Here is a 72,089-nt window from a genome sequence, read left to right as displayed (position 1 = left end):
CTCACCTCATCTGCAGACAGTGAGAGCAGCTGGTCAGCTGCGGAGGGTGCAGCTCTGTTGACTGGGTCTGTGTTGCTGACTTCAAACCGAGAATGAAGGTGTTGAACTCATTAGGCAGGGAGGCATCATGGGCAGACTTGTGGTATAGACTCTGTGTTGCTGAAAGTTTTACTCTTTCTGGTGAAAGATGATTTGCCTAAATGCATGCTTTATTAATAAAATATGGTTTTTAAAATAGTGTGTATAGTTAAAACTGTATAATTGGTAATTAGTAATCTAGTAATTAGTGATTACTAGATTTGTATATTTGCAATAACATAAATTGTAAAGTTAAAGTTTGTTAATTAAGCTGTATTTTATTTATTGAGAACCTTGGAATTCAGATGCATCACAATGTGCATAAATCATGTTTTATCGCTATAGTGATCTAGGAGTATTAAGCATCAAGCATGGACTTTGAGTTCTGTACACACTGGGACCTTTAAATCAAATTATGAATAAGTTAGTTAAATTAAATAAAATCGGGTAAGGGGACATGATTTGAAAAAGTTACCCATTGAAGTGCATGAGAAAGGTGTTGATTGAAATGAAAGGACTGTCACTTTTAATTTTTTCTTCTCATCTATATATTTCATTGTCTTCAGTACCCATGGTGTCTTGGGATTTAAGCAGATTCTTTTTCCTTTAATTGTAGTGAATCTAAAAGAACAGAAGACAAAAATCTTTACTGCCCTTTTGATCTGTCAGTTTAAAATTTGTACAATTTTAAATATAATAGTACATAAAAACCTTTGTGTTACATAATGTTAGAAATACATTTACAAGTGTTTTTACACTTCTTTTTTACAAAAGTAAAAGTGTTTTTACAAGTCTTACAAACTTATAAATCAAAATTATAAATCATACTGCTACAATCTCATACTGTAACTAGTGTATATGAGCATTTATACTTACAGTACATCATAGATTCAATGAAGCATACATCATTTATTTTCTGTACTGTATATTATAACTTACAATTCTATGCCACGAAAGGATATAATTAGACACCTTTAGGCAACAGACTGTTGTAGGTTTATGTGCTGAAAAAGAAATTGAAGAAACTGTTGGACTGGAATATGGAGACACTGCACAATTTCATGTAAGAATTCCATTCAGCTTGAAGGCAAGTGATTTGAGTGTCTGGATAACTAAAATAACAAATGTACAATATCCATAGGGATTACTCTATAAATGATAAAAAATCGCATATAAACACAAATGCCGTGGAATAAGGCATATTCAAAAGACTCATTACCGATTAAAGAGTTTGATTTGGGCTTTTCATCTATTGATGGATTGTATGTGACTGCAATTGATGTATTCTTCCCATCTAAATATTTCATTGCCATCTTCACCCATGGTTTGCTGGGATCTGAGCACACTCTGGCTCCTTTAGGTGTGGTGAATCTAAAAGAAGGTAAGCCATAATTTTTTATTGCTGTCTTTCAGTGTCTCAAAGTTGGAATTTGTAAAATGGAAATACACAAGAACATAAAAATATTGGTGTGTTACATGATGTAAAAAAAATACAATTATAAACTTTTGAGAAACTTATGAACTCATAAAAATCATGTTGGTACACTTTTACAAGTATATGGCGCAATTATACATACAGCACAGCTTCAAGCGTGCATACACCACTCTTGTTCTGTATATAATAACCTGCAATTGTATCGCACTGAAGGACAGTATCAGATATACTCAGGCAACAGGCTGCAGGAGGTTCATTTGCTAGAAAAGACTTTAAACTGTTGGACAGGAATGTGGAGATACTGTATAACTTTCATTTAAGTATTTTATTCAGCAAGAAGGCAAGTGATGCAAGTCCCCAAGAAGCTCACAGATGTACAATAAACAAATTAGTTTATATATATACAAATAAAAATGATATACAATAAAATGGGTAAAGTATATTCAAATGAATTGAAAAGATGTTACCCGTAAAAGTGTATGAGATGGGTATGGGAGTTTCCTCTGTTCATAGAGATAAAGTGACCATTGCTGCTGAATTATTCTTCTCATCTAATTATTTAATGGCCAAAAATAACATTATTATTATATTATCTCATGATCACAAATACAAATTGCGTGAGTGTAAAGGACAAATAACACTTTTGACTTTGCTGTGCCAATATACCTGGGGAAGACAGGTACTGTATATTGAAATTAAATGTTCCTCATTTAGATATGTACTGTATGTATTAGTTTAAAAACAGGATTTTGCTTTTCACAGTAAATCTATGTAAGCCTACTGTACATATTTGCAGTAGATTCACTTTTCAGAGAAGCTTTTTGAAGTATCAATTAGAGCACGAGGTCCGTTCTCAGTCTTAATTTTCATTTATGCTGTCTTGTTCCTGTTTCACCATGAAAAAATTGAATTCTTGAATGAAGTTACTGTGCTTCAGTGCTGAGTCTTTTCTCTCCTAGACTAAAGAAATTCTGATCTTTTTGTTTTTCAGGATAAAATATTCCTTTAAGCCAACTAATATACCTGGCCACTTTTATCAAAAATAATTAATCAACATGCATATCAGAGGCTGTAGAACAGTTAATAAATTGATTCCAAATTGTGTTGTTCTACATAGTAATTGGGAATTCCAAAAATACACCAATCCTAGATCTCAGTCTAGGTAGTTCTCAGTCTTTGTAAGAAATTCCATTAAGGTTTTTTCACAAAATGCTATTTAATTTTCATCTAAATATAACAACGGCAGGTAAGAAGCTACAAGTTGTCTTGCCATTGTTAACAAAAACGCAAATTTGCATGTAGCTATCATGTACTTTTTTAAGTCTTCATAACTAAGGATATGAAAGAAGTTACATGACAGCTGTTGCACAGTTTTTCTGCCCATTTCTGTCTGCCCTGCTCTTTCAGCGGGTCAGAGCCAAATAACCAAATCTTGCCAGAAGAAAAAGCACCACAGGTTTCAAAGAAAAAGCTTACAATAAAATGTGGGAAACATCATGTGAAAGCCCTCCTTCCACAACGAACAACACATTTTCACAACTTTCACATGAACAATATGTGAATGTCAACCTTCTATATTGCAGTTAAAAGAGTATTTATGTTACAAGTGTGGAGATATGGAAAGAGTTCTAGCAATGCCAAACAGTATACTAGTGTATAAAGATTACACATGTTTATTTTTACCAATACTTAAATTCAGCTGGCTCTGATATTATTGTTACTACTCAATTACTGAATCCTGCAGAGAATGTTCTGGATTTCCAGCAGTAATGACTCACATGAAGCCACCTGAAAGCCAAGCAGTTGAAAATTCCCTAACATGCACTTTACTTCTCAGCTGCCCGTACTACAGCGGACATTGTCCAATATGTTTAAAACCCTAGAATCATCATTACACTGTATTTCTTCCTGATCATTATTTTTCATATGTATATACTGTATGTTTTTATATGTATTGTTATATTAATTTGTAGTACAAATCAAACCATACAATATAAGCAAAGCTGTATAAAGACTTACCCTTTTCAGCAATGTTGGATATGAGTATTGTGCCAAGAGTAATGCTTAAAAAATGACATTATTTGAATTATTTGAATTAACTTTTAAGAGGTTCAACACAGTTAGATATTTCTTGCCAGGAGAGATCAGCACCTCTTCTGAGCCCCACATCATGTCACAACACTTAAGAAACAAAGGTGTGTCTGTGGGGGGCGCTGGAGTTGGCCGAGATCCTCTCTGACACAGGATTTCTGGATTTGATCTGGTGTCTATGTATGTCATCTAGTGTTTAATCAGTCACCAAACAAGTACTGTCACATCATTTCCAATTCTGTTTTTCTCACCAGGCTGAGACAAACCGAGGTGACTATCAGTAAATGATATCCCTTTGTAGGTAGAGACACAGGGAACAGTAAAGAAAACAAGGAGAGGGTAACAGAAGAGGTCTTCTGCATACAACATGTGGAAAATGTCAGTTAATGGACGAGATTATTATGAAAAGGGCTGGAGGACAGTGTGCGAACGTGGCCAGGGCCTGTTTGCACCTATCACAGGAAGGATGAGGGCCAGCGCAAATTAGGGGGAGTTGAAATTCAGCCAAGTAAATGCAATGGACAGTTTTAAATAGTAAAAACCCATGTCTAGAACAAACACAGGAATGGACAAAGTCAAGGAATCACAGCCCTAGTGAGGACACTGCTGCTGTTCCCTCTTAGCATGGTGCTTTATACCCCCACTGCACACCTGGCTGAATACATGGGCACCTACTGTAAATGTGTACAGTGTGTGTGAAAAAACAGATAATTGCAGCCTCTCATAAGTCAGTTTGCATGAAAGCATTAGCAAAGTAAATTAATAATAAACCATAATAAACTTCAGTGTACGCTATGGAGAACATGTTTCAGTGAACAACAGCAGTGGACACTGAACAGTTTCACGAGTATGTGAGCAATGCCCTTCTGTGTGAGCAAACATTCATGGACATACTGTAAATAATGTTCTGATGCTGCACCCTCTGGTATCCTTTGTCCTTTTTTATGGGAATGTTTCTAAAGTACCATGTCTATCAAATTACATTGCACCATTCACTTGTGTTTGCTTTTCGGTCTTTTTTATTTGATTTCCAAAGACATGTAATAGTTTGGCACAGTGGCACAATGGTTAGCATTGCTGCCTTGCAGCACTGAGGTACCCTGGGTTCAAATCTAGACCTGGAGTGCTATCTGTGTGGAGTTTGTATATTCTCCCTCTGTTTGCAAGGTTTTCTTCTGGCTGCTCCAGTTTCCTTCCACAGTCCAAAAACATGCTGGCAGGTTAACTGGATTCTGAGAATATTGGTTCTAGGTGTGAAGGTGTGCATGTCTGTGTATCTGCCCTGTGATGGACTGGTGTCCTGTCCAGGGTGTATCCTGCCTTGCTCTCGTTCCTTGCTGGGATAGGCTCTGGAACACCCTTTGTCCCTGAATTGGATGAAATGGTTAGAAAATGCATGGGTGGATGAAATTTAATCTAACAGATATGTAGCAGTGGTCGTAAGCGTAGCAGTATGAATACTTGGGATAGTGTCACCATTTTCCAGCTTTTTCAATATCATTCTGATTTTCAGGTTTATGACCAGAAGAGTTATTCTTTATCTGTATTACTCAACATATACTATAACACTCTCAATGGCCTCTAGAGGCAAAATTGTTGATCATCAAGTGCTTGTTTAAAAACGAGAGGGGGATCTGAGAGAAGCGAATGTTTCCTAACTTCCCACCTTTGCGTGCATTTTACTACCTTTACTCCTACTAAATATGCCTCTACGAGCATGCTAAATGTGGATGCCTGCTCGACAGGCTTTAGTTCTTGCAATGTGGGGGACTTGTGCTTGGCTGCTAAATTTAGATAAAGCATTACTGTCTGAGAAGTATAGGAAGGAAAAGTGCTTTAAACCATGACCTAGAAAAATAAAGCTAAACCCTTTAGCTTGCAGTATGTCACTAGTGTGTGTGTGTTATTGTAGAATAGGCTAAAAGAACATTATTCACATTTCTGTTTACAGACTGCAAATAGACTTTGAAGAAACATGTCATCAGAAATATATTATAGATCTATATTTTTCTATTTTTGATAAACAGCGTGATAACATCTGCCTTGAGCTATGCTGTCAGAAAGCAGGAAGTGTACTGAAAGGCACAGGATGTTGCAGAGTGACCACAAGCTGCGCAAAAGGTATCCAGAAAGCAGATTCTACGAACACCCCATAGCAACACTGTTACTAAAAACATAGAGCAGGTTTTCATGTGGATGATTATTTTTGGATCCTGTTGTTGATATGCTTCCATTTAAATAGAAATTCTCACAGAAAGAGTAATAAAAACGATGCATAGACATACAAAATACAATTTACAATTTATTTTTACTGAATATCGACAGAATGAAAGAAAAACAGAACAGAGAAAAACAAAAGCTGAGCAGAGAGATGAATTAAAAAGCAAACTACCCAATCCAAAGGATGATGACAATATGCAACATCCAGAAATGCATTGTAAAGCTAATAGCCTTTGCAGAGTTTTATAAGATTATCCTCATTTTGCCTGATAAAGACATCAATCAATAAATCAATTGAATCATTTAAAATGATTGTGGTATTCAGCTGCCTTGGTTGAAAAAATGAACACAGTGAGATATTCGACATGATGAGTACCTGCATTATTCTTTATTAGTAATAGTGGCTGCTGAGAGGAAAAGGAGTGCCCCAGATCAAGAAGAGGAAGGTTCAGATGCTCACACATTGAAGTGCCTGTGTTACACATCTCACAGGAATGGTTTCATCATGGGGGAGGTGTTAAGCTGTTGCCTTTAAATTACTCACTTCATACAGCAGCTGGGAAGAAGGCCCACTCGTGACACTTTCCTACATTGTCTTCTTTTTATATTCTTTTCTGTGGCAATTTCTCTCACTCCGCTTATGGTGTTAATAAACGCTTTGTTTCTTTGTGAGTGTGCTATATTTTTATAGTAAAATACAAGAAAAAAATCGTTTCTTTACCCATCTCCATCCCCAACCCCCCTCAGAGGTACTATAATTATAATTACGGTCTCCAAAAATATGGTCAAACAAGTAGAGTGGAACCCCCATGGCACAAGGCTTTGACTGAGCTTGCAGCAGAACTCCAAACCTTCATTGCCACCCAGGCTCCTAGCAGTCAAAATCTCCACACAGATTATATTCAAACAGGCCAGGATCCAGTGATACCAGGAGAGGGATTGCAGTGGCTTTCAGCACAGTCAGCACTCTGGTACACATTTATATCTCTTGGCTGAGAAACTGTGCTTTTTAACTTGCACCTTCCCTTCTCCACCCCCATCTTCATCCTTGGAGATCGCTCGTCATGATCATGAAGTGAGGAGGGTCCTCTTACTCTTGTCCTCACTGGCAGGGAGGCTGCTCCCTGAACTCGGTGAGCTCATGTACACTCAATCTCCTATTGAGATTCCCAACAAACTGACCCCTTCATTAAATAACCTCATCCAGGATTTGGGGACACTGTAGCCCAGCAAAATTTGCAAAGAAACAAAAATAACTTTTTATATTTGGTTAAAAAAAAGTGAGAATTCTAAAAATAACAAAGCATAAGGGGAGAAAATGCATAAACAATCATGATAGTACCAGAATGTTTAAATTAAGTGACTGAATTTTGTAAAAAGTATGTGCCTTTATTAAGGAATTTGCAGGTTCGCAGCTATTGAAACTGATCTGAAAGCTTATTTAAGAAAAAAAGTAAACTGATTTGAGAAAAACATTATGTATGCAGAATGTGACTCACAACTCTGGACCAACAGTACAAATCCAGCAGGCCACTGAACTCACTGAAGGGGTTCAGTGAAGACGATGGCTTGCTGACAGCAGTAGCCAGCCAATGAGCCAGCCAATTCAGCCCTCTGTTGATGTTCCTTATCTGATTTCCAGTATGAAAATCCCCATTACCTGTAAAGCGCTTTGAGTGGAGTGTCCAGAAAAGTGCTATATAAGTGTAAGCAATTATTAATTATTATTAGTAAAAGAAGAGGCAAGGCTGATGGCAAAGTCTTTGCAAGAAGACTCTCAAACAGCAAAAAGTCTTTTGCTTTTTCTTTATCAATGTGAGACAAGTCAGGGTAAGAGCCGAGGATCCCAAATTATTGTTAAAATTAGAACAAGATATCAGTCAAAACCAACCTAAAAAGAATACTACTGTCACGATTATAGTCCCCCCTCCTTAAGGGTGCTCCAGCCCTTTCACTAAGACTTTATTCTCTGCACCTGTTCCCTATTCCCAGCCCACCTTAAAAGCCAGGCGCTGACGCTCATCCGGGCTCTGCATCTGATTTCCATATCGTGCGAGTCCGGGACCTGGAAGCGCCTGGTCCCGTTAAGGTTTTAACCTCTGTTCCCGTTCCCCGTTCCCCGTCCGCCGGTTCCGACCCGGCCTTCGTGGTTTTTAATTCCTTCCTCTGATGGATCTCCTGGTTTTGGACTTACCTTCATGTTTTGGATACTCTATGGATTACTCTTTGGGATTGTTCGCCTCGGCCACGCCACGCCTCCCCCGTGCACCAGCGCACCTTGGACACGCCCCCTTGTCTTCAGCCCCGTTTTCCTGCATGACTTTTCCCTAGTGTTTCCCCCACTCCGTCGGACTGTGTCGTCCGCATAGGGTCCGGAAAGAACTGTTCGTTACAACTACGAGTGCAATCTCCTATGTTTACCTCCAATCACAACTGTTATTCATAAAATCCAAACTTATTCATGTGATTTCTGTCAAGCACATTGGGTAATACATAGTTTTAGCTGAGTTCTGCTTCCAGTGTCATATCCACTATTGGCTCAAAGCTATATTCCCGACTAGTTAAAACAATTAAAAAACATCCATGGAACAAAATACAATAATATTTCAATTCAAGATACAGTATGTAATTAATTACATGCAGAAACGTTCTTTTAATTATGCTGATACTATACTATGTTTAAAAAGGAAAGCTTCCTTTCATTATCCATTAAAATAGTAAAAAAGGTATCAAACCACCACTGAAAACCATCCAAGTCCTGTCTTCCTGATGTCCTTTATTCGTATTTTATTTTCCACAATGGACACTCCTACAAATGTTCTCTTCTTTTGTCTGCTATTGGAATTCCTGACGCAATGGTATACTGTATAAATAATTGCTGCTTGGGGCAGGGCAGGTGTTTTTTTACTCACTAAATTCTTAATTGTGACATGGAGTAATTACTGCTTGTGAAGTGTTTGAGGAGAGGGTCTGCAGTGGAAATCATTTTTGCACCCCGCCTTGGAAACAGGTAACTGTGCTGGCCAAAGGTTTCTTGTATTATAGTGCAAGGAGGTGAGATGGAAACGACGGTCAGAATAAAACAGTGTTAAAACGGAAGTGAAGTGTTTAAAGAACAGGGTGTTCAGTAAAACCTGATCTACTGCATATGGGGGTGGTCTTACCACACAGACCGAAAAAAGATTCTGTTTAGAAGAACATATGGTCACAGAAATTCTAGAGGACTTTCGCCAAGCATTATTTTCAATAACAAACCCCCCCATACTTTTTAAAATAATTTCCCTAGTAAATTCCCTGTGTTGACAAACAGAGTTTTATTCTATACGATTTGTAGTGACAAAATCATTTAGTGGAAAAGTTATTTTTTTCATGCAATACAAAAGCATGCACAGCCTGTAGTTAAACCATAAGCAAAAAAAACTTTTTACATTAACTCACTATGGCAAGGGGTCACCAAAATTCAAAACACTAAACTTGAAAGAGTGATTAAACATACAGATAAAAAGGAATCACTTTGAATCCAATTTTCAAAAAAATCTGACCTACTTCTTATATGCTTACACACGTTTTCACAACATGAATGAAGACAATGAAGGCCTTTCTGCCTTGTGTTGTGATGTCAACAATTGTCCACCAGATGGAACTGTATGGCCAAAAAAGATCATTTACATGTTTTGCAGGCATTCACAATTATTGTATTTTCTGAAGATTTAAAACCCTGAGTTCACATCCTTTATACTGTATCTTACTCTCTAAAGCCCTGTACATATGTATAATTTTAACATGGCAGAACCAGAGAAATAACAGAGAAGTATGATGTTGAAAATGTTGAGGATTCACAGCAAAACAGAATTATAAACGCATAGTACAAATATGGCACAAATAATAAAACTCTCCTATTAAGTTTCAGACGTTCACAAAGAAAATGACTTTCTGCCACAATCAAGGGTGTACCTGTGGCAGTCAGAAATGCCTGGACTTCCAAGATATGTCATTGCAAGATCCAAGTTGTCTAAGAGATTGTACCAGTTTGTTCTTGCAAGCTGTACCAGAGGCTGTTATTTAGAATGTTGGATTACATCTCAAAAACAGAGATAGAATCAATTCTGTAAGTAATCTAAATATATTTTAAAACATCTGTAAGAAGTCATATTGTAAGTGCACTTTCTTTGTACTTAATTAGGTAGAATGCTTTTCTGTAGGTTTAATGTAAAATACCTTCTGGTTGTGGATGTAAATGTTAAAGAGGCAACATCACCATGTGCTACAGTACTTCAGGGTGATACTGTATTTATTGTAAAATCATTGCAAAAAGAAATCTAAACAAAAGAACATGGAAATAACACACATCTATATGATACAGTACATGCAGTATTATATACAGAATACAGACATGTAGACAGAACAGATCTGTACATTAATGTTGTCTTTTGACCAGAAACCTTAGCTGTAAACCAACAATATTAATCATACCCATAAAGTTTAATGGCGGGGAGACAAGGAAACTTGGTACCTTAGGACAGTCATTGAAATAGGACGATGACTCAAAAGGCAAAAGCATCTTTCCATTACAGTATGTTAACGTCAGTTTCATCATATTAAGAAAATTTGCTGCATAATACAGTGATTTTTAGAACAGTCGTTTTATGTTGACATCCTCTGTAAGACCCAGTTCTCTAAATGACATTGCTCTTTCCTAATCAAGAAATACAATGTCATCAGTAAAATGAATTCAAGTAAAGTAATGTAACGTATTAAAAATATTAGGTAATTATATCTTAATGCTTCTGCTGTCAGGTCTGCTTTTGAATAGTAGGTTTCATGTCTTTAACCCAGAAGTAAATTCTAATTTACCGTATATACATTATACTGTATTTTGGTTACAAGTGACAATTACAGTCACCTTATCTTCTTTAGTTCAGCAGTTTTACTCCAGAATTTAACAAAATTTAGGATTAACAACCTGATTTGGCTTAACTTTAATCATTTTAAAAGACTGCAAAGTTGTACAGTAAGTACATCTTACACATCTGTAAGATCATAATTAGAAAATCTCATTTCTTTCCTGCATCTTTCTTTAGATCTTAGAGATAAGAACCTAGTGGATTAGGACTTTACAAAGGCTCTCGAATGAGCTGGGAATCTTAAAATAAAAGTACTAAAAGCAGTCATGCCAATCGGAAAACCCCTAGGTCGAAGACTGCTGGCAGAACACCAACTGATTGCACAACAGTCACATTTTCACTGTCACTAACCTCCTGACCATGGAGTTACAGATGCTCTTGAAATAGATTCTGTGATGACTGCTGGCATAACTGCTAACTCCTCGTCCTATGGACAGGAAGTTAGACCTCAGCCAAGCGGGCTTAGCCACATTTTCACTAAACATCCCATACTTCTTTAAGTACAACTTAATTCATGGATGTCATTATTCTTCGTGAATACATTTTAAAACAACCAGGCACTGAAGTATTGAATTATACGGTACGTCAATGATTCAACTCAGTCCATGTCACCCGATCATAATGTTCATTTAAACTCAGGCTAGTGCTCTTATTCTTCACCAATCACCAGATTTTCTCAAAACACCGATTAACGTCCCATTACTTATATCTCAGCTGGTCCTGTTTGGCCAGGGACACCTGTCTATAATCAGCACTTACCTCGCTGACACAGCAAGAGCTTTTTTGCCTCTTTCCCGTATATCACATATTCTGAGACCACCTCTCTCAGTTATGCAAATTTTATTTCACAAATCTTCACATGCATCATAAACGAAATATTTTAACAATTTATAAAATCAAAGCATTTTAAAACTCTAAAATCAGTTGACCAATTAAAACCTCAAAAAAGAGCATCCACCTTGCTAAGGCAAACATCACAAGAATTATTGGCAACAGGTGCCTCACTTGCATCCCCTGAGACTGTCAGTCTCTGCTGTTGGTAAGGCCCAGGGTAGTGTCATCTAGATTTTGCATGCCTGTGGCACTGTTCTTATAAGCCTCTTAATTATCCCAGAGAAGTGGTTAATTCCATGGAAAGCCTATCCTGACAACTCCTTTCCCTCACATGGAATTTTATTCTTTCTGAATGCTAATTACTCAATCAGAACAGATTTGCTTCATTCCACAGGTGATGTCCACATTATAGAAATGGGTGATTCTCTCACAAAGCCATGTCTTACTACAGTACCTTGCAGACTTAGTAATTAGTTCCTGTGTTACTCAAAATAATAATGAAAGAAAACGGAATGGTTGCATTCTGAAAGTCTAGTGACACTCATGGAAAGTCATTTACCATTTTATTGAATGGTTGCATACATTTTATATTGGAGATATGTTATAAAAATCATATTTTTATTATAACAAAATAAAATAACCATGATATACCACATATTGCCACATTCTGCTCTACCAAAAAACGAAATATTTAACCCAACCTAAAATTCTGGTAGTTACTCACTACGTGGTCATCTGCTTTCAGGGGCTTTCCTTCTTTGGTTCCAAGGACAGTACTTAAGTCATACAATAAGTCACTGCACTCGATTACTCATAATAATTTGCAGTTTATTATTAGTGTTCCTTTTTCATTACCTTCTTTCCATTCATGATCCCCTTGAAGAAAAACAGGTGGACAGAGATAGAACAATCACCTACGTAAAATCTAAGCTACTAAAAAATAGGTTTCCATACTTAAATGTTTACGTACTCTGTGTACCAAATTCTATCTACAGCATGTAGCATCAAGGCATACATAAATAAGGTTTTCTGTATATATTCATTGAATTAAGCAGAGGTTAATTCCACATTGAAAAGTAAAACAAAAGTATAAAACAACATTTTGCTGTTCTATGCTCTATGGCCATTAATTTTAGGACATTGGATCATTTGGAGATCTAAACAAGCTTCCTGAGGAATAAAGACACACAAGAATAAAACAGCACATTTGAGGATGTTTACGGTGAGTTTAGGTGTAATGAGATTTGACTTAGCCCGGGTGAGGGACAGCTCCCTGCCCATAGGGCAAGGAGGCTGGGACCCCCATGCAGTGTGAGGAGTGAACCATGAGGGAGTTGCAAAGATGGAGATCGAGTGGAGAAGACATGCATGAGACAAATGAGAAAATACATCTGCTTATGGCACAGACAGCTTTCGATGCGTATGATTCAGAACACCTGTGGTGAAAGTTTCTTCTTTATTCATAATTGTTCTGTCTTAAAATGTACTCAAGCAGCTCTAAAAAATCAACATTGAGGTTTAAAGAAATAAACATTACGACACGGCACAGTGCCAAAATTGTCTGACCTCACTCTCCGCCTAATTTGAAATAAAATGCTTTTTTTATATGTATTGTACCTATGTGCTTTCATGTGTTCATTATACTGTAAGTCACCCTAGATATAAGGATCTGTGAAGAACAGTGGACTAGGGGTTTCAGGGGTCCCCCATACCTTTCCAAGAGTCTGGGAGCCTGTTGTGAAGGAGAGTCACATCACTCTTCCTATCAACTTTATTTTTCACAGAAGACCCCAGTGTATGATGCAGGAAAGAAGATTAATTCTATAATTCTCTGATGTTTTCAATAAATCTACAGGTAGTTCTTTCCAGGAATGAGGAATAAATGTTGCTTCTCGAAGAGTGATAACGTAGAACTAATCCGAAAACACATCACATTGTTACAGCTCAGCAAATTTTTAAACATTGCACAACTTAAAATATCCACTGAGAGCTGTTTCATAAAGGATTGAAAATTAACTTTAGCCTCTCTTAAAAAGTCATCTTGCTTGAGGTGTCATCCGAATAAATGATTCCGCTTGGAACAAAGATTTACATGCTTATATAGTAATCAAATGTACTTAATAAAAGATGTCCCAAATACTACAGGAGTTTAAAGTGAGACATACAGTAAATATTTCGATTCTACTCTGTTATAACACTTGTTCAGCATCAAGGAAACCTCGTTCATCTGAGAATTGTGATTCTGAGTAGGTCACATTATAACAATGGGACAGCTCATCCTGTCAGATGAGTGCCACTTGTGTATGATATCATTCCAACTGGCAACTATCTTCCCACATGTACACTATGTAGGTCTGTAGTTCAGACCCGAGGTCTTTATGTATTTTTAAGTACAGTATAAGTGCGGTAAGGGCCCAACACACAGTAGGATGTAATGAATTTGCAATACTGTACAGTAAATATTCATCAGCCACAGGGTCAAGTGCATACGGAACATAGAACTAACATAACATAAGAAACTCTAGAAAAACCATCCTTTGGATAGTCATTACTAGTAGGTTCAGATTTCTAAGAAATGAAAAAATCTGTCATGCCTGCCAATGACTAAGAGGTATAATTTAAAATATGGATTAAATATAATTTCCACTAGAACAGTTTGTCACAGAAACCTCATTGAAATTTAAGCGGCCTGTACTTCCGTCTGCTTAATATATTTAACAAGCCTTTTCCCTGCTTTATCTCCTTCCTCAAAATATTTATGTCTAGACCTAAATAAGACAAATTCAGCCTTTTGAGTCATAATAGAATTACGTACATATTTTAGCTTTGTCATATTTTAGATATCAGGTAGGTTGTATTTGTATTTTTTCTCTAATTCAAGTTGTTTTGTTCTTGTATTGTTCCTCTAAATCAAGGTGCCTTGACATATTGCTTTTTTTTCAGAAGGCAGAATATTCTGTTTATATACTGTATTTATTAGCCAGTCACTGCATCTTTAAACTCCAATTTTCTCCAATTTCTTTTTAAACCTAGAAAGAAACATGCATCCTGGGAATGATCTGTTTTATTAAGGAGAATACTGTAAATGGAGTGACACAGGGACAAAGCCAGAAACTGAAATAGTCCCAATATGGCGAGAAAGAACAGATGAAACAGCTTAAGATATCTGTAAAAAAATGTTTTTTCAATATGTGCTGGGAGGTGGGTTAAAGAATGTACAGTATAATTCTTCTTTCAGGTTCCACAAATGCTAAATCTGAACCATCCACATTTCTATATGGAGACTTTACATTATATTGAATACATTGAAAAGACAAGCTGATGGTGGGACAGATTAAAACAGGATCCTTCACCTGGTTAAAACAGGATAGTCATCCTTTCTACCCATCTTGAATTCCAGTTCTCTGAAAAGCCGTCTTCTCCATTTAGAGCCATATATTTACAGGAACAACATTCTGTCCCTGTCAGATAACAATATAATCACTCTACCAGCTACTGCAAACCCTTAGTTTCTTTGATGCATTTAAATTGTAGATGTTTGTAAAAAATAAATAATCCTTGCACTTATATAGCACTTTTCTGGACACTCCACTCAAAGCGCTTTACATATTCCTTTACAGGTAATGGGGACTCCCCTCCACAGCACCAATGTGTAGTCCCCACCTGGATGATGCGACGGCAGTCATAGTGCAGCAGTACTCTCACTGCAAATCAGCTCTCAGTGGGGAGGAGAACAGAGTGAAGAAGTCAATTCATAAATAGTGATTATTAGGAGGCCAGGATCGGTAAAGGCTAGGGGGAAATTTGATACACAAAGGTAACACCCTCACTGTTTTCAAGAAATGCCCTGTGATTTTTAATGACCATAGAGTCAGGATCTTGGTTTTACGTCTCATTGAAGGACAGAGCCTTTTACCGTATAGTGTCCCCAAACAGCACATTGGGGCATTAGAACCCACACAGACCATAGGGTGAGCGCCCCCTACTGGTCCTGACACCTCTTCCAGCAGCATCCTTAGTTTTTCCCAGGAGGTCTCCCATCGAGGTACTGGCCAGGCTCGCACTTGCATAGCTTCAGTGGGTTGCCAGACATGTTGACATAATAATATCACACTAAAAACTATATGATCCACCCGATCGCTACAAAATCATATTGTTTAGATTTAAGAAGGAAAAGTACTTTCGTTCATGAAACGAAATGGTTTAGACCTTTAAAATGCCAAAACAGTGAAGCTCAGTCTCTTCTGCTCATAATTTAGAATGATACAGTCATCTAGAAGGCTGTAGTTGTCATAACTAAAAGGCCCTATAAATAAAAACAAGTATACAGTATAAAGTATATAAAGGCATATATTCTATATATGAAAGTATATAATACTTACAGAAATAAAATAGTTTATTACAAAGTACAATAATGTCATATGATGGATGGTTCACCTAGTGAGAACTCTGGACTGATGTTTTAATCCTATTTAACAGTCCAATTCTTCTTTCCTCCTTCATGATTCCTCTGCTAACTGCAGTGAAGTAATTACTGGCATTACATAAAAGGCTTAACTTCAAATTGCAGGATATCTCATCTAGTACCACATATTTATTCTGTATTTTTGTTAATACTGTACCTTAATTCATCATTTTTATTAATGTTTATGCTTCCTGTTGTTATCCTGATAATTACCCCTATTATATAAACAGAGAGACATTAAAAGTGCAGCAAATGTTATTGGCTCACATTTTGTAATTTTAATGCCTCCCAACACATAATCTCTCTTAATATTTTTGTCTGTGGCAGATAACAGGGACAGAGGATTAATCCACAATTCAATGATGCTTTTGAATGCAGCTCTTTAGAAATAAACAGGAAAATTCCCCCAAACCCCCTCCGTGATCTTTCTGGCGGAGGGGTGGCTCTGTGGTTAAGGAGCTGTGCCTGTGGTGAGAAGGTTTCCAGTTCAAATCCGGCAGAAGAATCCTACTCTGTTGGGCCCCTGACCAAGGCCCTTAACCCCAACTGCTCCAGGGGCGCCATATAAATGGCTGACCCTGTGCTCTAATCCCAAGCTTCTCTCTCCCTGTCTGTGTGTCTCATGGAGAGCAAGCTGGGGTCTGTGAAAAGACAAATTCCTAATGCAAGAAACTGTACTGTATATGGCTAATAAAGTGATCTCTTTATCTTTAATAAACCTCAGCTCCTTCATGCACTGAAGCTGAAGCAGAGACCTGCTCAGATTTTTCCTTGTCCTCTTGCCTTGCAAAGGATCAGTTCCTTATTTATCCAGGAATCTCAGAAACTACTGCTGTATATGCAATTAAAGGCCATATTCACTGATTAGAGCATGGATGTGGACCAAGACATCACAGGCACATTCAGGTTGTAGTCCTCTTTTAGAATGTACTGTAATGTTCATCATTATCAGGTGATATTTTCTTAAAAAGGCATCGATATCCAAAGGCTGCAGCAAAGAAATGACCATTTTGGCTCAAGATGCCAATGCAATGGTTTTCACTTCCTTATCCACATCTTCTATGACAGTAACTGCTGGTTTTCAAAATAAGCTGCGATTTACTAGTGTTGATTGATCTTTTTGCCCATTTAGAATTTTGTTTACCTCTTTCTACACTTTTTTTTTATTCGAGCACCGGTAAACGTCTGAGGGGACGGGGGCACCGGTGTGAGGTTAGTGAGAACCGAAAGAAAACAAAACAAAAAAGGAAAAGCAGAAAAATGCGCTGCTGAGTAAAGCGGCACTGCGCCGTGTTGTCCAGCCTGGAAAAAGCTTCCCGCTTAGCGGCGGGTACCAGGCTGGACTTACCCTATTTAACGGGGTCCTTTCTGGGCGAGCAGGCAGGGAGCGCAAGGCCAAAACTAACCATTTAAATGGTGGAAAAGGGTCAACCTGCCCAGGTAAAGATGCATTCCAGGACAGGCAAAAAGAAAAACAAAATAAAAAGACGACCTCGCACTCGGGTAAAATCCCCTAAGGACTGCCGGTGTAACGATCCGCCCCATCGGGGTGTATCCAGTGTGCCTTTATAGAGACCCACAGGGGCAGCTCGTAGTTGATCAGCCCTGCAGCTGTGTTTACAAAGGCGGCGCGTTGCCCTTCATCCAGGGCTCCGCCTCCACACCGAACACGCCCCTCGCGTGTAGTATCACAATACAAAACATTATGCAGTCTCTCCTCAACATGTTCATTAAGAATTTGTCCTCTTATTTCTATATAAACAGATTTTAATAAGTAATAAATTTATGACAAACACAGGAAGAAAAGGCAACACACCTGAATAACTGAAGGTCTGAAACTCAGAAATTGGTACAGGGGTGATAATTACAATATCATTCAAATTTTTAAGATCTGAATGCACATTTTGAAATTATGACTCAGACTGGAATCAATTAGCCTGTGATTAAGTATCCCACTCAGCTGGAATAAAAACTGTTAGGATCATTGGGAAATACTGTTCTAGAAACCATGTACCGTGCATGTGTAAATGCATCCGAGATTTCTCTTTCAGAAGATGCAGACAGAAGTGCAGTGCTCAGGTCTGACAGTCTGAGATCCAAGCGCAGGGCTTCGGGCTTCTCCGTTTATTTATGAAACGAACAGAGGAAAGAGACGCACAGGTGGCAGACTTGTTGTGAAAAGCGGCCAGAGGAATCAGGCAGACAGCCTGACGACTGGATCAGTGCTGGGACGAGATGGGATGGGTCTTTGATTCTTGTGAGTGACCATCGAATACAGAGCTGATCACCAGGAAGCTCACGGTAGCTCCACATCAGCGCTCTGGACTAGCACGAAATCAAGTCTTATACAGTATGTGGTGATGAACTGGCGGCTTGATTGATAGGCAGCTGGTCTGACAGACAAGAGCCTGATCTCGTTCTCACGGACTCAGCTGGAAGATGAACACTAGTGGGAATGCTGCGGTTGCCTATGGCAATTAGATCGCAAACCACTTCCAGCCACGGCGTGACACTGAGGTCACTGAGTTCCAATGAGATTTTTTCATTATTTCTGAAATATTTTACATAACGTTTTCTATTGTGGGTGTATTCGTGCCTTCTGCATTTGTAGGAGACACATTTGACATGTTGGGATACAATTTAAACATTTTACCTTCGTTTGAACGGTCTGAGGTTTCAATTGATCGGCCATCCTGGTCGAGCTCAGATGTAGTGGAAAGCAAACAGCAGGATTAACCAAGTAGAAAATAAAGTGTCAGGATGAAAAGACAAGGAGCTGTTGCATGAAGCTCCCATTCTCAAACGCATCTTCTCAGACGCATCGCTTGACTCTAGTGATTACATTCTGTCATACAGATTCGTATTTCTGCCAGAAATAGTATAGAAAACATATAAATTTTTATTTATTATTTCTTTAATTTTATAGTGTACAGTGTAACACATAGCGAATATTTGCCAGCTGCTCACGGATAGTAAAGAAATATAATTAAAATTCCCCACCATTTTTAAAGATGAAATATTCAATAATATGTTGCATGTTCTAATTTTAGCTTCATGTGTATTTCATGAGTGGTTTGTAAATTCTTTGTTGGATATTCTTGTGAATTGTTCATGAAGAGTTAATTGGAATTTGCAGACGACTAATTTTCTTTCCATAGGAAATGCAGACTAGTTTAAAATGAAGATTCATAAACCATCCCTTTTACAATCATCCTTAATTTTCTGAGTTCTTTTTTTTTCATCAAAAAGTGAAGACTAACAACCTTTATGATGTGGTCAGAATAGTTTCAACCTCAAATTAAAATTAGTTTAATGGTCACTAACTACAAGAGATTAGAGGGAAAGTAATTTGTATTAACATTCATTAAGGCAATTTCTTTATGCCTTTATGTTCAATATTTCCATTCACAAAAAAAGTCTGTGGAAAATCTTTCAAAATTAGCACATACAGTATGCGTGTCCTGACACATTACTAAGCCTGACTTCCCTATTTCATCGTATAAAAGATGGTTATTGCTGCACATTGATGTACAGTATTCATACACCTACAGTACAATAACAGACATATTGTAAATATAAGTTAGTTAAATAAAGCTTTTAACATGAATTACAATTATTGTAAACTAGAACTTGTGTTCTTCTGTGTTTTACTGGGAACAGTAACTGTTTTCGGTGGTAAGTATAACTTTCCTCATGTTTTCTTTATTTTGTGTCTCCTTTTAATCTTTTCAGTTCTTCTGAAGAATGAACAAGTTGTATTTATCAAACTTGAATTTATGAATTTCAAAATGATGCTTTATTAAAGAAGAATAAACCAGCTGTTAGTGCTATATATACTGTACTAGTTAATACAAGTAGAAATATCATACTGTAGATGGCACAAGCTACATTTGCAAATAACCTATGCTTTCTATATAAAAATGAAAATGAAATTATTATTAATAATAAATGAAATTATTTTTAGAAATAACTAGAAATGTAATCCATCTCCTTTGTTCAATCAATATACAGTGTAGGCAGCAGACATTATATATTTGATTATTGTTGTTAGTCACTTTATGACTTAGTGTTTACTTTTTTGAGAGGCCAGTACTTTGTTTGATATATATATATATGTCAACAGTTGATTTTAAATGCAATCACATTTTAAATGACCTTGTTTGGTTCTAAATCTTCTAATTAGTTATAGTAAAAAATGAGAACAACAAGCATCGTAAATCAAATGCTTAGAAGGTGACCATTTTTGTTCTGTGAAATTTGCTGTTGGTTGACTGTTGTCACAGATATTGTGTTAATGTTCCCTCAGATGACATAAAGGTGAACACCTGCTGCACAAAGACAAGCAAGAATCGAATTACTACCCCCATCACAGGTTACATCCTCGAGGAAGAAGCACTGCCTTGTGTGGAAGCCGTGATGTAAGAGCCTGCCTTTGAACATTTACATATCTTAGCATATCTGCTAAAAAAAACTGTACAATTCAATGTAACATTAAAGAGGCTCACATACAGTAGGAGAAAACAGTTACAAGTATAAAATGAATATACACAAAGGAACCAGGAGTGTACTGTAAGTTCCCTTTATTTTGTTTTTCAGATTCATTAGCGGCAGCAAGAAGTACTGCAGTGATCCAAATACGCGATGGGCCAAAAAGAAGATTGCAGAACTCCAGTAGGTCAACCGAAATTATAACTGCCATCCTTTAGAAAACTGAGCGTCCAGACACGCATGTCTCAGTGAACCAGTTCCACAAAGTTTCAGTCTATCAGAGATCTATTCTGGAAAATAGTCGTCGTTATTCTAGGACCACATTGTTCTCAATGAGTGATGTCAGCACTTCTGTAGACCACACTCCTGATCTGGTTTCTTCTCTTACTCTCCAACAGGAAACTGGAGGTTCCGAAACTGCCAAACAAGGACTAGTAATGACATCGTTTGAGAAACAGAGGATCCGTGGATCTCACTTATGTCAGGCCACCGAAGATATCACTTCATCACAATTCTTGCTCCACGGACAGTTGTGTGCAAAACTAAATGTTCGCATGATGTAATGACAGCCGATTACTCAGTGGTCACTAGGAAGCATGAAGCACTTCTAGGGCATGTTCCCTGCGAGATGTTGAAAAACCTCCCATAAATGATAAGCTAAGTCCTAGTCCATGTCTTAAAGGAAACAAGTTCAAAAGATTATTGCAGCTTTATGGGGAATTGTATTTTAAAAGTGACATGCAGTCTTGTGTTTGAATTAAGTTAACCATTTATTCATCAACAGTTTTACAATGCTTTGTTTTCTGTATTATAAACATACCCTATTTAAAAAAATATATTTATTTTTATACTGCACAGAAAATGTTAACATTTAATTTTAAACATATTTATTTTTTAATAAGCTACTGTAATACAGTACATTTTATATTTATTAAAATAATCAAGGCATTCTTGTATTTCCTGTATGGTAATTGTAGTTTGTTTCTTGATGAAACAACTTTTTACTGAGATGTTTATTTGAAACAAGTTTGGCATCAGTAAAGAATATCTCATAACTTGTTTTAGCCTAGAAAGAGAAATATTCTTTACTAGTTTCTGTTCACACCTAATATTTTATGTTATTAAAATTTAAATATGTCTTCATTAACTTTTATTGTTATTTTTAAAATATTTATTGTAAATATTTTAAATTAACACATCTAGACATGATAAAAGGAGTCATCACATGTTTATGTGTGCCACTACCATTTATTTCATTGCTAATAATTAGCCAAATTAGCCTGATCACAAACAGGCAGATCATTTTTTGCTGTAAACCAAATATGCGAACAAGGAGAAAATGAAAAATCTGTGGCAGATAAAAATCACAAAAAATGAAATAAATTTAATGAAACCACAATTTCATATACTGTAGTAATACAACATTTATGCACATTAAAAGAGCAGTTCTGTGCAACCGTAAGGGGTTCCACTGGGGTTGTGAGTCCAAGTCTTCTCTGCAAACACTGCTGTTGAACCCTTGAGAAAGATTCTGTACCTTAATTGCTCCAGGTGTTTAAATGGGTAATGGGATTTCCTGGGGTAACCCTGTAATGGATGAGTGTCACACTTGGGGGCTTATATCAAATTTACTATGTACACAGACCTAAAGCTCTCAGTAAGAACAACTACAGGCTAGGCTGTTGGGCTAACCACACAAATACCTACACATACTGTAGCTGGTTATGGTTAACAAGAATTCCAGTGCTTACCGACTACAATTCTTATTAAAAGTTTGAAGCCCAGCTTATTACACAGACACCAGATTTAGAAGGTCCCTTCTCAAAGTTGAAAAAGTATTGTGGTGTGATACAGAAAATACTTAGTAGTAAGTGAACTAACATTTACACCTAAACATATTATTACATACTGCGTCAAAACCATAAAAAGAAGCGTATTTGTGCCTGCATGTTTTAAGTAGAATAAAGTACATGTATTCAGGTACATTGATAATGATCAATCAGTTTTGTCATGATTTTGATGAATTGATCTTTCATGATTGACTCTAAAACACTTGACTGACTTTGCTGCATAAGCACTAAATCACCATTAATTAGAGGGTTCAGTCGATAAATTCAGTATGATATGGTACAATAGGGTACAACAAAAGCATAATATAAATGAACATGAATTCTTTCTTGTATTGGAATATATCCCATGCAATGAAATTGTAAAGAAATACACAAAATATATTTTTCTGTCTCCTGGTTCCATTTCCTATAAATCACCACAGTACTCAGGTTGACTATGCAATAAATTACTCAGCTGGGCTAATCCAAAGCCCATGATTTAGCAACTGGACAAACAACACTTTTCCAATATGATTTTACTTTCACCTGAGCTAGACACAATCTACAGTAGGACCAACCTGTGATCACTATGCAGTAGCTATGGTTCTCAACAGCTGTGAATCTCTAAGGATCCACCATTGAAGAGAATAACATCGTTACAGTATGTCAGCGTTGTGTTGGCGGCTGGACCAAATTAGCACACTGTCACTCGTCATTTTTAAACTTATAAGGCATTAAACTGAACACAACCTGTTGATGATATGCTACAATATGGAAGATCAAGAGTTTCCAGGATTGACATATTATTCTTCATCACAATTATCATATTATTCTTAATGATACTTTTCATGTTGCTAATTCTTCTGATGAGACAGTGCAAAGGTCGTTTGCTATTGCTAAGCTCACCAGTGTGTTCTTGTTTCTTAACAATGTATCAATTTGATTGATTTTGACACACCTAATATTTTGGCTATGTCTCTGATTGATTTATTCTGATTTTTCAGCCTCACGATGGCCCGATTTAATGGCATTGACACTTCTTTGGTCCTCATGTTGAGAGACAACAGCAACGGACTCCAGATGCAAATGCCACATCTAGAATCAACTAGAGACCTTTTGTTAGCTCTCTTGTACTTGAACTAATGATGAAACGACACACAGCTGGCCAAGAAACAACTGAGCAGCCAATTGTCCAATTACTTCTGGTCCCCTAAAATGGGAGGGCTATGTAAAAAATGCTTGTGATTCCTATATGGTTCATCCAATATAAACGTAAATGCCCTGGAATTAAAACTGACATTCTACACTTTAACTTCATAGTAATTTTTTCATTTCAAATCCAGTGTGCTGGAGCACAGAGCCAAAACAGCAAAAATTGTGTCACTGTCCAAATACTTACGGACTGCACTGTATGTAGTGTATACCAGATGAATGTGATCATTTAAAAAGAAATTTGCTGAACTGAACTCAGCACTTCTGAACTCATCACTCAGATCAAGGATCTTGGTCACTTATCCCAGGACACATAATTAACTTAGGTAGCACAATCCCTTGTTAGTGGGAAAGAGATTAAACAAAATTTGAAAATGCTCTTTTGATTTTCCGATAACCCCCAAAACTGTATGATACTATTTCCTTCAGACACATGACAGCATAAAAGAGATCATATAACGTCTTTCACTCCCTAATGAAGAGTTAACACAAACACTGTCTAACATAACTCAACCATTTTTTTCTCACTTGAAACTACTGTATTTCTCTCTGTGGATGCCAACAGACTGAACACATTACTCAGCTCGGGGGGTAATGGAAACAGGACACACACGGTTGGAACATTTAAGAACAACCAGAGATAGAAACTCATTTAATATTAGAGATACTGAGTAAGACAGTGTCAAAGTTCATTTCCTTTTTTCTTTTAGTCTTTTGAACCCATGTGAGAATGCTGCTCTGAGACCAAGCCTTTTTACTCAGTCTGACTCAAAGAAGTCTATAATTAGCAGCACATGACAGTTGTCAGACAGCAAGGAGGAAATGCTGTCTAGGCTCCATTTGTTCATTTTGTAACATGGTAATTGTTTAGTAATGATAATAACCAGTCATCAAGACAAGTGAATGGAATATAGAGCATAGTTCATACATTTACAATATGATTCATCTAATAACACAGAAATGCCAACTAGTACCTGGTTGAACTATTAGCTGTGCTTAAAAATGGGAAATCTGTGGACTGATGTTCAATCTGATTTGTATTAAAAATTGTTTTAAATAAAATCACATACATTATACTAACAGAAATTAGCAGCTTTTTCTTAGATCAAGTTTCTCTTTTGGTTTATATGAACAACAACAACAAAATAAGCAAGAACACTGTAACCCATTTCCCCCTCTCTCCCCTGCAGCACAAAGCTTATTTATATGTGAATGTAATGGGAGTTTGGGAATGGGACTAAATACCTCTACAAATACTGCAAACAAAAACTAGTGAATTAAATGTCACATGTTAGATTACTAATGATGGAATCTAAAGGGACGTTAGTTCCACCTAGTGGCCATTTTTCATAATGAAAAACTTTGACACTGCACTGCCATTAACTTTTGTAATTATCTTTTGCCTTAAATGCAGCATATGGCTGCCCAACTGACCGACTACAGTATATGAAAATTTCAAAGTTCTTACTCTGATCATTAAAAAATCATGGGATCACCACATGGGCCCTGGTGACACATTTTTTAAATACTGGATAATGCAGATTCACAATAACAAAAATTAAAAAAGGAATGGTTCATTTAGCGCTAAAAGCTTTTTCTAAAAAGTGTTTTCTAAAAGATGGATACTACCTCTTTAACAAGGATTCACAGGAGGTGATACACAACAAGATGAGTACTATCAGGGTTGAGTAGAGTTAGAGCCCCCGTCTTTCAACACAGCAGCAAGCCTAGAACTCTGCAGACAACTGCGAGACTATTATCAGTGAGATATCCATCACTCCTACAATCACTGCTAACTCCTGGAAAGCAATATATAGATCTCAGCAAATCAAATGTCTGTCTGTTCTGTTGGTTCATGGCTATGGACCGATCTCCTACCACATATCAGAATTACAAGTCAGTTAGCCTTTACACTCCTGTCCTAAAACTGTGTTTTATAGTATAGTTTTTAATTTAGAGTATTAACGTGAGCACACGCATCTGTTTTGTTGTTTTATTGTTATGTACCTTGAGATGAGCACTATATAATAGAAGGTTTTCTTCATGGCATGTGATTATAAAACTGAATACATTGAAGAAAAAAAATAGCCCTTTTGCAAATATACAGTGGTTGTTCAGCTTTCAGTTTGTACAGTAGTTAACTTTTACTGCACATATTTCCTTGTGCATAACTAAGCAATCTCAGAAATGAATTATTTCAGAACTGCTAACATCAAGTATTTAGTTCCTGATTCCCTGAAAACGTATTTCTTGTTCTCTTTAAGTTACAGTATGTCTACCTATCGTTTCCCTGGTAACGTATGGTATGTCATCTTTGACCTTGGTATGAGCACTACTTCAGGCCTTTTTCCTAATGGGTGTGGGTGTGGTTGACATAACTCATGTTGTAAACCCTAAAACGAATGACAAATACAGACTGGTTCCTCTTTTTGTCTTATAAAAAGAGGAGTGTGGCTTGAGCTCAGGCATTGAGACAGTTATCTTTAACTCATACATTTAGTTAAAACACTAACAATCCAACCATGCATCTTCTTGCTTCTCATAGGTCAATAATGACCCTGGCATTGATTGTCCTCATCTTAGAATTGAATTCTGCCAGGATTGGTGAGTTGAAATATTTTTTATTTTTACAAAAATAGTTTTATTTTCAGCAGAGGTTTTGCAAATATATTTTTATTAGACTATGTCATGTAAATAACACAGGTGGGATGGGCAGGTAATTTTAAGTTTAGTGGAAGTTGTGACTATTCTTTTTATATTCTTTAATGTAAAGCCTTTATTCCAGTACAGAGGCAGGCAGCCCTTGTCTTGGAGATCCACAGTTTAGCAGGTCTTTTAAGCTACCCTCAAATCTATCTGTTCATCCATTTTCTATGCTTAACCCAGTACAAGTGCCCTGTGAAGGACTGGTGTCCCATCCATGGTGTACCCTGCCTTGCGCCCATTGCTTGCCGGGATAGGATTCAGCTCCCCCACGATGCTGAATTGTGAGAAATGGTTAGAACATGGACGGATGTATTTTTGAAATACAGGAATGCTGGGGGAACTGGAACATATCCCGGCAATCAAGGTCAGGACGCCAGGGCATACCCATCAAACCATCAGTTTCAAAACTCTTCATTTTGGCCACTTAAACTGGTGATATGGACAATTAAAGTAGAAATACTAACACCCTGTTGCTCCCAAGGACTAGAAAATTCCTTATTTTTTAACCAATTAATTTACAAATTAATCAAAACCTGCACATGCTCTAAGTCTTACAAATTGATGATCTGATGGTGGCCTAGAAAACCTGCTGGATAATGGTTCCCCAATTCCCTAGACAGCCACTTTTGCTTTAAAGGAACAAGTAAAGGTATTTTCCATGCTGAAAAGAGAAAAAAAGAAACACAATGTTTCGGTTGTGGAGCCTTCTTCAGCTGTGTGAAAGAGGGAAATGCCAGTAGCTAATAAAGCATGGGAGAACAAAAGCCAGTAGTGGAGAGGAGGCAGGAGCAGGAGAGATGCAGAGCGCACTCAGGTGGTGTGAAGTCGAGAGGGGCGAGGAGAGGTGTGAAGTCAAAACCTGCAGAAGGATAGAGAGGATTAGAAGGAAACAAGTCTGTCATTGAGAGAAGGGGGAAGGTGTGATCCTAGCTTCAGGATAATTTTGGTTTCGGATGTCCTTCTGCAATAGGAGTTGAGAAACCCTTCTTTGAGAACGCAGACGGAGAGATCAGTGTGATCAAAGAGAAACTATGGGCTTGGAGAGGTCTTTGATTCTCACAGCCCTGACATGTTCTCTGAAGTGATCTCCCAGTCTCCTTCCTGTTTCCCCAATGTACTGTAGATGGCTGGGCATTTTCTGCAAGGGATGCAGTAAATAAGATTGCTAGAGGTACAAGATGTCATCTGAGTATTGTGAATAAAGAGTAGATACACAAGAGATGTTTATATCTCAGTACATACTGTAAGATAGAAGGCTAATGTACAGTAATTATAATAACCATACTCTTGTTACAGACTATTTCATAACGATATAGTTAATATACTGTGTCTGAGCTATACATTTTACAGGAAACTGTCTCCAAATCTGATGAACCTGTTATTGGCAGAAGCTGAACATATTCTTTAGCCACTGGTTCAACGCAACTATAAAACCTGGAGCTGAAGGTGTATCCAGACCTTAAAGGCTACAATAAAAACTAAGTGTGTTTCTTTCACAGATCATTACGAGGTTAATTTGTATCTTACTTTTATTTTAAGGGGGAGAAAAGGTGAACTCCTGTTGCCTGAAAACCAGTCCCGTAGAAATCTCTGGTCCCATTACTGGATACACAGTGCAGAAGAGAGACCCTCCTTGTGTTGCAGCAGTAATGTAAGAATTCCATCATAAAGTCCTAATTTCACACCAAAATTTACATTAACATTATAAAGATATAATGATGAGAGTGAATAACAAAGCTCCTAACAATGCTTGAAAAACCAGTTCAAATTCTCTACAGTTTAGATAAACAAAGTTGTTAGACCTTTCATAAATATACTTTTTACTACAGTATATACAGTAACTAACTTGCTGCTACTATATGTTCCTATTCAGTTAAAGTCTTGTTTTTTCACAGATTTGAAAGCAATGGAACTAAATATTGTAGTCCTGCAAAGCTTCACTGGGTGAGAAAAAAGATTGCTGAATTTGAGTAAGTCACTTAAAAGCTTACAGAAGCATTTTTAATATGACTAGTCACAAGTAAGCACCTTCAATTCTGTGTGGTTTCCAGTTGACTCCAGTTAGTGCTAAATAATAGTATACATTTGAAAACAACTAAGAAATTTCATTATTCATTTTCTTGGGGTGACATTTTTATGTTGAACAGAAATCTTACAAATATATTTACTTTATCAAACTCTGTCATGTGAAGTAATTGTATGGGTGGAATGAGTAGGCATTTTTAAGTTTAATGCAATGCATATCTACTCTTTGCATTTTCTTTAATGTAAAGTCTTCACTCTAGTACAGAAGCAGGCATCTCTGGTTACGGAGAGGCACAATTTGGCAGGTTTTATAGAATATACAGTATATAGTATATATAATTAATAAGTACTGTATGTATTAATTTATTAATAAGTAATTAATAAGTATATACAGCAGATAATTTTAACTTTTAACTATTCTCAAATAAAATGCCTTCTGATTTGTACACTAAAATTCTGTTCCTGTACATATGAGCTTATTTTATAAATGATGGAACACCTGAATGGAAAAATATATATATTTTTTTTATTTAGACACCATATAGAATATAATATGTCTGCCACAATGAATGCCATGTTTCAAATATCCTGTATTAAACAGGAAAAATACGAACCAAAAAAAATACTTACATTTTCTTCTTTCCATATAGGAAGAATCGTCAGTCTGACCCATAAGACACACGTCTGAAGAAGAGGACATCTGTTTGATTCTGTACTTAAATATAATCTTATATACTTACTTTCAGCAGTGCAGTAAATATACTGGTTGCCCTTTAAAGAAAGCATGGTTTTAAACAAAGATATTACATTCATGCTAAAAAACACTATAAGAAAGATTTAAGTTATATCTGAATTTAGTTTTATGATCTTTATAGATCTGTTTGTCACACGTATTTAAAATGTAAAATAACATTTAATTTATATGGGTTTTGGTTATGTTATTTTTTTTACAAAATTTATGAGTCATATTTTTATATATACTGTATCTAAATAATTTCTGCTGAACATTAATTTATATTTCAAAAGATGCAGGTTATTTATTATAATAAATTTATTTTGTAGTCCTCCGCACCATACTATGTGAACTACTATATGTAAATTCAGTGTGAAATTTTAAAAACAATAAAAATGAGAACAAGACGTTAACCAACCCTTTTTTTTAAGTTATTCTCTTTTTAAATCACCTTAACCACACAAATCATACAAGAATTAAGAATTAATTATTTTCTGTACCTTGTGCTCAATACAACTCACAAGAAACTACCAATGTGCTATCCCCTCCAGCTGTGACACATTTCAGGAAGTAATGAGTGAGCAACAGAAAGTAAGGTTATTTGATATGGATGGATTATACTGTAGCTAATGCCTTGAGAGAAAAGTATTTCAGGGCTACTTGCAACCTTTCCAATCTGCTCCATTATAGTACAGTTATATTATAGCTCCATTATATACTGTACTATATAGTACATTATGGTAGAGTATAGTATAGTCCGTTGATTTAACGGACTAATTGGGGAGATGGGGTGTCCGATATTGCCAAATGTCCGTTAAATATAGTCTATATGAAACCAAAAGTCTTATTTATATTTTGAAGCACAATGCCACCCGTATTTATGTGAAAAATGACAAATATCACTATATATTACACCTCATGCAATAGAAAATAATAACATAAAATCACTTGCTTTGAAATCGATTTTTCTGTGATTTGCTAGCGTGTTACCTAGACAATTTTTAAGCTTAGCGCCGGTTTTTGGGGCCAATGTCTAGTTTGGGAAGAGTGATTGTTTGTTCATATCTGAATTTTCTTTCTCAGAAACTCTCTGGGGCCTGGATGGCGTGGTGCACCGCTCCGTAATTGTATCTCAAAACTGAGTCGGTCGATTCAGAATTTGTAACCAAGCGCTATTGAATCTCGTTCACTTGCAAGAGCTTTAATCAATGGTCTTGATTGATTCCCACTCCTACTTCTTCGTTTGGAGAACATTTCAAAATCCGATGCCCAGAGAGGTTCAGATGTAGATCGCAGAAATGCTCTGTTAACACTCCAGCTAGGGTTAGGGTTAACATTCATGCACTACCTAGACAATTTTTAAGCTCAGCACTGGTTTTTGGGGCCCATGTCTAGTAAAGGACGAGTGATTTTTTGTTCCTAACTGAATTTTTTTTATCAGAAACTCTCTGGGGCCTGGATGGCGTTGTGCACCTCTCCGTAATTGTATCCCAACACTGAGTTGGTCGGATCAAAATTTGCAACCAAGCTCTTTTGAATCTCATTCACTTGCAAGAGCTTTGATTAATGGTCTTGATTATTTCCCACTCCTAGTTTTTGGTTTGGGAAATTATTCCAAAGCTGAATCGGTCGGATCAAAATTTGCAACCAAGCTCTTTTAAATCTCATTCACTTACAAGAGCTTTGACTAATGGTATTGATTGTTTCCTACTCCTACTTTTTGGTTTCGGGAACTTTTCAAAATCCGGAGCCTAAAGATCCGGAGCAAAAAATCAACTAAGTGTGCAAAATGTACCCAACAACCTAAACTAACCCTATACACAAAAGTTCACACAAATACACAAGTTAACTACAAGCACCAATACAGGAAAACGAGAGTAGACAATAGGAACAGGGTACAAAAAAACACAGATGTTGATATAATCTCAAAATAAAGGATAACACAAACAAACAAAAGTACAAAGAGACGAACACAAACCAACAAAAGCCGAAGCTATATGAAAACACACATGGATGAAGAGAAACGAAGCCAAAGCAAAAACCAAAAGCAAAAGCAAAACGAAACCAAAGCTAAGCCAAGCGGGACTGAAGTCATACGAAAAGCCCCTTCTTCTGTAAACCTCCAAGTTATATACTGAATAAGCTGAGTTCTGATTGGCCAAGATGCTGATCAAAGTCAGGAAGTGTGGAACATAGCAACAAAAACACACATGGACAGCACACTGGGACTAACACTGGGGAACATGTCAAAATTAGATCCCCAGAGAAGTTCAGATATACAGTATATTACAAAATTAAGCTATACTGCACATGCACTTATAACACAAACCCAAAAAGAATATATATTCCTTAATTAACTCAACCAACAATGCTGATTGATTGAAAAGAATTAAACAATTTACACTACGCTCTATAATTCCCCTAACAATTATTAAAGTGAATATTTGCTCACCTATCAGGTAGAATATCTTTTGAGCATATATAATGCAGAGTTCAGCAGAGAGTTTCAACAACGGGGGGAGCTGCTTTCCTCTCTTCAGTGATTCAGCAACTGAAGTCTGGCGCGCTTGCCTCCCTTATTTATACTATCTCTTATGATTTGCGACAGAATAAAAACGTGTCACTGCTGCAATCCAGAGTACACCGCGCATTACTGAAAATGTCACTCGAAAACAGTATCCAAATAACTTATGGGGGTTACATGTCCATGGTGTATTAATTAAAAAAATATTTGTAACACAGCACAACACAAATTTAATTTGCGATAGAACGATCTATGTACTAGATACGTGTTAAATTTGCAGCACAACTGACGAAGTACATATCTGCCATGCATATATACAGATATGCCAACATAGTGTAACGCATAGGGCCTCCATTGCTTGTGACAGCTGGCTTACCAGAGAGGTGACGTCACCGCCCTTCCCTGTGAATAGCAGGCTGCCGGGCTGACAGGAGATTTCCCTTTGGCTCAAGAGGCTGGGTCCCTGTTGAGTGATGCTGGAGGCCCGGGTCTGAGTCCCTGACGGTGGGGGGGCTGACCTGATGTGGCAGCGGTGAGGGTGCCCATGTGAACCCCATAGCGTTACATTGGTGTCAGTAGTGGGATGGGATAGCCCTTCGCCGAGGACGGCGAGTTAAGCGGGGGAGAATGTAACGCATACGGCCTCCATTGCTTACGAGAGCTGGCTTACCAGAGCAGTGACGTCACCGCCCTTCCCTGTGGATAGCAGGGGCCGCAGCTGCTGGGCTGACGGGAGATTTCCCTTTGGCTCAAGAGGCTGGGTCCCTGTTGAATGATGCCGGAGGCCCGGGTTCAAGTCCCTGATGGTGGGGGGCCAACCTGATGCGGCATCAGTGAGGGAGCCCATGTGAACCCCGTAGCGTTACAATATCAACCAGACTATTATGAGGAAGTACCAAATACCGACATATCAACCGGAAAATAATGGGGAAGTACCGAAATATGAACTGTAGAATTGTGTCCAATTATGTGTCTGATCTGTTAAATCGGGGTCTGTTAAATCGAGGATTTACTGTACTTCGATATAACTAGCTTTTTAATTGCTACTGCATACAGATCCTGCTTATAATCTATTAAGTAATTACGGATCTGGTTGTAGTGAAATTCTGTAATTGAATGGATCAGAAGAGCTGCAGTTTAAACATATTTCTAGATACTTAACCCAGGCATATTGATAAAAGACTACAAAAAACAGTAGTACAGTCCACACTTATTTGTATCCTTCATTCACCAGTTCTTTCATTGCTTAGGTAGGAATTAGAAAGATCAATACAATAATCATAATTTTTCATAGTGGGACAAGCTCAATTGTTTCTTTTTCTTTTTCTTAAGAAATGAAACCAACGCACCAGATGTTCAAACTTATAAAGCATCATAGTGACTAACTATGGTAAAGATCTGTGGGTGTTATGACATGACAGCTATTTGTAAACTTGAGTGCTAACAGAAATATTACATAGTCATCATGAACATTAAAATACAGAATAGAAACACAACTTCCAATGAAGATGCAAATGTGTCATTACTTTATTACTACTGAATTTAATTTGACAGCATTATGTGATAAAACACTCATGTATTTATAAAACAATTTTAACATTTTTCAAACTTTTTCCTCCAAATTACACAGCAGTAACATGCCTGACATATTGTGTAATCTGAAATTTGCTTCTTTTTTAGTAGGTCCCCAGTTGCCTTCATCTTTGTAGACATCCTACTGAGAGCTTTTTTAGGAAGTTTAATATTCTTATATTAAAATCCCAGACATAACATATTATATACCTTTTTAACTCATGAGAAAATATTTAAATCGTATTTTCTGAATTGTTCCTGCTGCTCCTGAGAGATTTTGAGGCATAAAACGCTTTAACAGGTTTTGCAGCCTAATCATTTCAGAAGTGGCATCGTCTGGGACAAGATATGAAAAAGGAGGCGGAGCTGTTGTTTTACCACTTTGACATGCAGACCACTTTCCAGCCCAGCTATTTCACACTTTGTCATCTTATGAGGCCTTTTTAAAAATAAAGCTCTGAATGACGTAATTCAGAGCATCCATTCCTGTTAATGTACGTACATTGTTTCCACTTTATGGTTTACTTTACTTATATATGGCAGAAAATTACTTGAGCCCATAAAGCAGCAATTTTATTTTTTGAGGGTACTGTACTGAAAGAATTAGAGAAAATGAACTCAGCATGGAGCAGCAAGCTTTGCCGTCTAGCGTTAATCATCTCTCTTGTTGGATGTGTGGCTTTGGCATCTGCCAATTGTAAGTATTATTTTTTTAGTATTTTGTAACTTTTCTGACATGCATCTGTTGCAGAAGAATCATTTTGCGATGTGATGTAAAAAATGAGGAATGTATTGCCAAAAGAGTTCAACAAAATGATACACACAGTTAAGCCATTTTTCTTATAAGCCTACCTATTGATTCACATGACATATTTCATTCAGATGTATAAAATGCAATTTCTTTCATGATAAATGTACTTCATGGTAAGAAAGTTTCTCTGAACTATTTTAAAAGAAATCGACAACATAAGTTGTTGTGTAGGGTTGGGTGCTGCTGTCTTTTTTCAACTGCTGGACTATTTTTATGACATTTTGGCTCAGTTGCATTCAACTTCCACTGCCTTAATATTAGCCTGGGACACTTCTATTGATGTAAGCTACAGCTACATTGATGCAGCTACAGAATTTTCCTTCAAGGCTTCGTTTTAGTTTCTTTTCTTGTATTAAAAACTGTACTGCATTTTGTGGTGTTTTCACATGCTGTGTATTTTGCAGTACATTTGTGGGAATGATGGTGGCACGTTGGTTAGCATCACTGCCTTGCAGGGCTGGAGCCCTGGGTTCAATTCTGGACCTGGGGTGCTCTCTGCATGAAGTTTGTATATTCTCCTTGTGTTCACATGGGTTTATCCCTGGTTTCCTCCCTCAGTCCACAAACTGTGCCCTGTGATAGACTGTTGTCCTGTCCAGATTATATCCTGCCTTGTGCCCATTGCTTGCTGGGATAGTCTCTAGCTCCACTGCAACCTGGCATTGGATAATACAGTTAGAGAATGGATACATGGATTTGCAGGGATTATGCAATGATTGTTTATTTTCCCCCTCCTTAAGGAAGGTGTTTAAAATTGAAAATAAAAACAATTGTTCACAAAAATAACAGGTTTACCCAAGGTAGCTGTAAATATGTGTGTTGCGCATCGCACTATTGACAGCTAAACATACAGTACTCTTAAAGTCCCTCAGCAACAAGTGCCAGGAGGAAAATGCAGTTTCACTCTCTGAAAGTTAAAGGGTTATGAAACAAAAAAAACATCAACTCTTCAAACTCTTGAAAATGAAAACACAAACTGATGCAAGATACATAATACGTGCACAGACTCTCCAATTCATCTACAATTCATCTGTTTTTGAGATTTGTTGAATTAAACCTATATAAGTTTAATTCAATTCATGAAATGTCTGATTGTGTTCATTATAATTAAGCAAAAGTGTAAATTAGGTCTGAAGCAAAAGGCCTCCTGTTAAACTAAACCAGTGTATTAGTACTATGCCAGGATCTAAAAATAGAAATTAGATCTACAAACTCAAAACACAGAAATATATAAATAGACTGAAAGGCTGCTTAAAGGAAAATGTCAACAACATTTGCAGAATATGGTAAAGCCACAGAAAGATATTCATCTTCATTTTCACTTACTGTAGCTTCAGTTTTATAAAACCACACGCCTGAAATGTGTTGCTAATACCAAAACTGTAAAGCACAATTCTGTACATTTGATATAAGAAATACAAAAAGAAATGGAGTATTGTTGTGTTTAAGTTAATTCTGTATCTGATTGCATTGCAAGTCTCTATACTAAAATTATTAAGAATGTATTAAGTTTAATATCCAAACAACTTACTGCTCACACATTAATACATCAAGGCATTATACCGTAGGTTACCAATTTGAGAGAGCTACCACGCTCAAGGGTATGACAGTAGTATCAGGTGGATTAGAAGAGGAGCCTTGTAACAACAGTTATTAATAAGTGTTCTACAACATACAGATTATTAATAAAAAGGCATTTTAATGCACTGTGACTTCTATTCAAATTTGTCCTTCTGTGAAAACACATAAAATGCTACCAAACCAGACTACCAAACCAGCAAAAACAACTATCATTAGCTTGTCATTTCCTGGAAATTTCACACTTGTTGTATATAGAGAGCTTTGCTATAAAAGGAAATGCTGCGTTGAAGTTTTACATCACATTCTTGACCGGCCATTTAGATACAAATAATTTTGTTGTATCATAATAAGCAAGGGAAATCTCATAAAACATGTATCGTTCTTTTAAGTTTTCTTTCTTCCCAATCATAATCACTTTGGTGATAATTGGCTCTGCTGCAGTCCTGGCTGCTTCAAGTAAGTACTAAATACTTCAATATTCTGTTACTGTTTGACAAAACAGAACTCTTTGGATTTTAAAACCAGGAGGGATAAAGGCTTATGTTCATATTATAGTATGTTGAAAAAATGCTTTGTAATAATAGTATGAAAGAACAAAAATATATATTTTCTTGTTTTTCTTGCTTTGGGACAGAAAGTTACTTTCCCATCATACAATACTGTCACACATACAGTAAGAATGAAAAATTGATGTCTTAAATTCCATGTCCATTGAAAATGTGGTAGAATCAGCACATTTGAGAAGGATCAGGTACTTGTATATTTAACATTCTGAAATACTTTTCACTTTCCATAATAGATTGTAGGACAGTACAAATTTAATTATATAAAAACACTTACATTTCTTTAGTTACTTTCCCATCATACAATTTCCCATCATACAATACCTTTGCCTACTGCCCTGTCTCTCTCACACCTGAAGAAGGCTCCACGGCCGAAACGTTGTGTTCTCTTTCTTCTTTTTTTCAGCATGGAATAAACCTATTACTTGTTCCTTTGCAGCCTACGCATGCTGACGCAGCTACCCACCTGAACTACATTTCTTTAGCCTTGTTACATTTACTAAAAAGGTTCTGAAAAAAAATCTAAGATCTTTGACCTTGTGAAAATCAAAAACACAATCAGTATTCACAGTGGCATACTGTATTTCCACTTTTTGTGGAGTGGCCATTTGAACAGAAGTGCTTTTGGAAAGAAACAATGACACATTCCAGTTTTCTTTCAGATCGCAGACCAACTAAAGTCACTACCAGCTGCTGCAAGGCTGTATCTAAGACTCGGATTACAATCAACATCACTGGCTATAAACTCCAGAATGCACTGAAGCCCTGTGTGGAAGCAGTAATGTAAGTCTGATGACCTTTTGATCTATATCTATATTGAGCAAACTGCAGTATGTCCACAATTTGGCAGCCAGAATCCTTACCAGGTCTAGTGAAAGTGTTCACAATACTCCTATCCTGGAGTCCTTGCACTGGCTTCCGGTCAAATTCCGTGTAGACTTTAAAATCCTCATGCTCACCTATAAGGCTCTGCATGGCTTGGCACCTCAGTACCTGTCTGAACTATTATCGCCCTACTCCCCACCTCGCAACCTTCGCTCTTCAAATTCTGGTCTCCTTACTGTCCCCCAAGCCCGTCTACATTGTATGGGTGACAGGGCCTTCTCCTGTTATGCCCCCAAGCTCTGGAACTCTCTGCCCAAGGATATCAGAGAGTCACCTTCTTTAAACTCATTAAAATCCAGACTCAAAACCTTCTTCTTTAGAAAAGCCTTCACTTAACTGTTCCATTCTTCACCCTTCTGCTTTTCTTAGTACCACCATCCTCAGTCTCCCCTGTATATTATATTTTATGTATTATTTTTATTTATTGTTGTTCTTATTCTGTAAAGCGCTTTGAGAAGCCACCTTTAAAGGTGCTATATAGAATAAAGTTTATTATTATTATTATAATTTAACAAACATCTTGCGAAGGGGATCTGCATTGGTCTCAAAGCATTGAGGTTAATTATTTCTGTAGTTTCAATTTTGTGTGGTTGTGGTTTAATATCAGATTAGGATTCTGTAATCTGCAGTGGAACTGAATCAATAATAATATGAGGCCTATTTAGTGTCTCCCAGAATGACAAATCACTCATTTTATCTCATGTAGAATTAAGATGTTTCATGTTTTTTTTTCTGGATAGTTTTATTACACCGGATGGGCACGTGTGCTCTGACCCTACAGCTCGTTGGGTGAAAAAGAAAATTCAAGGTATCATAAATGCATTTTTGCATTTACTGTGATGTCTTTATATAACATGGTTTGAATATGTACAGTATGTCTTACTTTGTTTTTATTTTTTTCAGAGGTTCCAAGGATTTCGGGCTAAGAACCCAGCCTTAAAGGATTGTTAAATGCACGTATATATTCTGTTCTATTTAAAAAATGTGCTTATAGTATATAATACCTGGAAGAGAATAATCATTTTATTTTGTTTGCTTGTTTTTTATGCAGTTGCAGGATTTATTAGATATTTAAGGTAAATAGCATTGCCATTATAACCGACTTCAAGAGATTTGGAACTGATAAATAATAAAGTTCTGTGAAGTAAATTAGCATAAAATTCTTCTCAGTGTAGGTTTTTCTTTCTGAAATATCAAGTAACAGATACCTGTGCTGTAACACCAGACCAATAATTTGTACTGCCTACAGAACCTCTGTAGATTCCATTAATCAAAGAAAAATGACCAACGAACTTGATTAAATTTTTTATTATATTTATTTTCTCATAGCTTAATAAACAATCGTGCTTTGCTCTTTTATCTATAGTCATGAATATTGCAATCATTAGAGTCATTATGGTTTAGGAAGTTGTTTACAATTTTTATGACTTATTAAAAATTCAAAAATACTTTTATTTACTTATTAAATAATAATAAATGCACTTGATATAATACTTTTGTGTCTGTGTTTGTGTCATTCTTTTATTTTTTTCTTTACCAGAAACATTCAATATTTTTGTTCAAGTGGCTCTCCTGATCTGAACTAAATTGTTATTTTTTTATTTTTGATAACTTTGTATATAACCAAAATATTTTTAATATTAATATGCCAAAATAACGTTTAGCACTTTTTAAGTGGTTACAGTGCAGGGTGTCTATAAATGTGTGTCTGCGTCTGATAAAAGATCCATATAAAATAGGCACTAGATATCAAATTGTAAGCCATAGTCAGTCAAAGTAGTACATTTATTTGGATTAAAAACGTTAATGGATAGAAAACAGTACAGATAACTAATGAAAGCTCACATGGGCGTTAAGTTTAATTAGTAAACTTCACAGGCAGATTATATCAAAATATGCTGACCAGTAAACACTGTAGAATAGAACAGACAACATAAATTTATTTAAGATAAGATTTAAGATTCAAGCTACAACAAAGTTTTTGGCAGATGAGATTTAATTAGGACAACTGTAAAGTGTACATTTTGTTAATGCTACATTTTGCATTAAAAAAAACATCACTGTAAGATGGAAAACACTGATCTTGAAAAGGCTTATGAAAAGGCCTTAGGGGCTTACAATGAAATCATTTTCATCTTCTAGATGATGTGTTCTAGATGAGTCTGGAACTAGCTACCCATATGAGAAGATGAAAAAAAAGAATATTTTCTCAAGAGAGGAGAAGAAGATTCAGTTAAGTCCTGCAGTTATCTCATTGATTAGAGGCTACTCTTCAAATTGATTTCATAGTAAAGGGAAAATTTTACATTCAAACTACTCATACTCAGCCAACACCTGTTGAACAATCTTTAATGGGTTTAAGCTGTTGGATCCTTAACCTTAGTGTCTTTCAAGAAACCACTGTGATATCCTCACACTAATTTGCAACAAATAGCACTTATGTTGTTCTAAGTCAACAGCTATGTCTCTCACTCCATGATAGTTTAAGTTCGTTCATGTTATAGTGATACACGTTGCAGGTTCTTCTGCGTTGCATACCAGATATTGCATACTATGTGTCGGATAATACAAATAAAATGTTCTTAATATTTTTTTAACATTTTAGTCCATATAAGCAAATATACTCAGAATGGGTGCCAGACAAGTCTAGCACATCATATTGGTTGACCACCGAATCTTCAGCTGGTAAAACTTGAAAAGGACTTTATTGGGACTGTATATACTGTGGGATTCTTATCTGCTTCCTGAGTTCTTGCATAGTACTTTCCTGTTTCCTGTTTCTTTCATGTATAATTAAAGAGTGCAGCACAGTGGTTACCATTGCTACCTTGCAGTGCTGGGGCCCTGGGTTGAATTCCAGACCTGGGGAGCTGCAGTATGTGTGTGGAGTTTGTACTGTATGTTCTCATGGTTCTCCGGGGGCTCTGGTTACTCCCACAATTCAAACAGCATACTGGTAGGTTAATTGGCTTCTAGTAAAAATGCCCTAGGTGTGTGTGTGTGTGTCTCTGCTCTGTGATGGACTAGTGTCCTATTCAGGGTGTACCATGCCTTGAGCCCGTTGCTTACCCTGAGACCCTGAACTGAAAGAAGCAATTAGAAAATGTTTTGAATTACGACTTGGCTAATCACAACACAAACTAATGATACAGATTTGTCCAACAGATTCTGGTTTTAATATTCATATTTGTGTGTAACTATACTCACAATTTATATTTTTAAACAATATGCATCATTCAGCCATGCCTACACTAAGGTCAATGAAAAATGTGTCAACTTACAGTCAAGTTTTAGACTAATGCAACTCTCATATCTAACCTCATACCATACCTAACCTTGACCAGTTTTTCTCCTGATCTGAACCCAATAGGGAACAAATCACAGTCAGTAAAAGGCAGCCTTGACTCAAAAGACTATGTGACGGTGATGACAATTCTTCTGAAGGTTATACTCATTACAAACACCAATTTACTGAAGTTTTCATTCTGACTGTATGTCTTTATTTCTTATAGAAATTATCATGCAATAACAATGATATTCTACCCAACAGAAGTGATATTTAATTGCTTATTTTAACTGCTGTTTTCTCAGAAATGCTCATGATTACTTAATAGGTAATACATGCATCAGTACATGAGTTTTTAATGCAATGTTTCTCATTAATGCCAAGAAATCATGAAGCAAAACCACTGTGACCCCTCTATCACCCATCACTTAATATTTAGGCAGTGTTTTTTATACACTCATTTTCAGCTGTTGTCCATATAAATAACCATTTCCTTTTGATTTTGTTTTATTATTATTTATGCTAAAACACCTAAAGCCAAAAGTATCTGAGTTTTTAAAGTTCTTTCACTTCTTAACCTTCCCAAATAGCCCCATGATTGAAGAAAGAACTACTGTACATATAATTTTAAGTTTCCTTTGATAGTTCTGCATACATTTTTATTAGACAAATCAGGAGACATCCTGATTAACTTTATCTATTTGATCGATTCTTTGCAATTAAAATTTTTTAAATAAAAACAGTATTCTATTTATTCATTTGTGCTGTTTTAATGCTTGTGTTCCTGCATTTCCTTGAAAATACTGTACTTCTAAAAAACAAACAAATCCACAATTGCTTTGAAATTTCATTTAGTCTCGATGGAATAAAGTGATCTCTTTGCCTACAGTTATATAGCATTTGTCTTCTTTAATTTACACTAAAAAAAATTTACAGGAAACATCCTTTGTGCTTTCACATCAAAAAAATGTCCAAGTCAGTGTCACACTTTTTTTTTCTTTTTAATATTACAGAGGAATGGTTAAGTCTTTCAGAGCAAAAACTCACTTCTGTGAAAAACCACATTTTAACACGTTCACACTTTTAAAAAAAAAACCATGCACATCTTCTAATAAGCAATATTACCTACATCAACAATACTGTTTGCATTTTTTCTGTTCAGTGACACCAAGACTACATAACAGCTGAAAGAGAAAGAAACTAAAACAATAATATATTCAGTGTGCAATACTCATATTAGGAAGTCAACAATGTATTTATATTATTTGTATTTATTAAATTAATTTATTATATTAGTTATTTTATTTATAATAAATAATTTAATTTATTAACATAAATTAGGGAGCAATACATTAGTGCAGTGATTAGCATTGCTGCCTCACAGCCCTGGGTTCAATTACGGACCTAACAACAGAATGCTTCATAAAAAAACAACTGAATTTTAAAAACCAGTACATGTAGTTCAAAGCAGAGTTTGAAACTCTTTATGGTTATGTGGTGTATCGGTATTCACCTTTAGAATAAAACAGTCTATAAAGTTTGGTTTAAAAAGTTAGACAATTCTAAAGTTTTCAGCAATAATAAAAGTAATTGGATTATTATGTAATCCAAGCGACTAATGTGTAGTATAAGGAAGGTTTTATCTCAATGTGTTTGGAGTGTCAGGGTATTTCTTTTAACTAACTTCAGTATTTCAACCTGCAGTGCTGTCACTGACTACCAATTTGGATCTTACCTTAGTTGTGCTACCAGGAGCTCATAGATGGTTTGCAGTTTCTGAAGCAACTATGTACAAAAAGCACCTCTCATACAATAATCATTCTATCAGGGTACCAAATTTTAGAATTTCAACATGTTTCAAATACTGAAAGTGAAGAGAACAGAATGATGAAGACGATTCAGAGATGGGGATTACTAGGAGGCCATGATTGGTAAGGGCCAATGGGAAATTTGGCCAGGATGCTGGGGTTACGCCCCTAATCTTTTCGAGAAACATCCTAGGGTTTTTAATCACCACAGAGAGCCAGGACCTTGGTTTTACATCTCATCCATAGGACGGCGCCTATTTTACAGTATAGTGTCCCCATCACTATACTGGGGCATTAGGATCCACATAGACCGCGGTTTTTTGTTGCACAGAAAAAGTGTTATACAGTACCAGATGATTATTCCACACTGCACTAGACTAACACTAGATTAATAACTCCTGCATCCACTCAGATGCACAGGCTGTGATTGATAAACACAGATCAATAAGGAAGTTAAATGATTTTACTAACTCCACCTACTTGTGGATGTGACCATACTATAATTCTTCACCATGAGCTATAACATTATTTAACATATTCCAGGAATGTCTTTTAAGACCGACTTTTACTTCATGTGAGACACAATCCCTGCATGATTATTAGCTCGATCTTATCTATATAACTTTTCTACACTTTTAGGAAGACGCAGCAACTTGTGAAAAGTGTTTTTTCACAAGTGGTGTGAACTCATTGACAGCGCGCCTTGTGTTGCGTCTGAAAGCAGAACACAGCCAGCCCTGCGAAAATAGTCCAAAGTTACAGACGACGAATTAAAAATACCAAGAGGAAGGTCAGGAATAAGACTACTGTGCCACCAGCTTCTACCAGACACTGCACAGTTTAATAACACTTGCTGTATCACACGCCACTCTTCTCTAAGCACAGAGAGTAATATACAGAATTTCATGCAATCAGGTTTGTCGGTTTAACCGATATTATTCATACCAGTAGAAGTTTTTTGGTATCTTATTCAATTAATTGATCTTCGTAACTCGATTTACTTACTGTAAATATAGCCCAACCCCCGTCCTCTTATAAAAAGGGGACATTTAATGAACTAAGCAAATAATAAAAAAGACTCGTCCCGCCACAGGAGCCATGGATACCGTGCGCGTGCTTCCAGCTTTCAACTTTTTACAGCAAGTTTTGTGAGCGCGTCCGTTGCGACTTCTATATTGGTGAGTATCGCTTGTTTTTTTCAGTTGATGTGGTTAAAAGTAGGTTCTTGTAATGTGGATAAGTAACCTTGTGTGGGCAGAATAACCAGACTGTGTACAGTACAGTATATACATATTTAAGGAGCTCCATTTATTGTTATTTTGAAAAAAAGACATTTAAACAAGGTTCTTAGCACAGTTTACTTTTTTAAAATCAGGTCTATTAAAATTAGAAACACTAAATGAAAGAACGAAAGAATACAGTCTACAATAAATGAAAGACACGGGAAGCAGTTAGAGTTGCTAAGCAGTTTCTTGATTCTTGTTTTTTTGGACAAGACTGGTAAGCTCTAAATCCAGTTAGTCACATTTTAAAGATTGCCAGCACCTGTAAACTGTCTATTAAACAATAATTCTGTTTTAGAAAACAATAAGAAGAAGGCTGAAGAATCCTTAGATTTTAACTTGTTTTAATTTAGTCCTTAATGATTAGAAATTATCAGAAAGAAAGTTTCAATTAATCTCAATAGACAATTTCAATAAGTGCAGTTATTAAACAACAAATGAATATAGGAAAATGTAATAGCAGTCTGCTGTCACACAGATTTCCTGTGTGAGAGTGCTGATGATTCACATTTCTTGACCACAATTGAGGTGAAAAGCTTTTCTTTGTTCCTGAGGACCCTCAAGGCAGTCTCTGGGGTTCCCCTTACTGAAACCCCCGACACAAAACAACATGCCTGTGATGTGCCCAACAGTTACGGTATATATACAGTATAATAAAAACTCTCAGCAACACCCACTGTAGACTAGACCATACGCTGGAAACCAAATGATTGATTTTTTTACATGGTTAAAATTATATACTGTATATTATCCATCCATTTTCTAACTGCTGTATCCAGTTCAGGTTTGCAGAGGAGCCGGAGTGGTATACGCTCTGGATGGGACACCAGTCCATTGCAGGGCAGACACAGACACAGACATGCCCACACTCACACCAGGGCCAGTTTTCCCAGAACATACAGTAATTAAACTGCCAGTATGTCTTTGGACTGTGGGAGGAAACTGGAGTACCTGGAGGAATCCCACACAAACACAGGGAGAACATATATACTCCACACAGATTAGCACCCAAGGTCCAGAAGTGAACCCAGCTCCCCAGCACTGTGAGGCAGCAATACTGACCACTGTGTCACTGTGCCACCCTAAATACTGTACAGTATACTGTATATTAAATATTTACAAAAAATGTATCAAGTTCAGGAAAACGAATGACAGCTTTTTTATTGTCCTGTTTTTGGTGACAGTTGTTTCTTAAATCAGGACAGTAACTGAAGTTTCTTTGGAGTTTAAAAAAAAGAGTACTTTGTATGAGCTTTTTGTACAAAATTTTGTATAGGACTGTATTTACTAGTCCTGCCTCATACACTGTACACAGGTCATTGCTGTATTATTCTCAACAAACAGTGATAAATGCACTTTCTGTTTTCTTTATTATTGCTTATATTATTAGCTATGCATATTTTTAATTGTTGTATTACTTTCAATAGATTGGTCAGTACATATCTTCTTTGGAAACACCAGTTCTCATACCTCATCACGCTGTTTATTTGTTTTTAAGTCTAACATTATTTCCACTGGTTAACAGCTACAGCATAGAGATACTTAACGCTCTTACAACATTTCTATACATTTTCACCACTTCCAGTCCAAAATTCTCACACATTAATCTGGTCATCAGCTCCAAGTATTACAATGCTCAACTGCACGGAAAGATGTCTGCAATATGTGTAACAACAGCACTTACACCTTGTAGTCTGCTATTGTCAGATCTCATAAGCTTTGCAAGGGTGACCTGGATAGTACAGGGATTGGTGACTTCAGAGGAAAGACAGGTCTCTGGTGTAAGAGGCATTGGTGGATCTGTAGGTACAGTAGCACTCTTCTCTTTGGATGAGATTACAAACCAATGTCTTAGTATAGTAACAAGGGACACTGTGCTGTGGGAGAAGCTGTCATTCTGATGAGACATCAAAGAGCTTATCTACTAGCTATAATTAAAGATCCCACAATAATATTCATAAGAGTAGCAGTGTTAACCCCAATGCCCAGGCAAAATTCCACTCTGTTCAGTTTGATCTACTAAAATTCCTTCTTAATTCAGTTTGCATTAAGGTTCAGTTGAACAGAAATTTCTCACTTCTCTACCTGATCACTTGATTTCTGGGGATTTATCTGACAGATTGTATTTGACAGTTTGGTCAGGTCTCCTTCCCAAGTGATAATGTACAGTACTGTAGTTTTCTTATCTTGTTTCTATTTCAGTCGCAATGGGAGTCCAGCTTTCTTACCCACTAGTTCAAGAACCTGAAAGTTATGAGGATCCTGATTTTGATGAGGGTAATTAATTACGTGTTTAATACAGTATTATCTTAATTGCTTTTTCTCTTGTGTATTTGTTCACTGATAACTTATTCAGCATTTGACTGTGTCTTACGACTAATTATATTTAAGTAATGTGTTTTTTTGTGTTCAGAATTGCCTGTTTTGCATTTGTTTCGCTAATCTTATATTTAGTAACATAGGCCTAGAAAATGTTACCATCAATTCATCTTTGAAAAGACATTTTCTCATTTTGGAGTAATTAATGTGTGCATGTCTTCATTACTTAGTATCTTACTTTTGCACATCCTGCAATATTAATTTTATTGATTTATATTTTTGGCCACTTTGAAGAATTAAGTCCCTGAAGTGAATTTGATATCTTTTGACATGTTGCAATTGGAGTAATTTATGGTAAGCACTGGAATAAATAAGTGGAGATGACCGGAGTTGAAGGACAACCAGGTAGTTGTTAAGTGTAAGCAGGAAGACACACACAAAGTTTAGGACTTCATGAAAAAGAGAAGCTGTGCTGTTTCAATTCAGCTTTGCAGCTCTGACATCTTGTGGCAAGGGATCATACCTGCAGTTTTTATTTAATAGATTGATTAAATGCATCAGAGATATTCTTCTGATATTTTCAATATCAGAACATCAGAAAGTCCACCAGTGAGAGGAGTTCATTTTGTTTTATACTGTAGTTCTTTAGACCCCTAACCAGCACTTGTTGTACAGTGAAAAAACAGGTCTGATGTTCTGCTGAAACCAACACTGGCAAAGATCAATTTAGAGCAGCCAGTCAAATCTACTCTGTATATCTTTGGGAGGTGGGAAGAAACTATGCAAATATGGAGAGAATATGTAAACTCCACACAGACAAATACTGACTATGGAGCTGTGAGGCAGTATTTCTATCCAATATGGCACATGGGTTTGTATTTGAGAGTGAACTGATATAGTGCAAATTTAATCCATGATTTTTATGTAATATGTTTAATATGTGTTAGCATAATGTTGAAGATGCTAAAAGTCTCAATATTGAGTAATATGTAATACATAGTTTTTTCATGATACTGTACGTCCTCTCTGTTAACATTATATTTATACAACCAGACTCTACCAACTGTGTTCATTTGAATCTACCAAACCTTTATCCCCAGATTCTGCACAAACTGATTTTGCACTTCAAATACATAATATCAACTTGGAGTTCTGTTCTGAGATTGTTCATCACAGGATTCGCTCAGTAGCAGAACAATCCAAATTTGAAGGTGAATATATACGGTAAAGACTTGATAATCAAAAGAGATATATATAGAGACTCCATATATAATGTTATCTGCATCTAATTTTTTTGTATTAATGTGTCATGTGTTTAATGTGATGATAAATTATTTAAATAATGTTGGACATGTTCACATTTCCTTGATAAATTATTTACTGTAATGTATATACCTAATGCAAGTTTCATGGCTAAACATACAGTAACAGCTTCTGTTCTTTTGTGAATTTTTAAAGGAAAAGCTACAGTATGTCTCCATTAGGTGCATAATAACATCTTTCTGGAACTTCCCAGAAGTCCTGGATGATTTTTGGATAGACATATTGTATGTTCTAATCCACATTTTCTTTCATAGAATTCGAGCTCAACTGGCAAACAAAGGTTGTTGAACTCCAAAAGCAGTACCCAGATTGGTCAAATGAGGACATCTTGAATCTTAAGTTGTTGTTTGAAATGTTTGATAGGAACTGTGACTGTGTGTTGGACTTCTATGAAATGTGAGTTGACAACATTGTGTGTGCCTCTCTTACTGCCATTGCACTTGTGTAGTGGTCATTTTTTTACTGAATAGCTGACTTGATACTTGATATAGACTTTATATTGATTACTTAAAGCAATAACTTCGTTTTTGCTCTTGTAGACCATCATGGTTTCCACATGATGGCAGCTGCATAAGAGCACTAGCCTCTCCTCCCAGCTGTGTATTAAATGTATCACTCAAGCTGACTAAAACAGTGTAACTAGTCCTGTTTTTCTCACCATTAGTTTAGGTCAAATATAATTTGGTTTTGGTTAAACAAAAAGTATCACAACTTGAGTATACTAAGTAATATTTTAGAATAAACCCTTCAGGATCCCAGAACTTGACTAACATTTCTGTACCTTTGCAGTGACACAGCCCTGAATGAAGTTCATGATGCATCCAGTGAAGAAGAACGCAGAATGCTATTTGAAGAATGTGCCAAGGAAGAACATGGCTCACTAAATTTTGAGGAATTTCTTCAGGTCAGTTCTAGGCTTAGCCAAGTAATATTACATTACAACTTTGAGGATCTGAAACATTTGTAAATGTACAGTGACTCTGGTAACAATATAAATGTAATACACTTAAAAATTCTGTAAAATTGCAGTAAACATTTTTTCACTATGATTTTGGGACGTGCATTGTTGTATCAACTTCTTGCAGCACAGCAAGAAATAGTCCCAGCTTGGCATTGTGGAGAGCTGGCGAGTAGTAATTACCATTGCAATGCAACTACTGTAGACTACAATTGAATGGGATGTTTGAATGCCATGCATTCTATACAAATCAGAGCATTCAAGTTCACTCCGTGACACCCAGCCTCTCATACTGTACATCTCAGATCAACTCTTCAATAATCTGGCTCTTAGACCTGCATGCTCTGGAAAATGTCAACTCCACAAACTCCACATAACCCATTTAAAATATTCACTAAGACTGGTCACAAAGAATATTCACAAAGAATACTGGTACATTAAACTGAGTTTAACCGTAAATACCTCATTTTCAATCTTCACTTCTTTAAATTACACATTACACAGAGTAAATTACACAGAGTCCATTGCAACTCTGTTTCCTCATGTGGAATTTCACTCCATCTGAGTCCTAATTACTCATTCAAAGCAGCTACAATATGTTTGATGAAAAGATTCTTTCATTTAGCCACTCTGCAAAATTCTTCCTTGCAAAATTGCTCAAGCTGGGTCAGGTTAGATGGATAGCAAGTTTGAGGTCTTGTCACAGATATTTGATGGGATTAAGGGATTAAGGTCAGGATTCTGACTGGGCCTCTCAAGGCTCTTGCAGTGTACTTTGGGTCATTGTCCTGTTGAAAGACAAACTTCCTCTCCAGTTCGAGCGTTTTAGCAGAGGGTAGCAGGTTTTTGTCCAGGATTTGTCTGCAGTGTGCACCATTCATCTTCCCATGGATCCTGACAAGGATGCTAGTCCATGCTCCTCAAAAGCACCCCCTTAACAAGATACTTCCACCGCCATACTTCACAGTGGGGAAGGTGTGACCTGGCTGGTGTGCGTCGTTTGATTTGCACCATACATACTGCTAAGCATTCATGCCAATTCTTGTCAGACCACAAGACTTTCTGCCACATCACTGCAGTATCTTCTAGATGTTTTACAAACTCTTTGCGGGCAAAGATAATATTTTTCCAGCCAGGACTTCCTTGCAGCATTCCCATAAAGGCCCTTTTTGTGGAACGCCCTGGGAACTGTTGACCCATGTACAGTACATTATCTTCCATTGCAATCACTGTCTTCTGTACCTGCTCTGATAAGTGCCCTTCTTGTCTGGCACCTAAGTTTAGGGGGACGGCCTGATCTAAGCAGCATGGCTATAGTTTCATACTTCTTCCACTTCTGTACAATGAATTGCACTGATCCCCAACGGATGTTCAGTGCCTTGGCTATCTTCTTGTACCCTTCCCCAGATTCGTGCCTCTCTATAATCATATCTCTGACTTGTTTAGAATGCTCTTTCATTTTAACTTTAAGTGCTTTTTTGGGGGGGAAGTCTTTACCAAGCTGTAGAACCTCACAGAGAGAGGTATATTTATATTTACAAAAGAATTGACAACAGGTGATCCACAAATTTCTTACACAGGTGGAGTCAATCAACAAATTGTATGATTTTTGAGGTAATTTATTGCACCTGTGCACATTTGAGCTTGCAATTACAAGGGGTATAAATACTTTTTAAATGTAATCATTTCTGTTTTTAATTTTTAGTAAATTATTGAAAGATTTTGGAACATTTATTTTGTGTTAACATGGTACTCAATAATTTGTGGATCAATACCAAAAAGCTTACTTCAGTCTATTTAAAATTTAGAACTTGTGGCAACAAAACATGAAAAATATGTTACTGAATACTTTGTCAAGGCACTGTATAAATGAACTAACTGTTTATGATTTGATTATTCCAGCAATCTAAAGTTACTTGAAAGATATGTAGAAGCATTTTATTAAGATTTTTGTTTTGCCTGTTTTAAATTGAGGCTTTTGCTTCACTGAATTTGCTAGTTTTATTTTTCCCCTCAAAAATCTTGAATTTATCTACAGATCTTGAAACACATATGCACAAAATTTCAATTAACTCTTTGTTTTCTGTGTGTAATGCTATATGTGGTCAAATTCAACAAACCATGCACATTGCATTTTAAGAGGGTGGCTCTGTGTAAATAAATCAATAACATAATTCTTACTCTGTTAATTCCACAGCTAATGTATACATTGAGACAGCGGACAGGAGTTAGTAGAATGCCTGCTAACTTGATTAGTAATGATGCAGGCACTGGGGAGATGATCAGCATTGTGAGGAGAATCGACACTTTTCAGCAGATGTGCTATGGTGTCTTTTAAGTCGCAGATGTCTGCAGAAACACAGTCTGTTTCATAATTCACAATGTAAATGCGTTGTTTTTCTGTAAGTTTTTGCGTTAAGAATAAAAAAAATGTTTACTGTGTAAATCCCATGTATAAATGTTTCTGGTAAATCAGTTATACATAAATACTGGCACTTTCCAATCCATTCCAGTGCCGCTCGTCACCAAAACCAGCTCCTTAGTTACATAACTCAGTTAACATTAAGACAAACATTTACAGAACTGATTGTGCCAGCAGCCTGCAGTGGCATGAATTGAGAATATCTGGCATTCGAGGAAAAGGAGTGCTGCAAGCTACTGTATGTCATTTTCAAGATTTCCACTAGGTGTCACTTCAAGACTGGTATGAAAATATTGCATATGACAAGTAACAGTATTGCAAGTCTTTTTGTTAGATGTAGAAAATGTCTATTTTCTCTTTTTTTACTTGTTTAATTCTTTCAAGAAAATAGTTAACCATTAAACTAAGTTTTATGATTTTTAACAAATGGAGAGCTTTGCCACTATTTTACAGGGTTTGGTCAGCATTATAGAAATAATGTATATTCATACATACATTCATTTTCTTACCACTTTATCTAATACAAGGTTGTGGGAGAACAAGAGCCTTTCCCAGCAAACTGTGGAAATATACTGCCCCAAAAATTAGACTGTGTGACAAATATGACAAATTTATAAACAAGGTTGATCACACAGTTGATGTTCCACATATTGTATTTGCACAGTACTGAAGTCAAGCATATTTTGCACATGAAAACCTGTTAAAAAAAAGACATTTAATTTGATTGATTCCTTTAATCGCATATGCAAAGCATAAATCCATTTTTTTTTTCATTTTACCACGCACCTTAACTGTGCAGTTCTTAAGAAGATATGTCAAGGAACCATAAATTCATAACAAGAAAGCCTCTACCCTACACACAGTGTTACTAAACTTTTCCAATAATAACAATAATCAAACTTTGGGTTGGCTTCAAACTGCAACGTACCGAGGAACTGCTGGAAACCACTTCAACACTTTTAGTACACTTCTGAGACATTACAATACCAATCACAATGCCAGCAAATGGCTGTATTCAGGATGACCGCATGTAATGACGCTGGCACAAGACGAATGGATCAGGGTCACACAGTTCTCAAAACTCCCTTGAAAGGCACCTGCAACAGCCAGAACATGCCAACCTGTGAGGCGAATACTGTATCTTGCAGTCAGTCATAACGCTAATGGTGGCCACCACACTAGATACTGTCATTTGAAGAGCTTTTACACCCCTTGTTCATGTTCATTTAGCATTATAAGTGCTCTGAAACGCACTCATACAGTACATACAATTGTATTATTATTGTTCTAACTATTAGGTGAAAAATTGCATGGCTGAGGTATACTGTATGTAATGTTTCAGGCACACTGCCTCCATTGTGATTTAGTTATTTTGTTTCTCATTATGTTCTTCAGCAGTGCACCATTTTGAGCTCCATTCTATGCAGTTTCTTTTTTGGGTTAGTATAACTTTAAAAGAATGCCTTTACATTCTTTGATTAAGCATTACATTTTTGTACACTAAAAAGTAGTTGTCCTAAATTCTCAATGATTCAGTAACACTTACTGTAAGTTTTAAGATCCGCACCCACTGTTCAAGTTTCAGTTTGAATCGCTAGACTGGTAAAGTTGAAAAGCTCTTAAAACTTGATTGAAGTTTTTTTTTACCATTTGACTTCTTCATAATTTGTCTTTTTTGTAACCATCTACATTTTTGTAAAATCAACTTTAATACGAGGCAAATGTACATGTGAGAAGGATTTAGAAGGGTACAACTAGTAAAAAAGTTAGTGAAAATGCACTACACATAAATATCTATCTGTTCCCTGTAAAGTGTGAAATTGTCAATATCTAATGCAAGTAAATCAATCAAAATAATAAATAGAGTGCTTATTATAATGAAAACCTAGATGAAGCAATTTAAATTAATGTGACATAATATATTAATATATATTCCACTGTTTAGTAAAATTAAACACAATCATACTCAGATATACTTATTAACAGTATTCAATTAAAGCCCATAATGAAAATAATATGGTAATTATCTCGGGTAATTAAGTGGGGGCAGTAAACTCAAATGCCATGTATATCTGGTTCATTACATTTAGTGATACTTGATGCTGGAGCTTAGAATACAAATGTGCCCAAGTAGATGTCATGCTTAACCATATACTATTAATATCAAATGGATTTACAGTAAGTGTGTGTAAGAATAGGGTTGTGCATACAGTACGGTATACATGAAATTTCAGTATCCCACATTAGAATATAAGCATGGAACAAATGTTTTAATGTGTATTTTGTTTTTCTTTTTTAACATTTATGTTCATTGAAATGTTCCTTATGTTAAAGTCCAATACAGAACATACAGTATGTTCTGATTGATGTTCTGCAATGGAGCTGTACCAAAATACAGAATTTTTACATCGTATCATAAAATACAGGATATCTGAACGTGTTTCCATAATCTCCTTTTGAGGCAAAGGTTGAAAGGTAAAGTAACATTACTTCTAATGCAGGGAGGTTAACACTTTAACCACTTATGCCACAGAAGCACTTCTAGGGCATACGACATTGCTTACTATTCTAGTTGGACCTTTGTGGTCAATATGTTAATGATCACACAGTACTTACATTTCTTAACAAGTTTAATTTGTAATTAAATGTGGTTATAGTATGGATATAGTGCAAAAGTATTCACAACCTTCCAATAATGTCCAATTTTGTTGAGTTACAATGATGTGTACACTTTGTTTTCCGAGTTAAATTTAAATGAATAGAATGTGTCAATATGTTGTGAACCCATTAACCCCAACCAGTCTGATAGTGTGTGAGCACGTGTTCAAGGAAAATCCTGACACGTGAAGTTGGTAAAAGCTTATCCAAAAAAACTCATAGCTGTAATTTCTCCAATAAGGTGCTACAGTACCATATAGTATGGACTCAGGGGATGAATACTTATAATATGTAATAATATGTGTTGAGTTTTCTTTGCTGCCTTTTCTGTCTGGCACTTAACTTATTTTACTCATAAATAAGTTCAGTTTGAGCATTTAAGTTTTGATTAAAAACATTCAATAACATTTATTTTAAACAACGTGTATACAATATTTGGCAATTCAACAACATGGGACATGACTGGAAGGGTTTTGCAAGACACTGTGTATACAGTACATTACCTTACCTCTTACATCTGAGACATCAACATTTCACATGCTGTGTATTTATACAACTTGGGAAACTTTATATTTTGTATTTTTATGAACTTGATTTCCATTACAAGTTTGGTTCTCTATGTTTGATCTTTAATATTCTACAATTTCTTCCACTACCTAGTGTACTCTCTCACCAAAAAAGAGATCAGTGATAAGATCAGAATTTAAATAAGCCCTAGTGATTTCTTTATCTTTCGTCTGATATTTAAGCAAATGTTGTTTTATCATTCATCAAATGGGATTTTTCATTCAGTGAAATACTGTACTTTATTCTGAAAAAAATCACAAAAATAAAATCCTATGTTGGATGGAGTTGAGTAGCCTGTTAGTACATGAAGCAATTGGCTAAAATGGCATCTTTAGGCAAATGAGTAAAGTAGGAAGATATCTAAATTAAGACTCGAACTACAAACAAAACCGAAAAAATGCTTATTAAGCACAACAGTTTCCAATGTGGGGTTGAAAAGATGTGGGCAGGTTTGAGCAACTCTACTAAAAATCCAGGTCACCAAACCTCATATACCTTCAAGACAAACAGTGGTTATACAGAAAAAAATGCAGTGTAAGATTTTTCTTCAAATGACATGGATTTAATTGAATTCTTTTAGAGAACAGTAGATGGAGAGACATTTTTACACTAACCTCGCATTTACTTGTGTTTTTTATACTATCTATTGCAAAATGTTTTTGCTTGTATACTGTATATGTTTAATTGTATCTTATTTTATATCAATAGCTTCATAAAACCTTATCACAGATAATAAAATGGTTAGGAATGCAACCCTCATTCCTCAAAAGAGAACAATATCTCAAAAGTGGTATATAGTGGGCTTTAGGTAGATTGAGCTGGTATATTTAAGGTGCTACAGATGTTCAGGTGGAATGTATAGTATGCAGAACACAGTGATCCACCCCTGACCCTGAGGATATCCTGTAACTGTGGTGTTTTCGGCCTCTTTGACATATGAACCCACATAGGGCTGCTGAAGAAAACTTGTAATCTGGTATCCACGTTTCTCTTTACCATTACTTTGAAAAATGGAATGTTCCAAATGGAAACTACACTATATACCCAAATCATCATGAGTGAGGCCAGGAAAGTCATGAGAACAGTGGAGATCTGGTCACCTTAGGCGTCCTGTCACGATCGTAATCCCTCCTCTTAAGGGCACTCCGGCCCTTTCATATTTTAGTTGAATACTTGCACCTGCCCCCTTATTTAAGCCTGGCGCTCTCGCAATTCCTGGCTCAGCATTGGAAGACGGACGCCTGGAATCCCGCCCACCAGCGGCGTCCTGACCATCTGAGTCCAGGGCTCGGAGCACCTGGCCTCATTAATTCAGTTTTATTCCCTGTCCCTGTTCCGGATCCCGTTCCGGATTTTAACCTTGTTTGTATCGTCTTGGATGGATCCCCCGGTTAAGGACTTTGGACTGCGCCCCGGATTTCCCCTTTTGGACTGTCTGGATCTGTTTGCCCTTGCCACTGTCGTCACGCCCCCCTGTCTGTCTACCCATCCTATCCTGCTGTACCTTCCCCTGATGTCCTTCTCCACTTACTGTACTTCTGGATTATAGCACCTGCACAATGTCCTGAACTACGCTTCACGGGAGCCTGGACTGGCTCCCGTTACACATCCAGTTTCAAGCATTGCCTTTCTCATGGACAGAGCAAGAGCTTATCACGTCTCCTAAAAGTGTGTGGTGTAAACCATAGTCAACTGTAACACAAGTGTTTGCCATGCATATTAACATGTAATAGTGTACACGATCCACTGGGGCAAGCACAGTCTGGACAACATTTGGACAGTGCAATAACTTTGTCAGGGTTTCCAAAAAGGGCCAAGTTAATAATCTGGTTTTGTTTTTGTGTGATACATAAATCATATAAAGTAAGAATTTATACACTATGAGACATACAGTATGTCATATATAACAAGAAAGTAGTATATGATGTAATATTCATTAAGCCTTACTGAGACATTTTCCCAGAGAGCCAATCAGACCTAATCTGCATGCTTTAAAAGTCCACATTAACATCATCGGTGCTGAAGGATGTAATCAAACAGGACTCTGGAACTGTTGTATTGTTAATCACTATTCTAATTGCCTACTGTACACAATATATATGATACAAACTGTACAACATCTTTCAAACAAATGTCTTTTTTTGTTACAATGCTGTTCAGTCTCCTCTATAATTTTAAATTAAGGTACACGTGTTTGAATGTTCCTTTCCTACACTCCAGAATATCTCAGTACACTAAGTTTTAGTGTGGGGAATTCCCAGTACAGCCAAAAAATTAGAAGCTGTTACAGTATTGCATCACACACCTTTATTGCTCAATCAGGGAAGTAGTTGATATCATCTTGCAAGACAAATATGCTGTACTTTTTTTCCCTCTGTAAAAAAATGGGTATTTACATAGACACAATTGCATCTGAAATCTGTCCATTTTTCTTTATTCTCATTAAAGGCATTGCATTTCATTAATAATGTAGCACAAGTAAATATATGTTCACAGTGAAAAATAATGCTGGTTTATTCTACTTAATAGCTTATATGCAGAAGTAATAAAAATAAAAAATGGCATTGAAGCTGAAATGAAATATGAGATGCTTTGTGTGGCCTTGAGCAGTAGGGTTCCAAGGAATTTCGTGAAGAATAAAGGTCTTTAAAGCTTTGTCACTCCAGAATTTGCAGCGTGTTACTCTGTATTTTTCCCATCTTCCTCTCCAGTAGATGTGGGCTTAGCCATATTCTTCAGTCTGGAGCTATTGACACACATGGACGGGGTTAACACATGTAACAGAAACAGTTATGTGAAGTTGCTGAAAATATGAAGTTGCTTTATGGTATAAAACCAGTAAAAAAAGGATAAAAAGCAATTTACAAGTCTGCACTTTAATTATGTACTGCACTATTTATCTGGCTAAAAACCATCATGGTGTATCGGCATCCATTTTAAACCACTATCAGTCTTGCATGAAAGATACTGTATTATAAGTAGGCAAATTTTACTGTACCTTAGATGCTGCAGTGCATTCTTAACCCAGGTGTCTTTCGCACTTGCACAGATTTTCTTTCCACGGTAGGTGTAGAAACTGTACATTTATTTGAAAAAAGTCACAGAAATTCAGTTTGGTGCTTTTTCTTAAGAAGAGTGGTTAACCACAATAAATATAATTTCCATGTTTAAGTACATCTCATCTGTTTTGATGGGTTTTGCACAGAGATGTTGTGGGAAAAGCCCACCTGCAGACAGGAGGCTTAGCCAGCCCTATTTTCTTTTAAACATACTGTATTTACAGCTTGTCAAAGCTGACTTACAGGAGTAGCTAATGGAAGACATGCTGTAGGAAAAAGCAAACCACGTGATGCTGGTCATCAACGTGGCTTTGGTATTACTGAGTTTCGTACAGTAAGAGGAGGTTTATTTTAACAGTACATGACTCTAATTCACTAGCTTTCAATTGACGTAGTATATAAAAACATGTACACTCCAAACTCCAAAAAATTGTTTTTTTATTTAACCCTTGATAAGTGCACCCAGTTGATTCTGCTATTGTCATTCTATTTACTGGACAGCACCTCTGTGATCTCTGGGTGTGCATTACTTATTCTGATTGTACTTAATTAACATGAAATGCTTAGCTGAAAAGGGTATTATAGCTCAATAGAACTGTCATGCATTTTAAAGATTCAGGATAATGTAGAATCCCTCAAATAGGCAGGACTTTCATGAGTAGTATATATTTAGAGAATATTTTACATACATGATCGCATCTAATCTACAGACTTCCAGGGAACTCTGCTCATAATATCCTTTAATCAACTTGAAAGGCACTGGTTTGGTGGTGTAATTAATACAGCAGTCAAGGTTGAGTGGTCTATCTGCAAGACATAAACAACAAATGAAAGCATCAGTATGTGCCTCATCTTTTTAGCCAATGTGAAAGACAGAGATATCTACAGTTTGGTACATGTCAAAAGACTTAAGCTTAGAACTTCCAGAGAAACACTCAAATAAACAAAACAGCCAAAAAACAACAATAACAAAAACTAAAATCTGACATTAAAGGGAAGATAAAGATAAAGTGACTGAGAAAAGATGTATTGAAAGGTACCTCAGTAGCTGTAGGAGTAATAACACCCATACCGTAAGTACAGTATACATAATTATAACAATCACTAGTCTTACACTAATTCCATACTTTAATAGTAATAGACAATTAATAGACATGAATTAATTAATAGATAATAGACGTTAATAGTAGTAATGAGACTCCAGTATGACCTACGTTCACAGAAAAAACAAATGTGTGTTTGTACATGATCATGATTATTTTCCATTTTAAACTGTATCATACGGGTGAGCCACCCATGCAGTGTCAGTTCTCCTCACTGCCTCCCACACCTTAGTAAGGTGCTTCTTATGATACCTGCCCATCAGCCCCAGTCCACTAGGTGCAAACAAACCCACACTCCTATAGCAATTAACCCTTATCCCACAGAAATCTCTCCTGTAGCTCCCACAAACATATTTAGTACTCTAAGCCCCTTAAGCTACTTTGTTGTTGTTTTTCACTTGCCACTGCAAGCATGATAGCAGTAGATGTGGTTTAAAGAGCAATGTAAATGTAAACAGAAGTTATTAATCCACCACTCACTACTGGGACACACGCAATGACAATTTAGAGACCCCACTTGGCTTAGGCTGGTCTTCACAAGGGAACCAGAGCACCTGGAGAAAATGTGAGGTCTGTAATCCAACCCCAATGCTGTGAGACCATGCCTGACAGGCCCGGTACCATAAATAAATAGTCACTGTATATAATAATTAAGACGCAGCAGCCTTTTACAAATCTGTTACTTCTAATACTGAGCAAATCACTGGGATGTTTGTTTCGCTCAAAAACGCTTTTCCTAATTTTATTGTACCGTAACATATGATCAAGTTCAACAAAGACAGAGCAAAAACTCACATGCAAATGCTTTCTCAAGAGTGATGATTAGAAAGAGGCATGACAGCAGGGCAAGAGTGAACAGGCTTCTCTGAGACATCCTGTCGGTTAGAGAAATGGCTTGGTTGGCTATGTGCACTTCAAGCTCATGTCACTTTTATAGAAGCCTTATGGGCTGGGGGGATGGTGTTAGTGGCTGCTGTTGGTCTGCACGAGCTCAAGGTCTTCACATGATGTCTGAACACATCCTGTCTCAGTTCAAAAAAGCATTTGAATTTGGGAAATCCAAGACGTTCTGAAAAATCTCAAAGGCACAATAAGCACTCATTACCATTTAAAAAGTATTCTGCCACTGGCACAGTTTTCACTATAAAGTTTGCAGTCAGGACATTCAAGTAGCCTTTAATGTTTGTTGAGCACAACCTACTCCACACATTCAAAGCAAGAAATAACTGAAAGAACTGAAATAACTGAAAGAAAGAATATGAATAATGAATATGACAGAAAAATTAAGTCATGATTGCGTAAGTACACAAACCTTTTGCTGTGGCAAGTATAAATTAGTTTAGGTGCACAATATTACCTCAACAAGGCACACAGTTAGTCTCTGTGTGCAACAATAGCAGTTCACATGACTTCAGAATAAATACATCTTTCTCTGCAACGTCTATTAGCTAGGTAGTGAATACGAAGAGTTTTTGCAAAGATTCAACCACAAAGACAAAGGTAATGTTAAAAAAAAACTCAGGGATAAAGTCATAGAAAGGTACAGACCAAGAGGAGGGTAGAAAAAGTCTGACATTGCATATCCCTTTGAAGACAATGAAATGGGTTATTAAGAAATGCAAGGTGTAAAATGTTACTCAGACACCGCCAATCTCAGACTGTCCCTCCAGGGACTAACGTGGTTAGGGATTCCACTGTGAGGGCAACAGTGACTTTGAAGCTGCAGCCTATAACAATAGCTGAGAAAATATCCATGACTGTATGGCAGAGTGGCAAGAAGTATGTCATTACTGGAAAAAACAGTTCGAAATACTACGTGGATTTTGAATTAAAGCATTTAAGTGATACTGGTGACATGACAAAACTTGTTTAGTGTCAGACATGACAGAATTGCAAGATTGGTCTAAATACAAAATGTTACTTCTAGTGCATACAACACAACACATCATCCTGTTAGCATCATCCCTGTTGTCAAGCATGGTGATGGCAGTATTATATTATGGGGTTACTACTCATCTATAGAGACTGAATAGCTTGAAACAACTGAAAGGAAAATAGATGTACAGGCAAATATTAAAGAAAAACCTGCTTCAGATTTCTTTCTGCTGAAGGACAACAACTGGGAAGGAATGTCACCTTTCAGAAGAATGACCCAAAGCACATTGTCAAAGCTAGACTGGAATGGCTAAAGAATAAGAAGGTTAATGTCATTGAATGGGCCAAAGTCCTGAGTGGAAAATTATTGACAGTTTGTGGAAAGACTTGAAATCCATCATCCTTAAGCAATCTCCAAGCAACATTACAGAGTTTCGGCAAATCATTTTTTTCTCTTTTATTATTGCTATAATTTACAGTAACCCTCGCAGAAGTCTTCAGATGGAGCACTGAGGTTTTGAATAAAATATTCAGTTCAAGAAATGTACATCAGTTTGTAATTTCACAAAATAGGACACCCTTTAATTTTCTGAATGCTTTTGCATAGCTCTTGTGAACATAGACTTTTGTGTGCCCATAATTATTTTATTTAATTAATCTGTGTGTTGAGAAGTGGCAAAAAATAAAAGTAAGCAGCTTCATTTATTGCATAGGAACTAATTTAAGAATGTAGTGAATTTCTCAGCAAAAACAGTAAGAAGAAACCTGTCATCTGGCCAAAGACTAGATACAATTATCATTTGCTTTGAGTTATTATCATTAAATCATATGATTCAAAATGTAGTTCCAGTTTTGCATCTGACAGGCCTAGAGTAATAGTGTGAAGACAGCTGTCAGAACATTTTAGAGTGTATTGTGCACGGTACACCATGAAATGTTGTAGAAAGAAACAGCATTAAAGCATTGCATTACAACAGATTTATGTGTGCTGAAAGTGGAGAAAGGAAATGCAGAACTTTGCAAAGAAAGATTTTGCAGTGAATATGAATATGACAACTAGAAGTACTGTAAATTTAAGAACTACTGATTCGACAAGATTAGGATCACAATATGTTTGGTGGTAAGTCCATATTTGAAAAAAATAAATACATTTCTGTTTGAGCAAATAACTTTGTATCACTTTATTATCAGAACGAACTGTTGTAGGCACTGTACATAAAGTTATGAATGATCATGTCGTCCTAAACTGTGGTTTTGTTAAAGGTGAATCCCCTTTGTTGATAATAAATTTATAATTATTGTTCATTTGGAATATTACTAATTTATATATCATTACTTGACTCAAGGCGGTTGTAACTATCATAAAAAGAGTGTTGTGCAAACCTTTCAAAAACTAGGCCATCCTGTTTTGCCACAATCTTTAAGACAAAACCTACAGATGAGTTTTATTCACATAGTTTTTCTAGAGAGTAAATGAAAATAACACTGGAGATAAAAAAAAACATCTGCCTCTTACCTCTTTAAGGTGAGATGGACAATTTATTAGCAACTTAGTTTAAAACAATATAAGAATATGTACTAGCTTTGCAAAATCTGCATATTACATTCCACTTTAGACTGAATAAAAAGGAAACAGATTCTTTGACCTACTTTATGGTGTCTGATGATGTAAACAAATCTTGTAAACTATTTTAACTTCTGAAAACCCAGATTTCCAAATGTTGTCAGGAAGTTAGAGAAGAAATATGTTGAAATTCAAAGAATGCAGAGCTTGCATTTAATCACAATATGTATTTATTGTGTTGCACAATACAATTGCACAATATGTAATTATTGTACTACAATAAGTCTTGTAGTACAAATCAAATCATCACATGAACACATATTTTACAGATTCTACTTTTAGTTCCTCAATAAGCAAAATTAACATCTTGTGTTCTAAACAACACATTTCTGAAAAATACTGTTTTTGTTCTCTTCCTAAATGAAATACTTAGCTTTAATAATGTGTTCCTTACAAAGGTTACTAATAGTACACCTTATTTAAGTGCAATTTTTTAAAAAGCATGAAAAACATGCATAAGGCCCACTATTACTCTTACAAAACTTACTTATGGGACTGCATCACTTCCAGTAGTAATAAAAATCAGCCATTTATATCTGTTTTGTGTTAAACATCAGCGGATGTTTCATTGTTTTTGTCCATGGCTCCTATTTTCCTTTGTCCTGTAAGAAACAACACATGTAATAAAAACACTTATAGTAAAAAATGCTGTGTAATAAACACTGTGACTGAGTGATCTTAGAGGAGCTGAATGGCCTATTCTATTTCTGGGTTTTCATAATATCCCTATTCCAAAATCCACGGCCATTATTCATGAGGCTTCAGTGTTCAATTACTAATGTTCTAACATTTATTTCTAAAAATCTGAAATTCCCAACAGCTTTTACATGTGAAATTGGCAGTTAATCTGTTCAGACTGAATACTTTAATACCATGAACTGTTTCCTCCAAAATGTAAGTTTGTCAGAACCAACCACCACTTTTTCACACTGTTGCATGGTGTAACAAGGTCACCCTGGCCTGACCTGCACTGATTCACATGGCCTTGGTGTGGCTTTCACACTTTTGTGCAATGCATTTTTTGAGCCATTATAGCCAGCCTTTAACAGGAAGATCTTATATAATTAAAACCCTGTGGTTTGAACGCAATCTGCAAATGCAAAATGCAAATCTTACTTCAATCGACGAATGATTTCTTTCACCTTCCTCGCTCTTGGATCGGCACAGATCTCCCATCCCTTCCTTGTGATGAGCCTGCCAAAGGCAATACACACTTTCACACCTGCTGCTGTGTATGCACGACACACTGAGAGGAGGAATTTGAAATCTATGCTTTATACAGTATGTAAACACTATCACTGTTAACTACAATCTGCCTTTCATACTAAAAGAACTCCAAGTATACTGAAATAATACAATTTCCACAAAAGTACATTTTGACAACAGTTTAAACTCTGTGAACCCCTAAAATAAAAACACAAGGAACTTTGTAAATAGCGTAGATGGTTTGACACAGTTTATTAGTAATACTATTAGAATAATATAATACTATTAAAAACATCAAATGAAGAAGTTATAAAGAACTTCTTAGGCACCTCTTAGACAACAAAGGAAAAAAAAGCATTTTTTCTTACAAGACAGCTTCAACGTTGCAGACTCCATTAGAATCCTGTTTCTTGTATGCCTTTATTAGTTCAGGTTTTACTTTCTGGATACTGGAATAGCTGTTACAGCAGCGATATCCTCCTAAAAGAATGATGACAATCATTATTTGTTTGTTTTTTTTCTCATTTCTGAAAGTAAAGGTTAGAAATGCGTTAGATGGAGTCGTACTTACTCGCTGCATCAGTGGTGTTGTAAGAAACAAACACTGCAATCAGTAAGAGTGCAGCCAGGTTCAGTGTTCTGTTACTCATCTTAACATTGAGCATGATGATACAGTTACAAACAATAACAGAAGAAGTTAAACAAGCAGAGCTTCAGATGAAGGAGTGCATTGCAGACTCACATTTATACACTTCTATGAGGTGAACGGAAAATTCGCAGGGCGTTATGCCAAAAACAATTGTACTTTTCTTCCTCTCTGGGGGGATTCTCGGGCAGGTGGAACGTTTAAAGTTCACATACGGCACATGAGCAACCATCCCTCCGTGGGATAAAAAGAGAAGACCTGTGGGCAGGAGGTTTTGTGCATTGTTCAGCGTCTCAATAACGCTGTGGTAGCAGTGTAGGCACTGTGTAAAATAAGCTGTATGAGCATGGGAGGAAAACAGGTGTGTTACCCATAAAATAAAGGAATACAAAGTTGGGCCAAAAGGAAAAAGCACATTCTTTGTGCACATTCTTAATCAAATTCGCTATTTTGTTTTTGTTTTTTTACAGAAATTTTTACCTTATTTCATATTGATCAATATCTCTGTTTTGATAAGGTTCAATCATTTTGGTTCAAATACTGTAAGTTAATTGTGTCTGGCTGTTCCTTGAAAATGCACTTAAAGACATTTCTTAGCATGTTACTGACCGAGTAAGCTTAGTTTGACATTACTTTGTTCTGCTGTAATCATGTCTAGTCTCTCATATATCAGTAAACCTGATTACAGATCCATAACTCATTTTAGAAAGGAGGTAATTTCCAAATCCAAGCCACATTGGCTCATCAGGCCAGAGCTTATCCTGTCTAAACCAATGAAATGATGAGGTCACCACGTCTACAGCTTGGAGCTGACTGGACTGGAGCAGCTGGGATACAGGACCTCACTCAAGAAGTAACAGCAGAATCACAGCAGGGGAGCTGAGCTCACAATTCACCAGTTACAGTTTGAGGAAGTACTGTACAATATTAAAAGACTTGAGCAATTCTTATCACCGTAGGAATTCCCCACTCTGCCTTGGCTAATCAGTGACAGAATTTAATCATTTCAAACATGAGAGTTCAAACACACCAGAGACAGTCCAGAGCAGTCCTGCTCCCCAACACCCTTTACTGTACATTCAGGCAACAGATCCCATTCAGATCCTGTCCTGGACAAAACTGTACCACAGTTCTATCTCACAAAATGTTATAGAGCACCTAAGAACGGCAACCACAATGAGTTTTATTTCTTAGAGGCTTCACCTATTAAATTGTAGGTGAAATCTTAGAACTACAATAATTATTTCTGGTTGTAAATTAAAGTAATTTTCCTCTATGCGCTTATCTTAGCACAATACTTTGCTTAGATCCTGTTCCAAAGGCTGAACTAGAGGTGCAAATTACAATATCTGAAGACAAATGCTACAAATTAAAAGTAGCATTATTATATTTTAATATCTGATATGATTTATTCACAACATACATTATTTATATTTGACTAACCATTTTTAAACATGTGTAAATGACCCAGTACATGCAACATACTATACTGCATGTAAAACCTTAATATAAAGTGTTACCAGAATAATAAAGCTGAGTTCAAATATCTAGCATTATTAGAGACTTGGTCAGTCAGAGCAAGTACAAATGTCACAATTTAATTTTTTATGTAATTTAATTTTCTACATTGTCCGTGTTATATTGTATATTCAAAATACAGAAATCAAAACATTGCTTTAAATTGTTTCGAAACCACGCAGTTGCACATACCTGTATATCAAACTGTACATTGTGCCAACACCAGTCTGAAATTACTTATGAAATATATTGTGCTACAAGAAAGACAGCCTGTCTTTCCATGAGATCATATTACATACAGCAGGGACTACACAATACTTCTGCCACTGGATCCTATTACCCTGTGTACATTCGGAAAACGTGTCGTCATGACATGTCAGCTTTGTACAGCTGATGTAAGATTTTTCCCCCTTATATTGTTCACATGTGCTATTTTTAGGTTTAACTGAACTGACGTTTCTCTAATTACATTGCATATTACAATTCACAGAGGAATGCACCTGCTGTCCTGCGTACTGTACTTCCTTTTCTTTCACTACCTACTGCCTATTTTAAAAATAAAGTACTGGACCCAAATTATACAGTAGTTAAGGCTGGAGTACTGCTACTGTGTTTCTACATTTGACCACATCTGAGGCAGTGGTGTACCTGTTTAAAATGCTGAGGTCTCCCTATGTTTTATTTTTCTAAAAAGATCTAGTTACTCAAACCAGGTAGTCTTTATCTGTGTCTCTATTAATACTGCAGTATTATTTTATGCATGTAGTACCTCTATGAAAGGGATGTTTTAGAACATAAGTTCAAAAGAGAACAGACCATTCAGCCCCTCTAGATTGTTGTGTCAAAAATAAAGACAGACACATCTGCCCAAACAGTGAGTGGATCCTTAAATTAAAAGTTGCTGCTCTTCTGACTAAGCTATACAGTGACTTTACTAATGTGACAGTCACTTTCAATTGATATTACATCACATCTTTCTTGGCCAGATCTCCGTTTTAAACCCTGGCGAATGCATGGCATCTAGTTGTAGGCCCTGCTGGTCACTTTCATGATAAATTCTGACTTTCTATTTAGAGGCATTTCACCCAGAGCTCAGAGTGGCTGTCAGGAGCAAGCTGGCAAGCCATGCTGCTGAAGCCAGCTTCCTGTGAACCTGCAACAGGAGGCTGAAGGAGGTCCTTGAATGAAGAAGATACTAGAAATCTAAAATGGGTCGAATTAATTTATCTCATTTGTAAGATTTTTATTCTCTACCTTTCACTCTTCCTTCCTAGAATCTGGCAATTTGGCAAAGACAAACCATGGTCCTCCAAAAACCAGAGAGACAAGGCAGAGGGATGAGGTGATTAAATTGGATTTTAAGCATAATGCAATATTATGAAGCTACAACGGCTTTTGAAAAATGCACACTCTGTCATATCACATAGCAATGTTACGTGCGATCCACTTGCTAACTAAAGTTAAATTTAGCAAAGCCAATAAAATAACACATTATGTTCCCATACCAGGCTTTATTAAATGTAGCCACTTTGAAAATAAATGAGTAATTACTGTAAATATTTTTCCCTTTACTGTGTAAGGACTGCTGAAGGTTCAAAGTGCAGTTTATATGGTGCTGTACATATGCAGTATGCTATAGTTTTGTTCACTATGCATCTATCCATATTCAGCATATCACATCATATCTTTGCATTGTTGACCTACTTTCTGTTCGTTTTTGCATTCCATATTTATATGGGGGACCGGATGGCTGCCTCCACTTTTTTATTTCAGTTCTCTTAAAATGTACAGTTTATTGTTATTATCGTTTCAATTTCTATATCTTACTGTTTTAAAGTTCTTTTTCATCATAAATTACTGCCCGTTCACTAAAAGATTTGCTGAAGGCAATTCTTGATTAATGAATGTTCCCCAAGAGCAGTCACGAGCAAAATATTCATGGAATGTTCATGGCTCAGACTGAAAGTGTAACAGAATTTTAATGATCTTCATGTTTTTTCATGAGTAGTCGTGACATTTAATGACGAATTATGCATGAAATCCTCGAATTTATGCATGAAAGCTACATTTGCTGGCACCACCATGAATAATTCATGATTGTGCATGGTTTATTCATGATCATAAATGCAAGTTGCTTTGCTTTCAAGACGAAGCTGGGCTCTAGTTTCTCACTCAGAGAACACAACCTCAGCATTAGAACAAGCAACAGAACCCTGTATTTTCCTGAAGACATACAGAAGCTACTTTTAATATCCATCAAAACGGAATATTGATGTTCCAAAATAGGAGATAATCAACAGTTTCTTAAGAACCGTAAAGTCGTCCGTGGTTGCAAGACATTGTCCTTCAGCTTCAGCCTTTGTCTGCTTCCTGCAGATCATCACATAATATTACTCTCGGCAATGGATGCAGAGATTGTTTCTGATACAGCAATGCCATTTAGGTATGTTTCCTGTTTTATTGCTGATTAGGAAAACAAGAGCAGGTAATTTGCTAGATTGTTGTTATGGAAACTCAAATTCGGGCTGCTGACCTGATTTTAGACTTCCCAGTGTTTAGAGATGGCATTGAAAGTACTTTTAGATTAAATGTATGTTTTTCTGTTAGCATAAAAGGCTTTTCTTCATAAATAACAGATGTTTTTTTTTCAATGCATGTTGAAGACTTCCAGTTTTCTAATCAGAGATTTGAATAGTGAAAGGACCTCTGATAAGCCTCAATTACTATGTGGCTTATATTGAGTACCTTTGCGCACACAGTCATTGTGGTAACATTGTGAAACTCAGTGACATAAATTTCATAGACCTCGGTAACAGCACGTACAAAAATGCGCTCAACTATAATTATGGCTGAAGAGACCCCATTAAGCTTTATTCTTTATCTTTCCTCATTTTGCTTTCAGCATTGCAGAGAGGCTAGAGATGCTGGACCAGAAAGTGGCGACGATTCCCAAGCTAGAGATGGAAATCAAGGATCTCAAAAACCAGCTGAGACGAGTACAGAAGAAGCTCAAGAGCCTACAGGGGGAGGCCAGCGAGGGTGTGAAGGGAAAGTCAGAAGACCTGTATAACGGGCACACTAAGAAAAGCCTGGAAAACGTGCTCGGCCACGAAACATCACTGTCCGCTGCCTGTAAGGCCCTCCTGCTGAAGGTTTTTGATGAGCAGTACCTCATGACCCACAGCATCACGGGTCGTCGTGGCAACACGAAAAGGGAGCCCAAGCCAATGATGGATGAGCGCAGCATCCAGCTGATCCGCTACCTTCTCAAGAGCAGGTTCGGCCCGTGTGTGAATGACAGCACCATTACTGAAAAGATTCAGAATGTTCAGAAGGTCCTGCGGCTGAAGCATCGACGCAGGGCAGCCCAGTCTCACTGAGCGCTCATTTCAGGCCTCTGATGAGGTTTTGAGGTTTCGCTGCACACGCTGCATGGAGCTCACAGTTTCAACACCTTGAAGCAATTGCCACATGTAACATCTTTTAATTATACAGTTCTGCCTTGAAAGTTATTTTTTAAAACAGCCATTTTGATGTAATTTAACAGAATGCTTAGAATGATACAGTACATAAACATTACACTGCATTTAACAATTAGTATATGCTTATACTGTAGCTCAGTCCTAATATTTCTATGTGCAGCAGCAAAAACTATTAATGTGTCAGAGCTGTGATGCCCTGATTCTTTTTCTTGTATGTGTTGCACAGCCAATGTGAACTGGAATGCCATGATCACCTTTCATTGGAACTATTGCCTACTCTCTTTGAGTAGTTAACCACTGGCATGAACAATAAAACATCAACAAGTGGCTCCCCTTTCAGAATGCTAATTCATGAGGCACAAGTAACAGCTCCCTCACAAGTCATTAGTGGCTCAAACTGGACCACACTCTAAAAAGACATCATTAACTCTGCCATGGGCTGGCCAGGTACCAGACAACAGACAAAAATTTGTGAGCGGCCCAACATAAACTTCATGCTTCCTGGGACTCTCCTTATCTCTCAGAAGGTTCTGTGCAAGTAATTAGGTAACATCTCTTGGCCACATACTCTCTTACACAAGTTTAAGATCATTGATGTTTTGCATAAGGTGAAATAAAGTGCAGTAAAGCATGAACCCCACTAATATTTGTGTTACACCGTATATGTTAATAGAACAAACAAATGATCTTTCAAGTTTGAATGTCAAACTATGGAGTTGTGGTATGTCACTGTATAGACAGTTCGAAGGTAAAAAATATAATAAAAAGTATAATCTAATCCTATCAACCATTCCAGAATCAATTTCTAAAGCCTTGTTGTTATGGCTCTCAGACAAGATGAGCAGACAGCAAAAAACATTATCTGCCTCCGAGTTCTAGGTTAAGTTCCATGCAGTACTGTACAATGACCAGAAGCTTGTGTGAAAATACGGTGGTTTTGTATACTTTATGTGCTGTGAAATATTTTTTTAAAAGAAAACATGTCCTCCAGACAACAATGCAATGCTATGGAATTTATTTGTAACTGAACATTATATATAAATATACATGATTCTTACATTGCATAACAACAGGTTTAATCTCCAATTATATATTAAATCTTTCACAATAGTATTGAATCTGTCTAAATCTGTAAAATTGTAACAAAAACATTTTTAAAACAAAAGGAATTCTTAAAAACAAAGTCAAATACATCCTGTCAGGCAGTTTTCGTCTTCCAGGGCTCCTCCAGTCTTGTTAGCAGTGCAAAATTGTGTCAATGACATCAGCCAGCAATCTTATTGTTCCTTTAAGAGTGTGCAGGGAAAACATCATTATTTCAAAATAAAAGGACAACATGTCCAAAAGATTCTTCTACATGAAAAGCATACTGTAAATGTTGAAACACGAAAAGTGACCTTACTTGATCTTCTGTATGGCTGTCATAACCCATTTGTCTTTTGGATTTGCACAGATTTGCCTTCCCCTCACTGTTAAGAATCTGTGATAGAAAATGAAAAGAATTTAGCACGATAGATTGTTTCCCTAACAGTGTTAAGCATGAACATCTTATTTATTGTCTTTTAATATGAGATATTCTAGCATTTAAAGCACAAACCACATACAGTATACAATATATACAGTATGAGTATATATATGGATCACTTACAGTCTATAGCTGAACTACAGTATATGGCTCATTAAATTTAAATAATTTACTTCTAAAGACCTGAAGACAATTTACCTGTGTTTTTTTTTTTAATTGAGCAATTTAGTCATCAATAAACACCCAGGTCTGAAGACTATTCAGGCATAGAGGTCCCTTAAATACTTGTTACATTGATCTATAGCTGAAAAGTGTTGTAAATCTAAAAACACATGTTTCAGAGTGTCTTATAAAACTAGATTGGGGCCCTCCAGGACAAGGGCTGGAAACCCCTGTAATAGACAGTGTAATGTAAATGGTATAGGAAAGTATGTACTGTACAGTAGGTACAGTCACACAGCAAAATAAGAGAGTGACATCTACAGTAAGCAGATAAAATATGATATTGCTACAATTCAAGTTGAAATAGAGATAAAACTGTACTTACAGTACTGCATTGATGTTGCAGTATTCCTTTGTATCTTGAATTCTATAATCTTTTATTATTTTGAGTGGGATTGGCTTTTCCGAATAAGACACACAACAGCTTACAGGACCTGTGGGGGGGGGGGGGGGGAAGAAGGATGTTATTTGCATTTACTAAGAACTACAATAAAAAACAAACAAACCAACAACAAGTAAACAGTAAAAAATGAAATCAGGGCCGCAGTATGCGGACAAAATCTGGTGCATTCGAGATCAAACCGGAAGAAGGCGAGTAACGAATGTTAAGTCGCACATTCAGGTTTCACAAGGACTGGTTCCGTTCTTCTGGCAGATGGGTCATCTCCAAAGCTATTAAAAATGAAAAGTGATGGTTTCCCACTTACTCTGAGATTCGGCGACTGAAGTCAGTGTCATCAGAACTGCCAGGACTATTGTAACGCTTAAGATAAGACGCTCCATTAGGGTTTCTCGATTCTTGCCTTAGCTGTCGAGTTATGAATTATCTTTGGCGGCACACCTCTGGTGTCTATCTGTCGGGGTCCTCTTTTTATACATTTTTTACCATAGGAAATCTCCCATTCTTTCTCAAAAATACCTCACTCATAACAGGAACATTAGGGAAATTATTGCATAATGGTAAAATTAAAGTAGGTCACCTGGGGACCACAACCTTTGAGTTCCTTCGAAAACCTAATGCTTCCTGGGTTTAGAAAATCCCCAACTCTTTACGTGCTTCCAGTATTATCTGACAAAAATTAAATCTACAAACGTAACTTCAATGCTAATACAGTATATTAATTACTGTGTGTCATTGGAAACATTGTCATTGGATTCGTCTTTATTCATATTAAAACTGGCTCAAAATCAAATCCACCAGTAAATGTTTATATTCTGAATTGTGATTGTTTTAAATATCAGTGGAGAGCTGTTTTTATTCCACTTATACACTGTTCTGTGTATAATTTTAGCAGACAATTGGTCTTTTGTTAAAAAGGCACTATTATTAGTTGCATTATACATCCAATTCATTACAATTGTTTCAAAACCACTTCACAAAGGAAAGTCAAAATCATGTCACAAAGTTAAGTGAAGGGAATCAATATTTTTACAACAGCAAAGCTTAATTATCTATCAAAAGCTTTGGTGAAAAGATAAGATTTACCTATACTGACAGTGACAGTGTTTCTACTAGGTTCAGGCAATTCCACTGATGTGGCGCAGTCTACAATATGGCTCTGTGGAGCCTTGTCTTGGGCAGAATAAGAATGCCTGAGTGAACAGATATCACATTAAGCATGAGGAATACTAAGGCAGTACTTAAGACACCTGAAGTCAGACCATTCAGTGAGTTTTACAGTATGTGAGAGTGTGGACCTTAAAGTCCACTCAGTTTCACAGAGAGTCAGTAAAATTAACAGATGGAAGTTACATCATGTGCTGATACAGACTATATACAGCACTGAAGTCACAGAATTCTGGATATAATGAAGCCTGTTTGATAACTTAGAAGAATGCATCACTTTAATCTACTTTTAATTAAAGAAAAGCCTGCATCAATATCTAAGCCTCATATGGCTGAATGCAGGACTTAACTGAGCAATATTATGCAAGTGGAAGGGAGATATCATTGTGACACTCCCAATAAACACTTCAAATAACAACACAGGGTAAAACACTAACTTTATATGATATCGGAAACATAACCTCAGTCTTGATATTGTTTAGGTTAAGAAAGTCCTGCTTTATTTATACCTCTAAAGTGCAGAAACTGCATTAGTATCATATTTATTTGCATGTAAATGTACAGTACTATATGACAAAACAGTCAAGATGTACAAATTGGTACCTAAATAAAAGCCAAACCAATGAAAGGAAGTATCAATGATCAATCGATAACTTTTCTTGTAATCCAGCGGGATGCTGTG

General features: G+C 36.5%; 2 protein-coding genes and 2 long non-coding RNA genes across 5 annotated transcripts; 2 read left to right on the top strand and 2 right to left on the bottom strand.

Moving 5' to 3' along the window:
* The first annotated feature begins 33,565 nt into the window (after positions 1 to 33,565).
* Positions 33,566 to 37,957, top strand: LOC148836750 (uncharacterized). 2 transcript variants are annotated; one of them, XR_016090992.1, is made up of 4 exons: positions 33,566 to 33,813; positions 36,734 to 36,854; positions 37,697 to 37,764; positions 37,860 to 37,957. It is a non-coding gene; the product is annotated as an uncharacterized LOC148836750 (long non-coding RNA). The 2 variants fall into 2 exon arrangements; XR_016090993.1 differs by lacking the exon at positions 33,566 to 33,813 and adding an exon at positions 35,822 to 35,964.
* A 4,928-nt stretch (positions 37,958 to 42,885) lies between these two features.
* On the top strand, positions 42,886 to 50,379 carry LOC148836749 (uncharacterized). Its single transcript, XM_088914855.1, has 6 exons — positions 42,886 to 43,228; positions 45,536 to 45,610; positions 46,753 to 46,863; positions 47,230 to 47,371; positions 47,765 to 47,879; positions 50,131 to 50,379. Exons 2-6 carry the CDS (start codon positions 45,541 to 45,543, stop codon positions 50,269 to 50,271), a joined length of 579 nt encoding a protein of 192 aa, XP_088770981.1. The 5' UTR covers positions 42,886 to 43,228; positions 45,536 to 45,540; the 3' UTR covers positions 50,272 to 50,379.
* Positions 50,380 to 55,997: 5,618 nt separating this feature from the next.
* ccl20l (C-C motif chemokine ligand 20-like) lies at positions 55,998 to 58,652 on the bottom strand. The gene is made up of 4 exons (XM_088913414.1): positions 58,538 to 58,652; positions 57,329 to 57,446; positions 56,579 to 56,656; positions 55,998 to 56,326 (listed from the first exon to the last, which is right to left on the bottom strand). Exons 1-4 carry the CDS (start codon positions 58,614 to 58,616, stop codon positions 56,260 to 56,262), a joined length of 342 nt encoding a protein of 113 aa, XP_088769540.1. The 5' UTR covers positions 58,617 to 58,652; the 3' UTR covers positions 55,998 to 56,259.
* A 3,056-nt stretch (positions 58,653 to 61,708) lies between these two features.
* On the bottom strand, positions 61,709 to 62,918 carry LOC148836747 (uncharacterized). The gene is made up of 3 exons (XR_016090921.1): positions 62,816 to 62,918; positions 62,358 to 62,435; positions 61,709 to 61,843 (listed from the first exon to the last, which is right to left on the bottom strand). It is a non-coding gene; the product is annotated as an uncharacterized LOC148836747 (long non-coding RNA).
* Positions 62,919 to 72,089: the final 9,171 nt, after the last annotated feature.

Source organism: Atractosteus spatula, chromosome 4, assembly GCF_055471065.1.
Source record: "Atractosteus spatula isolate fAtrSpa1 chromosome 4, fAtrSpa1.hap1, whole genome shotgun sequence".
In the NCBI taxonomy this organism is placed as follows: domain Eukaryota; kingdom Metazoa; phylum Chordata; class Actinopteri; order Semionotiformes; family Lepisosteidae; genus Atractosteus; species Atractosteus spatula.
Note: the sequence above shows the minus strand (reverse complement) of the source record. Positions and strands in the feature narration are given on the sequence as shown.

Excerpts from the sequence above, each read along its gene's own strand:
- LOC148836749 (XM_088914855.1), top strand. The coding sequence starts at position 45,541 with ATGGGAGTCCAGCTTTCTTACCCACTAGTTCAAGAACCTGAAAGTTAT. Across the intron at positions 46,864-47,229 it reads AGAACAATCCAAATTTGAAG|AATTCGAGCTCAACTGGCAA; the intron begins GTGAATATATAC and ends TTTCTTTCATAG. Across the intron at positions 47,880-50,130 it reads ATTTTGAGGAATTTCTTCAG|CTAATGTATACATTGAGACA; the intron begins GTCAGTTCTAGG and ends TTAATTCCACAG.
- ccl20l (XM_088913414.1), bottom strand. The coding sequence starts at position 58,616 with ATGTCTCAGAGAAGCCTGTTCACTCTTGCCCTGCTGTCATGCCTCTTT. Across the intron at positions 57,447-58,537 it reads TCTTGAGAAAGCATTTGCAT|ATAGACCACTCAACCTTGAC; the intron begins GTGAGTTTTTGC and ends TATGTCTTGCAG. Across the intron at positions 56,327-56,578 it reads AATGCACTGCAGCATCTAAG|CTCCAGACTGAAGAATATGG; the intron begins GTACAGTAAAAT and ends GTGTGTCAATAG.